The 67907-nt window shown below is 32.2% G+C and overlaps 1 protein-coding gene and 2 long non-coding RNA genes across 4 annotated transcripts; 2 read left to right on the top strand and 1 right to left on the bottom strand.

Annotated features, from left to right (window-relative positions):
• Window positions 1-8437: 8437 nt before the first annotated feature.
• Window positions 8438-38317, bottom strand: LOC143063916 (uncharacterized). Its single transcript, XR_012975137.1, has 5 exons — window positions 38123-38317; window positions 36702-37136; window positions 20030-20251; window positions 12616-12784; window positions 8438-9292 (listed from the first exon to the last, which is right to left on the bottom strand). It is a non-coding gene; the product is annotated as an uncharacterized LOC143063916 (long non-coding RNA).
• A 2037-nt stretch (window positions 38318-40354) lies between these two features.
• On the top strand, window positions 40355-42870 carry LOC143063915 (uncharacterized). The gene is made up of 2 exons (XR_012975136.1): window positions 40355-40560; window positions 42325-42870. It is a non-coding gene; the product is annotated as an uncharacterized LOC143063915 (long non-coding RNA).
• Window positions 42871-45031: 2161 nt separating this feature from the next.
• On the top strand, window positions 45032-54247 carry LOC143063913 (uncharacterized). Of its 2 annotated transcripts, XM_076236359.1 has the most exons (3): window positions 45034-45414; window positions 48986-49086; window positions 53057-54247. In XM_076236359.1, exons 1-3 carry the CDS (start codon window positions 45398-45400, stop codon window positions 53848-53850), a joined length of 912 nt encoding a protein of 303 aa, XP_076092474.1. In that variant the 5' UTR covers window positions 45034-45397; the 3' UTR covers window positions 53851-54247. The 2 variants fall into 2 exon arrangements, with proteins under 2 accessions (XP_076092475.1, XP_076092474.1); XM_076236360.1 differs by lacking the exon at window positions 48986-49086 and having other exon boundaries at window positions 45032-45414.
• Window positions 54248-67907: the final 13660 nt, after the last annotated feature.

Genomic DNA, 67907 nt, shown 5'->3' with positions numbered 1-67907 from the left:
AAATAAAAATAATAAAAAATTAACTGACATATATAACAACAGCCAACAAAATCAATGAATTGTTTAACCTTATATTAATAAATATATCTATTATTAAAATTTGGGATGTTTTATTTTTATTTTACATGATTTATATCAAAAAGGGATAAAATTAAAGAAATTAAAACTGTTCTTCTGATTAGTGGTGAAGTATAAAGTATTCCCTCTGTTTGGGGCAAACTCATTTATACGATCACACCTGGTCAGAGGTATTAAATTCTAAATAACATTTATTCCAAATTGCAACATCCTGTTTAACTTCAATAACAAGGCCTTTCGAATATACTAGATAAGTAATACAAGAGTTTAAGAAAATAGGGTTTTCTTTTTACCTGTAAAAAACGCATGTACTGAGGTAATATAACCATGTGAAAGTGCTTTTTGTATGCCATGTCTTTAATTTGACAAAAACTACTTAAATTTAATTGAAATAAATTTTTAGTGTTTTTTTTTTTTACACATTTCCTTTTATAAAAAGGTTATCAAGGATTGCTATGGAAATTCTATTATCATGATGAAATTAAATTCTTGGTTTAACAAAACAAAAAAAAGGTCTTATTTTTTAAAATTTATTAAGTTGCTTTATATACTATTATATAAAGCAACTGTTCAGTTTTTCCATCTTTGTGCAATGATATTCAACACTTTTTAGTGTTTTGTTTTCCATCTATTTATCGGTATTGTTACACAATCTTTCAGACTCATATAATTTTTCCTGTTTGTGTAGTATTGTCAATTTTGATGATCTAATACCTATTAAGTTTACTGGTTGGTAGATTCTTATAGACTCTATATTATTTTTGGGCTACCTGCATTGTGTTTTTCATGATCCCAGCAGACTTATATTCCAACTGTGTACAACATGAATTATGATCAATATTTCAAACAACTAAGGATCACTAAACAACAACAAATTAGTACTAGACACCATCTTTCTAATTACTGTCATTATATTGACAATAATGTTATTCCTAGTGGCTTATGTATTAAAGCGCTGCCTCAAACTACCGGCAACCTGTCTGATACATTTCTTCGTAGGTGGGATCAAACCCTATTTCACTGTTCCCTCCGTCTACTCATACTCCTTAGAGAACACTGTATTGAACATCTTAAAAACCTAACACGTCAATTTGACTCCTTGTCTCAGGCTTGCAAAACAGATCTAACAGCAAGCGAATTCGAGAACATCCAAGAGCGCCTGAGCGATATAACCAACACTAAGACCGCCACTCTCCGCTCCAGACAAAGATACAAATTTCAACGGGATGGTACTTCTTTCCCATCCATTAGTACAAAAGAAAAAAAGAATAATAAAACCAAAAACAGACATTTTAGACGTAGACCTCAAGTCCTCAGCAACAAGATCAATACCGTTGTTAATCTTTCCAGCAAACAACTTACTGAGGACGAAACGTCATTACTATCCAGAGGCCTAAACTTTTGTCCAGTCCCTGGTCCAGTGAATGATACTAAATTGTCTGAGGAACTGGATTATTTTGCCAGGAGCCTCCGCATCAAGGAACATTTTGCATCGAAAGAGGACGATAGCACCACCTCAGATAGTGACTCTGATGACTCCAATGAATATAGATTTAGAAAGAAAAGCAACTGGGTCCCTAAACCAAGCAAAAACACCACCTTAGAATCATTTATAGACAATGTTAAAACGGATATACTTACAAATGTAAAAATAAACAATCAGACCTATGATAATTTAACACCTGATGAACGTGTGGCTTTGACAAATTTGAGAGATAATGACGACATTGTTATTAAACCTGCAGACAAAGGGAGTGCAGTTGTCGTCATGGACAAATCTAACTATGTCCAAGAGGCCATTCGCCAATTAGATGATGACCGGTTTTACAAAAAACTTAATTCGGACCCCACCCTCCAATTCAGCGAGGAAATAACAGAATGTTTAAAGGAAATGTGTGACAATAACATCATTGATATAGATACTTTCAAATATTTAAAACCTGAAAATTCAAAACCTGGGCGATTCTACCTGCTCCCTAAAATTCATAAACCTGGTAACCCAGGTAGACCAATCGTCTCAGCTAATGGTCATCCCACCGAAAAAATATCCGAATTCGTTGATTACTATCTTCGACCACATGTAGAAAACTTGCCATCTTTTATTAAAGATTCTACAGATTACTTACTAAAGATGCAGGATTTAAACCCTCTACCTGCCAATACTACTCTTGTCACTATGGATGTCACCTCTCTCTATACGAATATTCCCCATGCGGATGGTATTGAAGCATGTAGAGAAGTTTGGGACTCTCGATCTCCTAAAATTCCACCTACTGATTTCTTAGTTGAAATGCTTACTATGGTCTTGAAAAAGAACAACTTCACATTCCAAGGAGAACACTATTTACAGACAAATGGCACTGCTATGGGTACAAAAATGGCTCCATCTTATGCCAATATATTCATGGGTAAATTTGAAAAGCAACTGCTGGAGTGCTCCATCGAAAAACCGCTTTCCTGGTATCGATTTATTGATGACGTTGACATGAAATGGGACAAGGGAGAACAAAAATTAGAAACTTTTATAACAAATGCTAACAATCAACACCCTACCATCAAATTCACCCATGAAACATCTAATTCCACCATAATCTTCCTTGATACATCTAGCACCCTCTCTGTAGGTATAATAAACACAGATATATACTCTAAACCTACAGATACTCATCAATACTTGTCGCCTGAAAGTTGCCATCCTCCACACTGCACGAAGAGCATTCCATACAGCCAAGCTCTCAGAATAAGGCGAATCTGCTCCTCTGAAGACACTGCAAAACAACGTCTGGGGCAGCTTAAAGGACATTTAAAAAGAAGGGGATATAAACACAAAAACATCAAAAATAGTTTTCGAAAAGCGGAATCCATCCCCAGAAGCAGTCTGCTAACTTCCAAAGATAAACAGAAAAGTAAAAGAATCCCATGTGTGCTCACCTACCATCCATGCCTGAGAAATAGTTTCAAGACCATTCGTGATCATTGGACAGCAATCGAGAAACATTCGAAGTTATCCAAAATCTTTCCTGAGCCTCCCATGATTGCCTTCAAACAACCTAACAGCCTGAGAAATATACTTGTCCGTGCTGACCTTTCCAAACCTAACCATACTGTAGGTAATTGTCAGCCTTGTGGGGACAAGCGCTGCAAATGTTGCAACCAATTGCAGCATTCATCAACATTTCACAGTAAGACCACAGAAAAGACATACAAGATCTTTTGCAATGTCAACTGCAAAAGCTCAAACGTGATTTACGTTCTTGAGTGTCCTAGATGTGGTCTCCAATATGTTGGTGAATCTATGCAGCCATTTCACAAACGCCTCAATGGCCACAGGAGTGACCTCACAAAAAAACCGTACATTCCTGTCAGCCAACATTTCAGGTTACCAGATCACAACCTGAAAGATTTTGATCACATGAAGATCCTTGTGATCGAACAGGATTGTACATGGCAAAATAGGCAAAGAGAAAATCGGGAGAGGTTTTGGATAAAAACACTGGGTGTCCTCCATCCAGATGGAATCAATAGAAAGAAATAATTAAATTTACAGTCTAGTGTTAATATTATTATATTCAGGATTTTGGATTAAAATCAATCGACCAAAACTTACCTGTATTATTAGTGATCTATGTTTACACCTTATACATTATATCTCATTATTGTTAAAACTTTTGTCACCGAAGAAGGCCATTTGTTGAGCCGAAATATTTGCAATTATTGTATAATTTATATCATCTGTTCAGTTTTTCCATCTTTGTGCAATGATATTCAACACTTTTTAGTGTTTTGTTTTCCATCTATTTATCGGTATTGTTACACAATCTTTCAGACTCATATAATTTTTCCTGTTTGTGTAGTATTGTCAATTTTGATGATCTAATACCTATTAAGTTTACTGGTTGGTAGATTCTTATAGACTCCATATATATATATATATATATATATATATATATATATATATATATATATATATATATATATATATATATATATAAAAACGATATTCACTGCATTATTACCTAAACTCAACTGTCCCATAAATTTATACTAGGTTTAAGTTAATTGTGAAAATAGTCCAGTAAACATAAAAAAATTCTGAAACATTCAAAACAATTTGAATAACATTGAAATATTGGTCGCTATTTATTTTTGAGATCATTTGATCAGCTTGTTTTATTTTTATTTTAAAGTTGATATATATAATCGTGTAGGTGTTGATGAATATTGTGTTGAAGTTATATTATGATTGATTATTATGAAATTTTAATTTCAATACTACATTGAATACATTTTTGATTTCAAGTTGTTGTTCTAATGTCATTTTTTTAAAACATTTCCTAAATTGATCAACTTCAGTTGATAGATACAAATAATAGGTCTAGGTTGGTTAAGACTTAGTCGAGTATGGTTCAGACTAGGTCGATCATAGTTCAGACTGTTATAAAATGGTTAAGTACTGGTCGGGTACAAGTTCAGACTGTTAAGTATGGTTAATACTACGGTCGATTATTATCAAGAAAATTTCAGACCAATTCAGACTGGTCGAGTAAAATTTAGTACAGTCGAGTACAGATATAGGCCATTTCAGACTTTTACTGGTTTGTAGTGATACAGGAACATGGGCTATACAACACATTCAAAAAGGTGTGACATTTGTTTCCAAGTCCCTTATAAAATACCAAACAATATTTCTTTTTACTTCGAAACATTTAGAGAACATGATGACATTTTTTTTTAATTTTAAAAGTTTCTCTCATTGCCATATTTTGTATCATTCCTAGTTCCTGGAGTTTTCTGTATTTTAACATAGTTCGTGTTTCCCCATTTCCAAATTTCTTGAAGCTTGTCCCCCCTTTCCCATTCCAATTTTATGATATACTAGTATGTAGCTGTTTACATTAGAACTATTAATCATATATCATGTGCACAAAAAGAAATGTCATACGAACGTTTCCGTGATTAATTCACCACCATATTTTCATCATCTGCTATTAGAAAGACAGTTTTAGTGTCAATATCAATCAAACACTATCCAGTTACGATTATCTTTTCATTATTACGATTATTATCTTTTTGAGTTACGATTATCATCCCGAATTTTTCCACGGCAATTTTCTAAGCGGTTAGACAATTATAGTGCACCGTAACGATTCAAATATGACGTTGTGGTATAGAAAAACCTTGCAGGTGAGGAGTAACTATTGATAAAAACATGCTACATTTGAGAAATTTTTTACCTATTTCTGTCGTCGCCATATTGGGATCGTCGTAATTCCAGTAACGGTTATCAGTTTAACACCAGTCTTTAGGATGGTAAACAAACTGCTATGTGAACCTCTTGAGTTCGCAAAAGTGTTACGTGTACTTCTAGGGTACGTGAACAAGTGTTATTTGTATCTTTAGGGTACATGAACGACCTGTTACATGTATCTCTAGCGTACGTGTAAAATGAATCATGACCCGAACGGCCTTTCTAATATGACGCCATTGTATGAGGGCGTGACAAATTGCCACTCATGTACGATCAACATTGCTGCAATATAAAGTTTGAAGGGCGGTGATGATTGAATAGTGTAAATTACAGTTGATTAACCACAACTAAATGCCAATTATCACTATATGCACTTTTATTTTTTCCTTTTTTTAACTTAACAAGCTCAACCCTATCTATATATAGCTCCCTTGTTATCTAAAACCGTTGGTTTTCCTTTTATTGCACTAGTCATTTGGGCTCTTTATAGCTTGCTGTTTTGGTGTGAGTCAAGGCTCCGTGTTGAATGCCGTTCTTTTACCTATTTGTTTTTAGTTTTTACACACTATGACTCGGATGGAGAGTTGTCTTATTTGCACTCATACAGCAGACCTGTAATAGTATACAAAACACAACATAGAAAATTAAAGACTGAGCAACACGAACATCAACAAAACCAGGGGTGATCTCAGGTGCCCAGGAAGGGTAAGTAGATCCCGTTTTACATACACCACCCATTGTCTTACCTCTATGAATAGTTGATAAATGATAAATAATAATATCAAGTGATAATGAATTATACAATAAAGGAATAGTAATACCATCTTATCTAACCAACAGATATCACCAAATCAATATACAATCGGTCAAGCAAATGTTCTATCTTGAAATTTGACCGAATGTGAAAATTTTAACTAGTTTATAATGCATCACTTGAAATAAGCCAATTTATGCTGTAAAACTGCTTAAGCAGACACAGCGAATGCGATGAAACTTCCCGACAACTTTACACTGGAAAATGTGAACACATTCCTTGATCACAGTATTACTTTAAAAAGTAATTTAGAAACTCTATAGTAGTCAAGTGTGTAGAGTTGTACGCACCCTGAAAAATCAGGCGTAAAGGTGTTCCTATATAAGGAATACCCCATCCACGAGTGACGTCACCACTTATTGGGTCATCCCGATGACGCATCCAAAATGTAACGTCGTCCATTCCCTACTAATGGCCACACCCTGTACGAGTCATACACATAATCTACGCTTTAAAGGTGACCACATCCTTATGATAGAATAGTGTAAACCCTTAAATTGACGTGATGTGTATGTGTAAGTAATGGAAACATAGTCCATGTAGTCAGGCATTATGTATACGTTTATTTTATATAAGGGTATGGTTCCCTATCTAAAAATAAAATTCATCAAATTGAAAACATTAAAATCTTAAAAAATGTAACAATGCAAGACGAACAAAACTTGTACAGCTAAACGATAGATGAATTGTTCCTTATCGTATCAAGCGAGGATTCTCTTTTGCTTTTTTAAAATGATACAGTTAGAAAATTTAGACTTCAACAATTCAAACGCTATATATAGGAAGAAGAATGAACATGTGCATCCATGAGTTATCGTTCGTTCCGAAATTGTAAGTACCAACGAGACTGTCTCCTTTGCTCAGACTTAGTGGTCCACACGTATGCAAGGGGAATGTTCCTGTCGATTCTTCAGCCGACAGACATTTCAAACGAAGTGTCGCGGACATCTTATATGAAAAACTAATTTACCTCAAAGTAACCAAAGGCAATCTGTATCAAATCGAATTCGTCTTAGGGGTACTGCTGCTGCAGGTTCTACTGAAGAAATATCGTATATATTTTTTTTGAAAAGAGGGCACTACTGCTGTTGCTTTGAGGGACTTTTATAAAACTTTTTCCAGAGGAGGGATATCATACTGCTGCTGTTGTGGTTGCTTCTGCTGCTGCTGTTGCTTGGTATGTTTATTTATCATATGTCTTTGTGATCGAGCATAGACGTTACGAAATAGGTTACAACCAAACATCGTCACCCTTTCTGTATGTTTATTCAATCTCCTTTTTTCTTGCGAAAGCATAGTCATTAAAAGAGGGACGAAAGATACCAAAGGGACAGTCAAACTCATAAATCTAAAACAAACTGACAACGCCATGGCTAAAAATGACAAACCCACAAACAGAAAAACAATAGTACACATGACACAACATAGAAACTAAAGAATAAACAACACGAACCCCGCTGGTCATCTTTCATGCGATATAGTTTGAAATTATCGGCCCTTAAGAAGAATTCAATTTCATACTGTTCGTTTCTGGTTACTTTGAGGTAAATTGGTTTTCATTGAGCCGTATCGTTGGTGTTCCAGATGCAGTACGAACGATAACTCCTGCAGTGCTAGTGGCGGATAAGAAATTTTCATAAGTGGGGGCCCATGGACTGCCTAAGAGAGGGTCTGCTCCGGTCATGCTTCAGTGATACCTTACATAATCAACCAATTTTTTTCAAGAAAAATGGGGAGCCTGCCCCCCCCCCCCCCCCCTGTGCCCCCTCTAAATCCGCCTCTTACTGTGCTCATTCCTATTCTATATACAAATATATAGCGGTTGTGAAGTTGAATTTTAAATGCGCCACAGTTATTATTTTCAAAAATAAAAAAAAAAGTCCTTGTTCGATTCTTTATGGTAAAATACATCCATCTTTCAGCTACATGCTTGGCTTCCTGTATTCTTATCACATATCACGACTCGATCTCATAATGGATCAACTTTATGCAGAGAATAAGTGAATTTCTTTTATTTCTTTTTTTTTTATTTTTTTTATTTTTTAGGTAATTTTGATTATCTTTTCTATTTTTGGTTGTTGTTTATGACTAAAACAAGACCTTTATATAAGAAAAGACAACGTTACATCCTGGCTGCGTCATCGGGATTACCCAATAACCGGTATGAACATCCAGTGACGTCCTAAGTGGATGAGTAATGCTTCATATAGGAACCCATTAACGCCTTGTATTTTCGGGTTCGTGAAACTCCTCACACCTTACTACTCTCCATGTTGCTAGAAAACAGTCAATTTAAATAAAAAACAAAAAACATTTTATTGTTATAAGTTTACGACAAGATTACAGAAATGGTTATTTGTCAAATAGAGTGCCAAAACATACACAATCTACTCAAGAACAAGGTTAATATTGTCTACATAATATCAAACAAACATTTTATATACAATTTACAATCTATAATGGCACTTTAGTGATATGTCCTTTTTTGGTGGCAACCATTACTTGTGCTCCACTAAAAATGGATGATACAACTATAGGTAGTTGTCCAAACAGCACAGCTCCTTTTAATGCTACCTCGTTTGCTTCATCCGATACAGCAATTTGTTTGCTTGGAAATGCTTTTTGTATTGCATGTATCAAAAGACCAGATCTTGCAATATTTCCAGCTAGTATCAAAGTAGTGACTTCCTTGTCGTCCGATTTGACGAGAACATGTTGTATTTCACGAATGATCTTTGAGAGGCACTTGTCAAATAAGGACTTTATTAGAACTGATTCTACCCTCAATTTCATTTGCCCATAGTTAATTTTTGTTGAAAATTCTGATGTTTCTAAAATTTGTTTAAGTGACATGTTTGTGTTTTCTGCACAAATTTTCTCCAAATCAATAAAGCTTAGGGAAAATGTTACCATGTAATCGGTGTCCATTTTCGATTCCATCAATTTGTCAATTTTTGAAACGATGTCTTGCCATAAGTCGATACAGTATTGTTTTGCAACTTTCCATATCCAAGAACCAATCAAATCCTCAAAGAAAGTATCGAAAGCTTTGAGTATAAGGCACCTTGAACTTGTTCCACTGAGAAAGTGGACGATCTGTTTAAATTTCATTTTTTCCTTCTTCTCGTATATGTTAAAACTATCAAGCTCTTCTGGAAGATAAACACAATTATGAAATAGACTCTCTCGTCTGTCATCGGTGCATAGTACCGACTCACACTAAGTATCCAGGCCTATCTTATTTGGTTACACATTCGAATATGTTGGTTTATGGATATTTATGGACACATATTCAATAAATTGAAAAAAAAAAAAACACTTTTTAGGTTAATTTCAGTGAAATCATTTGTCAAAAGAAAATTAAGAAAGTAAGCAAGATGTAATACCAGTAGGAAGTACAGGTCGGAAAGTGACAATTACCGACTCCTCAATTTGATTGATGATTGTTTTGGTTACCGTCCAGCGACAATATGTCATACATGTTGATGCATTGGATTTTAAACATATATATCATGTTAAGGAGGGGTATTTGCGAAAAATACCAGTCGAGAAAATGTAAAATTTCGCGAGCCGTAAGGCGAGGGAAATTCATTCTCAAGACTGGTATTTTTCGCAAATACCCCTCAATAACATGCTATATCTGTTTAATTACACCGAATGTTAATGTTCAAAAACGCATTGATGATCGTGACGTTTCAAGCGTCCAGTCGCATAGAGTATTTTTTGGCAAATACCACGACAGAGGGTAAAAAAGGCATATCCTTTTTGCAAATACCCCGGCGGCATTAAAAATGAACGATATTCATTTGATAACAGTAAATTGGTGAAAAATATACTGTCTATCAACCAATCAAAACCCAGGATTCTTACATAAGGTGTAATTAAAGTCCCTATTCCGACTGAAGGCTGTCGCGGGTTTATACATTCCCCCCACACATAAACAGACTTCCCACTTAAGCAATATTTAACTGTCAGAAAAGGGTGAAGACAAAAAAAAGGGCGTGCAATATTTCTATACCACAATCATTCTTTGGGGGTTGGTCCTTTATGAGTTTCACATGCTTAAGTAATGAATTAAGCATATATATAACTTCAATCAACATTTCATCCGACAGAAAATGTTGCAAGGATGAAATGAAAATCATATAAAAAACATTCGAAATATCGCTGACCAGGGGAATCCGCTCGTATCAATTTGTTGCATATTTCAACAAAATCGATTTGTATGTGTAATCTTTAAAAAGCACATGTTAATTGTTAAGAACATGCTTAATAGTTATCAAAGGTACCATGATTATAATTAAATACGCCATACGCGCGTTTCGTCTACATAAGACTCATCAGTGACGCTCAGATCAAAATAGTCGTAAAGCCAAACAAGTACAAAGTTGAAGAGCATTGAGGACCCAAACTTTCTAAAAGTTGTGCCAAATACCAGGATTATAATTTAATATGCCAGACGCGCGTTTCGTCTACATAAGACTCATCAGTGACGCTCAGATCAAAATAGTTGTAAAGCCAAACAAGAACAAAGTTGAAGAGCATTGAGGACCAAACTTTCTAAAAGTTGTGCCAAATACGGCTAAGGTAATCTATTCCTGAGTAAGAAAATTCTTGGTTTTTCGAAAAATTCAGAGTTTTGTAAGAGGAAATTTATAAAAATGACCATATAATTGATATTCATGTCAACACCGGAGTGCTGACTTCTGGGTTGGTGATACCCTCGGGGACGAAACGTCCACAAGCAGTGGCATTGACCCAGTAGTAAAATAGTTATCAAAGGTACCAGGATTATAATTTAATACGCCAGACGCGCGTTTCGTAGATACATAAGACTCATCACTGACGCTCAGATCAAAATAGTTGAGGACCCAAACTTTCAAAAAGTTGTGCCAAATACGGCCAAGGTAATCTTTTCCTGGGATAAGAAAATCCTTTAAGTGGATAGTGGTGCTGGCGGGCTTTAGTAAGACTGGAACATGTTAATGTTATCTTTTCCACTTTTCAGTTATGGCTGTGACATTTTGTTGTTGTTAATTGTTTGTTTTGTTTTTTGTTTTACCCTCCTCTCATTGACATTGCATTGTTCGCTTCTCCAGATGAACAGGCTGGCGAGAACCAACTGTCTAACTTTTAGACATTTCAGTTTGCTTTCAGATTACAGTTTCCTTTCAGATTACTTTCAGAACAGAAAAAAAAACTAAACATGCAATACTTGTTATACAGTAGCTTATAGTGTACTGTACAAACGCATTTGAGTTCATATCCAGTTCTTTACCTGATGTTTGTGTAACTCAATTAATTCAGCATTTCTATCCACGACTTTTCTCGAGGAGTGATGGTAGTGATCGTAATATAACGACTGGATTATTCGGGTTAATGTTTGTTGCTTCGCATCACGTTGCGGAGCTATTAGTTTCAATCGAAATACACGCCATTTGAATAAATTACTTTTCACGTACAGATTCTGATTGTATGCGGCTGAGCTGCAACAGCTATTGGCTTAAATTAGATAAAGAATTACAGCCAGGATAAGTCATTAAATGCAGGAAAATTGACAATGTGTATTTCAGTTCCGATCAACTGTCATTAATTCATGTTCGTTTTATTATGCATACATTTCACAGATGAATTCAGTATTGAAAAATCAATTATTAATACGTGTTTATTTGCTTTGTTACTCTGCAATTTGCACGATTTGCTAAACAATGTTCATATACAATGTTTACAAAAATGCATTCATTTATCTGTAGTTTATAACTTCTGACAATCTAGGCACATCCCCAGAGTCGTGTCTATTTATGATTGTTTTAATTTTCAACAAGAAATTTAGATTTTTAAAAGCATGGGTATTTAACGCATACAGACACTCTTAAAGAACATCATTTTTTTATCCATCAATATCTAAAAATACCACATTTCCAAAACTAATTAACAACCACATGCACACATATTACCTAAAATTATGATAGAGCGAAGCAGTCCATAGCTTTTTAGAAAGCTTAAACTTGTGTTTTTATCATCCTATAAGTTTCTGCATAATGTTTAGTGGACATTTAGTTTCGTATTTTTCTTGTCGGAGCTATTAAGGACGACTATATGGTGTGGATTTTTCTCAATGTTGAAAACAAATTGTTGCCTTTAACTGCTTTGATCCACTCTATTTGAACTCAGGTTGATATTTGTCTAGTCTGTTTCCCGGTCGTTATTGAAATTCTTGACAATACCGACCGTTAATATTTGTATATTCCGAAGGCATACTGAATGTTTTACGGAGGGGACCAACCTAATATTTGTCTAACTGGCAATCATACCAAATCTCCCTATTTTTACATGTTATTTTTTCTCAATATACTGTATAACATTAGTAACATTTCAACGCCGATAGTAATATTATATAACGTATAAAAACTATGTCCTAAAAAAAGAAACAAATAACTTCATATTCAAGAAGAATAAAGTAAATTCGCAGTGCCTTCAAAACCAATAACCATAACTCTCTCTCCGATCCGAATTCTGTCAATATCAATTGTGTTACATCGTTCTGGTGGTAGATATAAGTAGTAAGTTAGAGCTGCATCAGGAAGGGTAAGTGTTGTGCATCTTATTTTCATAGATATTTCATGTGGGTAAGTCTGACTTAACTGTAAAATTAATTATTAAATTAGAGCACTAGGTTTTTTTCTCTATGATAATACAGATAGTGTAGATCCATTCCAAGCGACGAGCAGAGCTAGATAGCAGAACTTTATTCTGAATATCAGACTCTGAAGATGAATAAGGGAGACGTGGTGCCAGACCTTTTGTATATGAATCGTTCAGGAATCTGATAGAACGGGCTTTGAATGCTGCACATTTTTAATTGCATGGAAGTTTTCGTAAACAGAACAGACAAAATGACTGATAGAAATGGATGGTTTGATACTTACTGTGTCGAAATGTAAAGGAACGTAATTTTTTTCACCTAGTTGAATTACTAGAGAGAACTATTTTTTTCAAGATATAATATTGTTTAATTGTTGAATGCAACAATTCATGTTTGGATCTATAGATACATAATCAAGGTACATGTGTTCACATAATTATCAATACTTCTGTTATATTAAAATTATGTCTTTGTCTTTGATTTAATCATACCTTATTTGAAAAAAATAATTTATATTATACATAGAGCTGCACCCTTTAATAAGACTGGTTATAAATTTACTCATCTAACATTGTTGGGCTGGTGTTTAGACGAATTATATATATATACAGAATTTATTTTCAGCCTTGTATCACCATCACTGCTGCCTGGTGATCCGATGGATAAAATATGTTGTAGAGTCGTCACTGGTTCAGATGTACTTATAATATTATTATTTCTGTGACTGCATCTTACATTATTTTGTAGGATCCTTTACAATAGATGATTCAGCTGATCTGTAACAATTCCATCATCATGCCTTATATATCATTGCGTCTTTTTGTGTCGGGATGTATAAGTACCCGGCCACGTCCACTTGTATTTTTGTCCATCTGATGAGTTAAGCCTTTTTCAACTGATTTTTATAGTTCGTTCTTATGTTGTACTGTTATACCACTGTCCCAGGTTAGGGGAAGGGTTGGGATCCCGCTAACATGTTTAACCCCGCCACATTATTTATGTATGTGCCTGTCCCAAGTCAGGAGCCTGTAATTCAGTGGTTGTCGGTGTTTATGTGTTACATATTTGTTTTTCGTTCATTTTTTTACGTAAATAAGGCCGTTAGTTTTCTCGTTTGAATTGTTTTACATTGTCTTATCGGGGCCTATTATAGCTGACTATGCGGTATGGGCTTTACTCATTGTTGAAGGCCGTACGGTGACCTATAGTTGTTAATGTCTGAGTCATTTTGGTCTTGTGGATAGTTGTCTCATTGGCAATCATACCACATCTTCTTTTTTATATGTACAGTGTTACGGCGCTAGATTAAAACTGACGTCATAATGTCAGTATGATCGTACCCCAACTGATCCTCGAAATATCTTCTGTGTAATCATAAAATCTGGAAATTTGGGTACCGCATTTGAACTGCTGTAGGGGGACTATTGTAGGAATTTTAATAATATATTTGCCAAGAAATCAGATTGGAGCTATTGAAGACACATCTTTTTCACAGCATGGGTTTCTGCCCTTCTACTTTCGCAACGTGAAGCAGATAAAAAGCTTTCAAAAACTGGTGGTTAGGGTTTTCTTTCAAGTGAACGCTAAGGGGAAAGGGGCTTATGAATGTAAATAACAAAAGATGTTGTGCAATTCCCGATGACATAATTCACTCACAAAAATATATGCTCAAACAATTTATACAGAACTATTTATGTATTTTGTAAATAAGATTTATTACAGTGTATATAAACAGTCGGAAACCAGGTTGAAATAGAACAAAAGAATCGAAGCTCTTTGTTAGAGAAGGCGATAAACGTTTACTGTATTGTTTACTATAGTGACCAAATTTTTAAAAGTTAATAGAAACAAACAAAATTGCAGTTTTCTTCTCAATTACGAGGTGTTTTATTTTAAAAACACCATTTGCATAAGTTTTCAATTTATTTAGTACATAGTTAAGCAGAACAATTAGATATCAAGTCGACGACATGGGTATCTTTAAAGTTGGATGAAGAAAATGCATAACCTCCGATTTTTATGAAAAAATTACCACGGACGGAAAACATATCAATCTAATAGTTCAGTAATTTTCGTGTCTGCCCTTCCATTATGTGACTGAAGAAAAAATTCCAAAAATGGGTAACAAAAAGAGAAAATCGAATGCACCTTTTTATGTTAGGGCGTGTTTGAGTTGAGTATTTTGTCTTGATATCGTACAAAGTAAGAATATTTCATACATCGTCTCGCTTCAGATTCTATCATTTTTATATATTAAAGCTACAGGTTGACTTTATAACACAAAAGAATCACAGTACTAAAAGATGAAATATATGGGTCAAGTGAAATACCTATCTAATGAGTCACAAAAACAGAGAAGGTGTGTTCGAATAGCTATTTTTTTACTGAAAGTACTTGACGACAGTCTTTCAAGTTGGATGATGAAAATGCATATCTTCGAAAAATTCTATTTTTTTATGTGTGATTACTAGGGTTTATAGTCTTCATACACTAAAAAAATCTAGTCTGCCCTTCCACGAAATATTTAATTAGAATTTTTTTTAAATGTTTATGAATTTTCGAAAATTCCACCTGACAACCGATCAGACAATAGTTTTAAGTTAAATCAATGCAGACAAGATTATTAACTGATGCTCATTAGCTAGTTTTTACATTTGTCTTTTAAAATACAACTAACATATAATGATCGTAATGGTGCAATGTGGATAAATGTATCGGTTTCCAAGAGCAATATTGGTAGCGCGTCATCCCTACAATGGCATCCATTTCTACGATTGTGAAAATGAACTGGCGTAATGGGGAGATAATTTTGACGAAGTAGACTCCTGACTGTAAAGTGCGAATCCAGCTAGTTCATTTTCACTGTCATATGCGGGTATGTCTATTGTAGAATAAAGGATCATGGGAAAACTGTATTTGTTTACGTTTTGAAAATACCAAATTAACTGATTTGAAGGAAAGTTTTTATATATTTTCATTGTGATATGTCTTTATTATGTACAAACATAGCATTAAAGTTCAAATAAGTGTTATAAAAGCAACATAATATAGCATATCGATTTTTGAAAGCGATCCATTTTAACTATAGATGCGATGAATTATCACTGTTAGTGCAGTCATTTCTGATGTGGAATTTTCGAAGATGCGAGGAATTTTTATTGTAGAATTATGTGATAAATGCACTTGAAACAAATGAAAAAACTTAGTTGATGACTTTAGAATTGATGATAAATGTATTTTCAAATTGAAATACTAACTCCTCATTCATTCTTTATCAAATATATAGCTTTTCAAACTTGTAACAAAAACGCTTCTCAAAATGTCATATTGTATTCTTCAAATTACGTTTTTCCTTGATTTAAAAAAAAAAATTAAAAGATATTTCTGTATTTTTTTAAGTCAAAGATTGATATTGCGGAGTTTATGTGCAGTCTGTGTAAAATAGAGACGAGTACATTTGAGGACGTTATCTTCCACGCAATAAATACACTTGCGAACAGAGAAATATGCATCTTGAAACGCAATGGTGACAGAAAAGCTTATAAAAGATTAACTTTCCCCAGTTGTACCCTCAACTGCTTCAATTTCCATATTCTGAAAAAGACAGTTTTGGTAGAACAAATGTTCTTGACTCGATTGTTGCTTGCATGATTTTAACTGTATAAGGTGAAACGGTATGTGACATAAATTATCCACAGTCATTAAAACATGTAATGTAAGGTGTGGGCGAACTTTTTTGTTTGCATTGGTACGTGAAGTAGAGCACCCTTGATACAAAAAAAAAATATCCGTAATGAACAGCTCGATACCAGAGGAGGATTTAGGGGGACAGGGGGTTGCCCCCTTTTTGGGAAAACATTTGGCTACTTTTATATGGAATCACTGGAGCGGGCCCCCGCTTAGGTAGTCATTGGACCCCTACTTATAAAAATTTCTAGATCCGCGAGTGGATACTACCACAGAGGTCAAACAATGCACATTTGGGTAATTGTACACAACATGCATGCTACAATTCATGTTTGATGATCTTAGACCCTTTGGACCTCTATGTGGGCTATTTCGGTAACTTGGTAAAAATCCCCAAACTGAATACAAGGTTAGATTCAGCATGTCAAAGAACCCCAAATATCCATAAGGTCTTTTGTCTATAAAAATGCATGCATGGGATACATTTGTTATTGAAGGCATGACTTTAACAATAGGATGAAGATAAAATAAAATATCTTATTCTGGAGTCTCATTTGGGGGGGGGGGGGAGGGTGTCCCGCTTACTGCTTTATCAGATTCCCGTATCCCGCTTATACTATGCAGTTCTCATTTTTTAAAATTTTCCGTGTCCCGCTATACTTTATTTCTCGTTTTCACGACACAATCATTTGACTATCACGTGTCACGCTTACAAAAAAATCGGCAATTCCGCGTCACGCTTATACCCCAACGCGACCCACTATTCTACTCTTTTCTGACTCATATCAAGCCCATTATAAATATATTAAAAAAGTGTGTTTTTTATCCCTTTTTATCCCGTCTCGTTTCGGGTTGAGCCACAGATAGATAGGATGTCATATGTGACAATGAGACAACTCTCAAAACGAGTCACAATTTATAAAAGTATACCTTTATACGTCAAAATACGGTCTTCAACATGGAGTCTTGGCTCACACCGCACAGCAAGTTATAAAGGGCCCCAGTGTAAAACCTTTTAAACGGGAAAACCAACGATTCAATCTTTATCAAGATGTACGTAATTAGTGGTGAAGTGTCATGGAAATGGATAAAAAAAACAAGGATATGGAAATGGATAAAAAAAACAAGGATAAAGATCCCTATACGATTCATAAGAAATTTTAAAAATGGAATACATTTGAAATAAATGTTATTTCTATTGAATTTATTTAGAGTGTTTTAAAACCAAACTTTCCTCCGTAAGTTAAATTTTATCAAATCCGTCTCTTACTTTATCTATTGTTTGAGCAAGTCGGCTAAATTAAGGCTTTACAGCTAATTTCCTAATGCATGTAAAGCAAAACTTTTGTTGACTTGATTGCTTAGTTTGTATAATTGTTTATACAAACTTTGTAAATAAGATTGACATCTTTAAACAATATGTATCGGCATAGTTTAACCTGTATTTATATAATTATTATATTTGAATTAAATTGGGTGTTATCATAAGGATTGTACAAAAACAAACTAAAGCAAGCACGCTAACTAAAGTCTTGCTTTACATGCTAAAAAAATACGCCGTAATAGATACAAAAATAAATATATCATACAGTGAAAATGCGCCGCATATACAATACTAATGAATCGCTCTACAGTGAAAATGAAAGAATAGTATCATTATTCGACAGTAAACATGACTCGCATAAAGAAAGCATCATAGTGGAATTCAGTTCAATATGAAGAAACTGAATGACAAAACCTATTCTACGTTATACAACTTTAATAATTGTGTTGAAATGAATATTTTTTCTGCAACAACATCTTACCTGTTAGTTATAAAACACCTGCACGATCTGTTCGTGAAATGTCCTAAATATTCACCTATTTTGGTATATATTTCACAGCTATTTGGATTTAGGCGCGAAAAAAAACCCGTTCGCATCTCTTACTTTGTTTTATTAGTATTATGTGTTTCTTAACATATACTTTTTAACTAATTTTCTTCATTTTCTTCAAAAATAAAAAAAAAGTTGTCTGTTTATTTATCATTCTACATCAAAAATTTCTGGCATATACAGTGAAAATGATATTTTAGGATCCGCACTTTACATACACTGTTTATTATGTGTTCATAGAATACAACTTCTTTGGTGTTTATCAATGATTTTTTATCACAAGATCCATGTCATCCATACCATAAATTGTTGTAGTGTAACATGTTATAAGTGATTTTAAGTCAAATTTTGTACAAATTATAATTCGAACAAAGTCAAAATACAAATTATAATTGTAAGCATATGTTGTTGTTCAAATTATAATTTGTATTTTGACTTTGTTCAAATTGTAATTTGTACAAAAAAAGCTTGTACAAGTTATAAGTTACACAAATTAAAACACAAAACAAATACAGCATTCAGAAAATTAGTTTATACAGAATCCTACAATCCTACCACAAAATTCTTTAAACAATTTACCAAAGAAAAGAAGAAAGCACATCCAAAATGTCATTTATCATTAATATAATGTCTTTTAAAAAAAAATTAGTTATTTCGCTTCATACAGAAATGGATTAATTCATCAAAAAATTAATTCTTGGAAAGGGCTACTAACGTGAAATGTTAAAATCGTGAAAATTGAACTTTACCTTCGTTTAGTCACGGGAAACAACATAATATTATTATCTTATTTTGAAAAAAAAATCCTCAAAGCATTTATATGTAAATGAACGGTTTCGCAGTCGACCGCCCACCCACCCCCACCGGCATGCCGTATATATATCGTAAATCAATAACCGACTTTTACTTCGACATCCGGTTAATAAAATGGAACTCCGTTCACGGCTTTTGTAAAATTATCGAACTTATCAATAATCATTAACAAATGTAAAGTCATACAATTATTACTTTTTTCTCTACTGATATAAATTACTTCTTTGGTCAGTACTGATGCTAATGACTGCTTCTGTACTACTGTTAACTTTTTCGCTGCACTAAGGTTTGTTATATTTTTATTGTTCTGATGTTTATTTTTGAATTGCTATTTTCCATAAAGTAGCTGTCAGAAATTTTGAGAACTTTAAGATCGGTCCTTTGTGTTTGTTGTATTTAGGCATGTTTTTTTTTTTTTTTTTTTTTTTTAACTTAATATCCATCTGTTGAGTTAAGCATTTCCAACTGATGTTTACAGTTGTAAGTAAGTTTGTCTGTTTCAGTAGTACTGATCCCTGCCAATTACTAGTGTATTTGTCCTTAAGAAAGAGCTTGTAACTCATTGGTTCTTGCCGTCTTATATTAATTTTAGTAGTATAAATTATTTTGGCAATAAGTGTTTGTTTTCTGGTTTGAATTGTTTCACATTTTGTAATGTTAATTTTAATGTCAATGTCTTATATAGCTGACTATACGATACGTTTATGCCCAATACTGAATGCCGTGTGGTGTTTACATCCACGTCACTTGAAAGTTGTCTCAATGGTAATTATACCACATCTTATTTTATGTTAAACATTTAAAGAAAAAAGACAAAATTTTCGCTTTGAATTTAAAATTTTTGCAACAACTTATATACTAACACTAACCTTACGCCATGCCTTCCTAAAAAAATCAACAGCTCTGCTACCAGCCCTTACTGATGGAATCATCAGCACCCAACATGAGTCGTTTACATTATTTATGTCACTACACGTTTGCAGGTTCTTGATACTATTATCACAAAGTGACTTCAAGAATACTACAACGATATCAATTGCTTTGTGCTTTCTCCCTCTCGAGTCTTTAAGTAAAGTTTCATCATCAAAATTCTAGAAAATTAAGTTAATTTAAATAAAGCACATGATAATAATTACTTTATAGTGTTCCATAATCTTTTCGTCGTGTTAAATTTTGGATGATAGGGATGACATGAATTATTTGTAACATCCAGTATCGAAATTAAACAATTATCTTTAGGGAAACCTTCTTTAAGAAGTCGTCTGACAAGGTTTTGACGTAAATAGACGATAGATAGAGCTCAACATTTTGAACATTTCTTGTCAGATTTTGTCGATTTATAGTAGTTTCTAAATAATAGGCCAAACTAGAATTATACTCACATATTCTTTTTTTAGCCATATCGGCCATCAAATTTGGCCAAGTACTTTCAGAGAAGATTTTTGTACAAAAATAAGGACGACGGACGACGGACGACGGACGCCAATTGATGAGAAAACATATAGTCCCTAGCGTGGACAGTGTAATACTTGCCAATTTTTTATACCATTTCTAAATTTATTTCTACATTTGTTATGCCTCAAATAGAAGGAGGGGATGAAACTCCATTGTAAAAACTTTGGGTCATGAATTTTAAAGAAAAAGTGATGATTTGGTTTAGCTAAAATAAAAAGAGGTTAAAATTAGTACTTCGGAAGCTGTCAAAAGAATTAAATACCCACTTATCATAAAATTTAAGTTTGAGCTGATGATGTTTTCTATAATTTTGATATAATTTGTCCCCTAAGTTTTCCACACCGTAAAAATATTAACTGAGAAAGCGCTGGTGGGATTTTTTTAATTTCCATTTATTGTCTAAAAGAAATGCCCGACGAAATAACTGTGTTCTCGGGCCAGCTGGTATAATATAATAGTTTGATAATGATTTTAAAAAAAATGACAAATGTTAAGTAATTGAACGTTGCTGCGTATTTGAATATATCATAAACATGCTAAATGAATAGAACCCTGCGATTCAAATAGGTTTATTCAATAATTTTAGAGTTCACAAAGGTTAAGGAACAGATCGAGACTGCGTATTAAGATGTTATATAACTTAGGTGATCTCAAATGTCATAAACCGAGTGAAATATCGTCATATCTTGTTTTCCCTCACTGTATGTTACGTACGTTTTTCTCTCTCTCTCAGTACAAAATCGGTAAAGCAAACCAATGATTTTGCAAGTGGACCTCGGTGAATAACACCGGGAATAACACTCACTTCTATTTGACGAATAAAAGCGAATAATTACATTAGATTTATTTTATACTCATGATAGTTGACTTGTATTTGTATTATAATTTAAATTTTTTTTTTTAATAGTCACTCATAACTCTGTATAGAGTGGCTCTTGTTGTTAACCTAACTTGTGTTTTAAAAAGCTGTATATTTCAGGCCCGTAGCCAAGAATTTCCAAGGGGGGGGGGGGGGGTATTTGGACTCATGACCTCGACTTTAACAGTCACAATTTGAACAGAACGTTGACTTATTAGGTTTCAAGGGTGGATTCGTCCGAACCCCCCTGGCTACGGGTATGTATTTTATATGTAACGAAGTGGTGAGACTTATATAAAGTATTTATCTTGTTTGTATGTTTCATTATCATACGTGATACTGATTGGCTACTCTGCAATCTCGCGTTATTCCCTCTTACTGCGGGAAGGACATATGTGTCCTTTGTGTAAAAAAATAGAATATTTTTTCCCTTTCGTAATATTTCTAAATAAAACACCTTTCCTTCAATTATTATTAATTTTATTCATTTTGTGGATTTTATTTTTATTGTTTTTTTTTTTATTCATCTTTATCATAAAACGTCATCATGACGTCATATATTATTTGACGTCATTTGACGTCGTAATTACAGGGTTGAAGGCAAGAAAGTGCTATATCAAATTTTAGAATGAACAATTCTTATGCTTCTTAATGATAAGATAACATAAAAGTATAGTATGAAACAGACAAAAAACACATTATGAACAAATAGTCATTGAGCAAAACAAACAAAAATATTTGCCAATTGGTTTTACTTCTTGTACCCAATAATACACCTTTATATCGCTATTTGTCCGCCATTACTGGATATCACACTGGTTCCCGTAAAATTTTGACGTCATAAAACAAAATATCTGACGCCACAATGGAAAAGTGATTGTTGTACATGCTTCAAAAGTTCAAGCAGCCGAGTCAGCCGGGATCAGCGATAAGGTGTATAAATAAATATTTTAAACAAATGTCCTGAACTGTTTTGAATTGTCGAGGGACACTATTAAACTAAGCGTTGAACTTGATGCTTGCCTTGGTGTTCTTAATTCTTTGTAAACAAGTATACGTTAGCATGGTTAGTATGTTAATAAATAAACAAGAATGTGTCCAAAGTACACGAATGCCCCACTTGCACTATCATTTTCCATGTTTTAACTTTAACCTGAAACTGGCACTTCCATTTTCTATGTTCAGTGGACAGTGAATTTTGGGTCAAAAGTCTAATTTGACTTTACAATTAGAAAGATCATATCATAAGGAATATGTGTGCTAAGTTTCAAGTTGATTGGACTGCAGCTTCATCAAAATCTACCTTGACCAAAAACCTTGACGAACGAACGGACGGACAAACGAACGACCGGACGGACGAACGGACGCGCAGACCAGAAAACATACTGCCCCTCTACTATCGTAGGTGGGGCATAATAAGTGTACAATTTATTAACTGACACGAATTGTAAATTAGGCATAAAATAGCATTCTGCATTTTGAATATTTTTTTATATTATAAGTTTATGATAGCTAATAATACTTTTTTTTACTTAGTTTATTTGCAAAAATGGATAGATACTATGTATAGAGTTATTCAAAAACCGTTTGTAGCAGGAATCAGTCACGCAATGAGAAAAGCACTAACCGTATAGTCAGCTTAGGAAGTCCCGAACATGAAAAAATGTAAAACTGACATGAAAACTAACGGCTCAATTTATAACAATTCAATTTATGAAAAACATATGTAACAGACATGAACCATCGATAACCACTAAAATACAGGCTCCTGACTTCGGACGTGAACAAAAGAGTGTGCTATCTTTATTTTCCCTGTCATTTTTTGTTACCTTTGAAACATTTGCTGCTGAAAATTTATGTCTAACTTAATCCATTTTGTGTTATAGTTTTTGTATATGCCAACCTTTCAGCACAATTGTCCTTATTATAATATTATTTTATAACGTGTAGATTGTGATGACTCGACGGTACACCACAATGGAATCAATGAAGTAGCACCTTATCATGTTTAAATTTGAGACACGTATGAATTTTTAAAACTCATATAATGACTTACTAATACTGAATACGATGCTTGAAACAAAGATCTATATTTTCCTTATACTTCATGTGTTGCTATTGAAACAGGGTGTTACCATATATAAAGATTGGATGCAAAATACCTGAACGTATAAGAACTCTGCATGTTGAGCTATATACATTTACGAATGATGTGACTGTCCTTATACCGATGATACAATTTGGTAAATGTTTTGACTAGTTTGTCATATCGAAAACCCTGGAGTAATATTTTTTCAGTAATACATAAATTTCTCTTGTTGAAATCTAAAACATTGTTACATAAACGAGCGAATCGTTCAAGTTGAGATATATAAACACCGTAAGATGGTTACAAGGGAAAGTCACCATCTAAAAATGGATAATTATCGATAGGAAATGAAAAATCATCTCTTTTATCATAAATTTTAGTTTTAAGCTTTCTGTTAATGATATAGACAATATCAAGATCGAGGAAAGGGCAGTGGTCATTGTTAGTATTAGCTTTATTTAAAGTAAGTTCAACAGGATAAATTTCTTTAGTATACTTACTGAAATCGTCATTATTGAGAGCCAAATATCATCCAAATATCTAAAATTATTATCAAATTAGACAGGTGGTGCTGACAGGGTGATGACAAATCCTGACTATTGAAAAAATAGATGAAAAAAACCAACAAAGTTTAAAAGAAGTGGGTGTAAGCAACTGCAGGCAACCGTATGGTCATCAATAATGAGAAAACCACAACTGAAAGTTCAAAACAATGCGGAGTGTCAGTAAGTCTATCATAAATAATGGAAGTACTATACACAGAATAAACTTGTAGTTATAGATACAGCATTATTTTTTTCATTTTATGCATTATGTGTTTGTACATTTTTTGTCATGTTGTATGTCAAGTATGTTGTAGTACACTTGGACTACGCTATGTCATAATTTTGATATGTTCTTTATCCAATGAAATATTTGATTTGATCTAAGATGACCAATCGATAATAAATATAGTACTGTTTCAAAACTATGCAAAGTGCTTGACGTTATTTAATTGAATAGCGCGAAACTTGCTTATGACGTTACGTGATCAACATTATGGGTGTTGCTAAACGGCGGAAACGGAAAACGGAACGGAAACGGAAAGAAATATTTATATGAACGGAATTTAATGGGGAAAAAAGGAAAGAACTACGTAAATAAATAAGACTGAAGAAAGTAACGGTATTTATAGCTCCTATCTTATTGTCAACATAATTGTTGTGTAGTTTCGTTAATTAAGTTTAAACATATTTTATTTGTCATTTTTTGCGTTGGAACCTCCCCTTTTTGGGAGATCAATGCATTTGAATGGACATACAGTTGGTCCCCCTCCGTCCACCTTTTAAAAATGACTGGATCCGCCCTAAACAGGTAAATAAACGAGAGTTTAGCACTAAAGATTTGGTAAAATCATTTAGAGCGAGAACTCAAATAACGAGTCGACTAACGATTTCACAAGACATTTTAATCTCCTTGCAGATCTTGTCTTGATGTTAATATTTGTTATTAAAAGTTTCTATCTATTAAAATAATTAATTGTATATTTCAATATTATTGAAATATACAATTAATACATTATTTAATCGACAAACATGGAAAGTGGTAAAATTCATCATATAAGGGCGATAACTTCTTTAAGAAATCATTTGACCATTTTGACGTGAATGAACATTAAGTAGAGCTCAACATTCTAAAGATGTTTTTCACATCAGGGTTTCGCTATTCATAGCGGGTATCAATAGACAGCACTTGCATTTTATTCCTTTGTTTTAATTTTAGTCATGTCGGCTATCTTAGCTGGCAGTCAGACTAATCCAACACACTTTTTAAACTAAATACACCAAAGATAATTGTTGTATATAGTTTAACCAAACTGTCAGATGACTTCCTAAAAGACATGTGTTCGATAATATTTGGCCGAGTAGTTTCAAAGAAGATTTTTGGAAAAGTTAACAAAAACGAAAACGGACGACAGACGCCAAGTGACGAGAAAAGCTCGCTTGAAGGCCAGGTCAGATAAAAAGAAATCTGAAAGTATACTGTCACTTGAGACTTAAGTAGGTCCACCAGCAGAAAACGACCATGACAGAGCAGAAACATTGAGTGAACAATTCATCTAAGAAGACATCAACTAAATATTTACCATTAAATAAACCGTGTAAAAATTAGAATATGTACTCAATACAGTAAAAGTATATCAGGGTCAGAAAAAATAAGCCATAGAATTAAAAAAAAATATATAAACACAACTAGTAGCTATCATATCATTATTCACCAATTTTTCAACAATTATCAAAACTAGCTTTATACCGGATGAATGGACAAAAGCAATGTGTGCATTTGCGCTAAGTAAATCAAACATGCATTATCTGCAAGATGCTTTACATATAATATGCTCAAACACAATGCGAAACCGGTTAGATTCGGGGCCTATTATAGCTGACTATGCGGTATGGGCATTGCTCATTGTTGAAGGCCGTACGGTGACCTATAGTTGTTAATGTCTGTGTCATTTTGGTCTTTTGTGGATAGTTGTCTCATTTTTGCAATCATACCACATCTTTTTTTTTTTATAGATTATTATAATATCATCAATGCTTTATGTAGATATGGCAGTTGCAACTATGTGCTGTCATAAATGATTTGTTTGTCTGATGGTCTTTTGGTCTTCTTTTTTCTTTTTTTATTCATGACGTTGTCAGTTTATTTTCGACTTGCGAGTTTGAATGTCCCTTTGGTATATTTCGCCCATTTTTTTTTTATTGTTTTCAACCCGATATAGTAAAATAGCATTCTGAATGAGTGACACTTTTTTCAATTGTAATACTATTAAATAAAATTCACGGCTATTTGATAGGGGTTAAATTTTCAGAGAGGAATTAAGCGCATAATATGGCTTTTGAAAACCCTAGGACGTTGACTACGAATAACGTAAGGACACTGTACAAATCGTGCATCCATGTAGCTATAGGCTACTCATTTTCCGCCACGTTTTTTACATTAATTCGTATTTATTGATTTTATTTTCAACAAGAAGATGTAATACTTTCCCGACGTTAATATCAAACAATGTACTTCAGTATTGTAATTGGGTGTTTTTAAAAATTTGTACATAAAAATAAAGTCACGGTATCTCAAGTTTTTATTCTATTTCCCGGGTTTCCTTATCGGTTGTTGTTCATACTATATCATTGTCACATTAGGTATCTTTTACGTTTTATTTTCATTTTACAAAAAAAGATACAACGTCGAATTTATGAAAATCACCAATTCAACGCAATAAGATACACAAAATCACCAATCTGGATTCAAGGCAAGTAAAAAAAAATAGAAAAAAAAAATAATTGTGGAAAAACGGAAGAAAAGGTTCTGAAATATAAATAAAAGCGTTTTAGATAACATGGGGATTTGGTCAATACCTATTCTTATAACCACTCTTAAATTTTGTTAAATTCTGTACACAGGCTGTATCGTGTGTATATCATGGACAGTTTTATATTGGAATGGTATATTTTATAAATTTTACCTGTGCACACCTGGTTCACTCTCGATCACGCACGTGATTAATTGACCCTGTTCATTGTGTACTAAATGAAACAAGCCTGCTAGGAAGTCGACCGTTAGAATACCCGAATATGTCACTTTTACAATATCCCGGTAATTACCGGTATTAAGCCATGCTGATTACAAGAAGACAAGTTTTGGAACGTTGGTCAAGTTGGGTGCGTGCTAGGAGTCCTTAGTGCACTAAGGACTATACAATACCACTAAGGACTAGAAAGACTGCTGTTATACGTATTATTTTTACAAATTATGTTAGAGATTGATATTAATGCATAAATTTCAATTTTTATAGAAAAATAATCACAAATAAAGGAGATATTCAACATTATTTAGACACGTTGACCGTTTTTCTTTGATGTGGCGAAAATCAATTAACCGTTTGACATGTGTTAAATTACATAACTGATTACACGGGAATCATGCTATTTGTTGTGTTTAATGGACAAGATTGGTAAAGTTGGATACTAATAAATGAATTGTTCTTATTAATGCTTTTTTTTCAGAATGAGGAAGTATTTTTTCAAGTGTATTTTGTAATTATTTCTTGTAAATAATAATTTGTCTCCAGAACAATATATTATATCTAATGAAGGTTTTTTTTAATTTGATGTTCATACTAATAAATGACTGAATATATATTTCTTTTAAATATTTTAATTCACATTTATATATACATATATTATACAGTTATTAACATTACATTTCATAGCACTGAATATAAGACATTCAAATGTTCAAAATCGCTCAGAGTACTTGTCACAGTTTTTTTCTTTTTCTGCAGTCAATCTTGACTTGTCACTGTCTTTCATAAGTTTATGAAACAGACGATCTTTTTGATCAGTTGATTTTGTAAGCCAGCATTGATACAATAATTAGTGGCGCTTATAGTATCCAAACAGCAGATATTGCATTGGCTGTACAGTGCTCGTCTTAAGTCGGCAAACTCAAGCTTGACTAGTTCGTGGAACTTCAACGGTGAGTAAAGCACATACGAGTAAAGCACATACCACATAGTCGTTATTTCATAAATTATTTCATACAGTACATTAAACAAACAATTTTGTAATAAAAAAGAATACAAATTGGATTTCCTTCTCACAAACATGTTCTTCTTAAATAAAAATAGAGTTAAAGAAATAGTATTTGAAAATATTTCTGTCGGTCTTTTTCATTTTTATTAATTTTCACATCATGTGGTTAAGGCATATTTTCAAGGCATCTATCAAAATAATATCTTTATCTCTAAATTAACAAATACTGGAAATTATTTGTAAATAATGTACTAAACACTGTGGAACATTTTGAAAAAAACATTTATCTCTTTCATATATTTGAAATGAAACCTAATCTGACTAAAATTCGGCAAATGATTATTTTAAACTTCTTTTACTTTAAAAAAAAAATGTCAAACAATTTCAATTCAAATAAATAAGTACCGTAAACTGATATCAAACTGGTTGAAAACTAGTGGTTTTGATAAACCCCAAGGACACCACATGATTGTTTTTCAATTCAATCGTTATTATTTTTTTTTTTTATTATTTTTTTTATTTATAGACACTCAGATTGTTGTGGACTTTATAGAAAAAATAACGATCATATGTAAAACAATAGCACACAATTTAACAAAACAAAATATAAAAAGTAGCGGGTTATAAAAGATTCGAGTTTAGTTTAGTTGTGATTACATATGCTAACAAGGAAGTCAAAGGACAGCAGTCCCTTTGCACTAACTAATGTTTTTTCGGGGGTATCATTTGCGCCAAATTTTGTTTTCCAAATGTATCAATTGCGCCAATATTCGGAACTCATTTGCGCCAATTTACCTGTACACATATCTTTCATAAATATTATAATGATTATTTTTTACTTAAAAAGTATCATATGTTCGGAGATATTTCACCATGAAGAATGCACTAGACAGATCATGTACAGAGAGAGAAGAAAACTTATTGCTTTGCTGAAAATTTATTTCAAGATATGCCAAAAGAGAAGAACATAGAAGCTTTTGCCGATTATGTTATAGCCACATATTGTTGATGACACAGTGGTTTGTTCCCACCATCCGCATGGGCTGAAACTCTATCTACCACAAGACGTACCAAAATGGAGTAGAAGTATTCCACAGGAATTATTATGAACTGTTTTATGCATTTCGTCCTTCAATGTTTGTCTTTTTGGAAATAAAGTTAAGTTGCAAGCTACTACATACATTAAATTGGGAAATACCCATGCAACAACAGTAAGAAGAAAGTGTGTTTCAGAAAAGGAAATATTTGCCGTGTAAACTGCAGGTTCCAAGTCCGAATAAAGGTGGAGGGAGGTGATTTTCTTCTAATTGGCGCAATCGTATGTTTTATTTTTGACGCAAATGATACCATGTAATTTTAAAACAGATGGCGCAAACGTAGCATTGGATAAAAAATGTTGTGGCGCAAAAGGACGCATTTTTGGCGCAAACGGATCTCTCCCAGTCAAAGGATAGAGTCAACTTAAATGTAATAAAATTCCTATAGCAAAAACACATTTTAAAAATCTTTTCAAACACCTATATAAGGGTTGATACTGATGTATTTTTGTCAACTTTCTCATCATTGTGCTTTTTTTTATTTAAATTTTATTTTTAGCAAAAAGAAACTACTGTACAATATTATTCAAATGTTTGTATAAATGTTCATCTTTATAGTATTTTAACATAAGTATTTCTGATAAGTGTTCTTCTATTGGCATATATCTACAAGCCCAAATACTATGTACATATACATAAATATACGGAAACAAGTCTAAATCAATATTAAACAGTATACATGTATTTGTATTCATACTAAAATTTAATTTTTTTTATTCATTTTGTATAATTCTACAAACTAAGGTTCTGAAATATGTCAAAGTTACACATTTTCTAACGTCTCAATATGTTTATTACAATAGCTTTATTTATATGTTTGTATGTAAAATTTTCTCCTCGACAGCCACGCCCCTGTTGGCAGTATCATATGTACAACTTTATAGATAAATCTCTTATATACAGATTGTTCACCCTTTGTAAGTTAATCCATATCTGTTGGAAATTTACATTTGGGTATAATATTTCAATCTTGTTTATAACATTGTTCAATTCTAACAGCTGTAAATAAACGTCTTTAAAACTTTTCTTATTAAGTATAATATTATTTTGATATTTAAGATATATGCATTTTAATCTTTCATATTGCCCTATAGTGACCACAGAATGTCTATACATATTTTCTGCTAATTTTGAAAGTATGGCTCTTGTAGTGATTCCTATGAAATAAATGAATAATGATGTCCATACAGATGAATTTCCAGTAATACTTGAGATATTCTGTATAAAAGTAAGGCTTCACATTTCATTTTGATGTCTGGAACTTGTTGTCCACCATCTTTATATTGTTTGGTAATTGTTGTTCTGTTTAACAGCTCAATGTTGTCCCAGAAAAAAATCATAAATAATTTTATTTATTTTCTTTATATAAAATTCACTAGGTGGATATATTCTTGCAGTATACAAGAATTTACTAATTATATAAGTGTTTAGAACTAAAACTTTATGTTTATATCGGAGTTTTCTTTTTTTCCATTTGTCTATCTGTTGTATCAGTCCATAATATTTCTTTTTCCAGTTAATTTCAACTGCATTTTTCCCAAACCATATTCCAAGGACTTTAATTTCGTCTTTGATTAGTTTGTTTATACTGCTAAAGTTTTTTTGTATTAGGATTTCCAATTTTTAAAAATTTCGGTTTTGTTTTCATTAATTTTCGAGCCAGATACCAAACCAAATTGTTTAAATTCTTATTTTCATAGTCTGTTAGATTCGTCGATGTAATAGAACAATCATCTGCGTGTTGAAAAAGCTTTACATTTGTGTTATGATTAGGAATTTGTATTCCCTGTATATTATTGTTTCTGCGAACTTTACAGGCTCATGCTTCTATTATGACAGCATAAATACTCATACTTATTGGGCATCCTTGTGTTATGGGTCTTGTAAATTCAATCTTGTCACTAAGTGCTCCATTTATAATAACCTTACTTGATATGTTAGTGTAAATGATTTCAATCCATCTTATAAAGTTTGACGGAAAATTCATCGCTCTTAACACTTGTATGATAAATTCATGCTCCACCCGATCAAAAGCCTTTTCCTGGTCAAATGAAATTAATATACCACTTATGCCATTCAAGTCCTTATACTCCAATATGCTTTCTATAGATAAAAGATTGTCTGATATTAATTTTTCTGGTCCTGCACCTGTTTGATTTTTATCTAATAATTTGTTTAATATTTTTGACAAGTTTTTACTTAAGAATTTGGTAGGAATTTTGTAATCAACTGTTAAACACATAGTAGACTAATCGGTCGCCATTGTTTCATGTCTTTTCTATTACCCTTATTTTTATATATTAGTGAGATCAGTCCTGTCTTCATTGTTTCCGTGAGTTTTCCGTTTAAATACACGTTGTTCAAAACTTCCGACAGATCTTCACCTATTATTTTCCAGAATTTTAAGTAAAAAGACTTTCCTATTCCATCAACTCCTGGAGATTTGTTATTTTTGAATTCCTTTAATAATTTAAGACATTCATCTAGTGATATAAAGGTATCAAAGTTTGTTTTATCTTCTTCTGTTAATTTATTTAGATTAAGGTCTTCTAAATAGTTTGTCATTGATTGTCTATCAATGTTTTAGGACTTATATAGATCGAAATAAAAATCTGTCACTACTTTAATCACCTCACTTTTAGATGTGCATGATTTTCCATTTTTGTCTTATACACTTTCTACTTCTCGTTTATCTCCTCTTTTTTCTCTGCTTGTTTAAAGAAATCTATGTTATCTATATCTTCTTCGTAATAATCTTGTCTTGAAGGTATTATTGTTCCCATTTTTTCCTTATTTTCTAATTTAATTATAATTTCACTTAAGTTATCAATGGTGACTTGGTCAGGCTGAATTTTATTTTCTTCATTCTCAAGTTGCATATATGTTTCTGAAAGTTCTTTTCTTTCACGAGCTAATAATTGTTTTGAGAAACGTATTGTCAATTCTTTCAATTTTTTTCTTTCCAATTTCCCACCAATCTAAAATGTTATAGTTACTCTTCCTTTGTTTCCAATTTATCCAAAAATTATTTATGTATTCGGTATAAAGTTCTTTGTCCAATAAACTATCATGCGTTTTCCAGTAACTATTTCCCCATTTAGTTTTTTGAAGTTACAAAGATATATATACGATCTTTTGGTCACTATATTGATAGGTTATATGCATAAGATCTCTTATCTCATGTTTTAATGCTTCAGATATACATATTTTGTCTGTTCTAGTTTTAGCACCTTTATTACCTATAAAAGTATAACTTTTTTTTTTTGTGATATTTATATCTATAGCTATCTAATGTATATATTTAACATGGTACACAATTCTTTTCAATAACAAAATTACAGTGTTATCAAGTACAACATTTGGTTTTTTTGTATCAATCTGTTGATCAATACAGTTAAAATCTCCCAAAATAATATTTCTATGTGATTCTACATTTACACTTGCACAGTATTCTATCATTTCTCTATAAAAAAAAAAAGCCTTGTTGTCCTGTGGATTTTGTAGGACTATAAATGTTCAATAGATTTATTACTTTGTCATCAGTTTTGAAACTAGTATGTACCAATCTACCTTTCAATATATTGCTGTTAAAGTAATGGTTTGTACATTCAATATCTTTTTTACCAAGGTCACCACACCTTTTGTATGTAACTCTCCTTGCGAAAAATATATTTTAAAGTCTGTATTATTTTCTAAATTGCTAATAACATGTTGCTTAATATAACCACATTCCTGCAAACAAATGATTTCACAATCACCATAATCTCTAATGATACATCTATTTTTGTTTCAAAACTCCTTTTAATATTCACACTTATAATTTTCAAAATACTTAACATCAGTAGTGTGCTATAAAGAAATGTTAGTTTAGCATACATCATTTTAAAGTTTGAGTTGTCGGTGTTTTTACCTTTGTTTTCTTTTGTGTGTACTCTTGCTTTTTGCCATCTCCGGTTGAATTTCTCGGCCTTTTATTTGTTAATGTAGTTTTGCTATCTGTTTTCGGTTCATCTTTTTTTGTCTTATCAATGTGTATTTCTCCTTTTTTGTGTGTAGTTTTTGAACTTTTTGTCTTGTCTTTATCTTCCGTCTTTTCTTCAGTTTTCTTTTTCCCTACTTTACTTTTGTCTTTCTTTTTCTTACTTTCTGTATTCTTGTTTTCCATTTGTTCGTTTTCTTTTATCTGTGTATCTATTTCTACATTTTCAACAATATCTTCAGATTCTGTTTCAAAAATTTGTTCATTTCTGGTAAACACGGAAATATTTTCGGTTTCGTCTGTTTCAACTGTTTTTTTCTTTATGTTCACAACATATTTCTATTATTTCACCAATTTGTAACTCATTCTGTTGTACGATTTCTTGTTTGTTTGTAATGTTGTCCTGATTGTCTTGTTCCCACGATTCTTCGTTTTCCCAATTGTTTTTGTATTTTGTGTTCTCCGTTTGGTATTGATTATTTGATTTTAAATTGTTATAAAAAAAAATTCACTTGTGACAAACTGCTCTGTATTTTCTATATGATCTTTTTTCGGTGGTGAAGGAAAACCCTGTTCAAAATACCTAGTTCCCGTATCAAAACTACAGAATTTGGAATGTGTGTAATTCAATCGTTATTCGTACTATGCATAAAGCAGTAATAGAAAGTGGAAAAATAAACATCATGATTTATAGTTTTTTTTCTTCGGAATAATCAATTTACTCATGTTTTAGTGAAGCCATTTGTATATACACGCATCTTTGTCGGAATTAAAATAAAAACAAAAAACTTATAAATATATTTATTCATTTTGTCTTCATATCTCATACATAAACATTTTACCAAGCTGACTACACACTTACTTATTTTCAAAGTCAAAGTCGTGCACCTATGGCAAATAACTTTGTCGGGAAATAAATTAGACAAAAGCAAAATTATTTGTCCAATTAATCATTTTAAATAAGAACAACACATTTTATTATGATAATCAAGCATTAATCTTTTCGTTTCAATTGTTAATTTCTTAAATTAAAGAATATGATTGTTTAATCAGTAGTTATATTATATGGCACGTGTCAATCGGTTCATTGATTTTCGGTATATCAAAGAAAAACGGGCACGTGCCTATATAATGTTGAATATCTTGTTTATTTATGATTCTCTAAAATGATTTGTAAAAATAACACATATAACAGCACTCCTTCTAGTCCTTAGTGGCATTGTATAGTCCTTAGTGCACTAAGGAGTCCTTAGCAGTGTTTAGACGTACCGGGTCAAGTTAGGTAAAACCCCAAAATAAACTAAAAATATACGTTAGAAACAAGCATTTAAAAAAACTTTTTCAAAAGAGATAAATCTCAGTTTATAATTCATTCACAATAAGTATATCTCCGAACTTTTTTCACTTTATTGAGACTATAACATTATGATAGCATAATTCTTATACAATACTTGATACTGTATCTCGGTGCCAAAAATGTAAATGTAATGACGAGCTAAAACCAATGTACGATCTTTAATCATTTACAGCTTTTTAACCTGACTTCAGCATTGTACGCTGAATATTAAACCCTCTAAAAAAATGAGATGTCTTATAAAGTATTTTTTGAAATATTCTTATCAATTTTAGTGAAGCATTACTTAATTTGATGATCTTGAAAACTATGAAGACTTCTTCCATTAATTGGTCGGGTAGAACATTCATCAGCTTGACAAGTCATTTTCATACTGATTAACGGACATGTAATGCTGGTTACTAGGACTTTGTGGTAATTAGATATCCGTGGTCATTAGTTTTCAAGATGGCGTCTTCCCGAGAATTGAGAGTCGATTTAAATAAAGAAATTAATAACTCACTCATCTAGACGAATAAACCTTTAATATTTTAGGAATATGCTTATTTATTTAGGGTGAACATAATATCATTTTTTTTTTTGCGAATTTTCCCTTTAAAGCATTTCCAAAAATAATTATTATTTAACAACCTATCTATTAATAGAATTGAGGCCAATATCCAAAAGTTCTTTTAAGAGTAAGAAAAAGTCGAACAGACTATACCGAATCGCAGGAACGACGTACGCATGACCTTAATACTTTATGCTTTAAATCTTTTATTTTAAATTTATTCCACTGTTTTTCATTCTTGTAAACATATGATATACTATGTTAAACGTGGTCATGTAGATAAAATAACCAAAATGAAAAGATGTTCATTCTTTCTGTTTCCGTTTTCCGTTTCTCTTTCCGTTTCCGCCATTTAGCAACACCCCACCATTATGACGTTACGAAATGTCATATAAATAACGTTATTTAAAAAAAACCATCTTGACTTTATGTTTAGTAATTCTTCCATTATTTGAGATAACATGCTGTTATACAAGACTGAATAACAATTTACTATTTTTGGTATTTTTTACTGAAATTGACCCGTTTCTGGACAATGTTTTGAAATTTAGCTACACACTAATTCGTCCTTTTGGCGCCGTCTTTAAACGTTGTCAGTGCCCCTGGGTATTGTGACGTTACAATGGACCTTTGACGTTAGAACACAATCAACAAGATTTGTGTGTAGAAGCTATAAATGTTCCTTTGGCAGCAAGAGGGTTAAGCAACTTCATCACACAATAACATTTATCATGCATGATGACACGCTCAGGTCCCACAATAAAGTGCACAGGTAAATTAAGTAAAAACTTGATAAAAATTGTGTTTTCATGATCCTAGCTAAAAAATGGAATTAAAAGTATTAATAGTTATCAAAGGTACCAGGATTATAATTTAGTACGCCAGACGCGCGTTTCAATGCTTCTTTTTGTAACTTCATATAGTTGTAAAAGCGTTGACGGTGCGCCCATTTTTAGAATGAAACGCTTTCGCGCTTCATACAAAATGTACTTCGGTCAACGCTTTTACACTTCAACGAAGTAACAAAAAGAAGCATGTTATCTCCCGCAGGACTCTTTCTGCTGCGTTTTGTAAAAAAATGAACATTGAAAAACAACAACAGCAATAGATGACGTCACCATTAAAAGTATACGTGACACCATGAGCCCCCTATGAAGTTTACTAACCCCTTACGAATCACCACGTGACGGCGTTTAACCAATCACAACGCGATAATTTACCCGCGGTGTGATAAGTCTATTGTTGGAAGACTGAATGTCTTAGTACGCAGAATTAAATTTCCAATTGCAAATTTCAATAAAAATTTGAACCATTTTTGGTAGTAACCTTGTAGTAAATGATTTCAAGGGGAATTCACTCTACCTGTTTGTTGCATTTACGTATACAAATGAAATAAATATATATTTTGCGCTGGAAATGTAAGAACAGAAATATTTCACTCAATTTATATCCATCTGAGTCTCAAAATCATCTATCCCATATCAAAATGTTGTTTGGTTAATTCGTTGATACTATAAAAGCTTGGAATTAAGGATTTTAATTTTAAACATTTATCACTATTGAATTAAAGTTCCAACTAACCTCACTGGTATATAGAGCTTCGATGATATTTTCGAAGAAACCGTACTTATTGTTGTCATCTGCAATCCCTTTAAACCGTTCAATAGCTCGATATCCAAAGTCCTCGACAACAGTCGCTCCACGGTAACCGTCTGTTGTAAGTAACGCTGAAGGAAAATCTGTTCTTTGACCAGTTCCAGTACTGAACATGTATGACCTAATATTTACCGGTTCTTTTTTAAGATCGCTTTTAAATTGGTAAGCAAAACTACATGCTTTTGTTCCTAATTGTATTGCTGTGACTATAATTGGAACTGCCATCTGAATGTAAAGTTGTTGTATAGATTTGACTATTTTAGCTGTTATTCTATTCAATAATTCATTATGATAAATTTTGCCAGGCGTTTAACGTGCATCACCTATTTGTATTTGATAATTACATGCAGAAATCCTGACCTATATAATAAATAAGTTCAATATATTAAGGAGATGTGGTATGTCTTATTTACAGTATTTCTTTTATCTCCATACAATCATTCAAAACAAAATACCAGTAAAAAATAACTGTTATGTCATCTTTGATTTTGGTTCATCGGTATTATTATTGACTAAATCTATATTCATTTACAGTCATTTCTTAGGTAGCAGAAGTGGTTGAGCGATCGCTAAAATGTTAATCCCCGCCACATGATTTTTGTGTGTGTCTGTCCACAGTCAGAAGCTTGTAAGTAAGTTAAAAATAATACAAGACTAACAAAGGCTAGAGGCTCCTGACTTGGGACAGGCGCACAGATGCGGCGGGGTTAAACATGATTATGAGATCTCAACCCTCCCCTATACCTCTAGTCAATGTAGAAAAGTAAACGCATAACAATATGCACATTAAAATTTAGTTCGAGAGAAGTCCGAGTCTGATGTCAGAAGATGTAACCAAAGAAAATAAACAATGACAATAATACATAAATAACAACAGACTACTAGCAGTTAACTGACATGTCAGCTCCAGACTTTAAAAAAAAAATGATTGAAAGATTATGTCTTCATCAAATGAATATCAGGCACAATCCTTCCTGTTAGGGATTTAGTATCATACCATCATAACATATATGAGAAGAACATAACCCGTGTCATGCCAACAACTGGTTTTTAAATAAATGTGTTTAGTTTCATTATAATAAGGTTTATTTGTTTGCTTCAATTATAGTTATTCAATATAAATTCCAGCTTTAACACTGAGACGATACATGTCAGCGATATTGGAGTATTATTTTCTGGCTTGAACTTTTCGCCTTTTTTTAATGCACGCGCTTCATTTGTGCGTTTCCAATCTTTTGACTGTGAACCACAGGGCCGACTAGTACACCTTTACCTTAATTGGCATTTTAAAAAAAATGTTTGATTTGTATTTCATAATGTCCGTGTTTGAATGTTTGAATACATACCGTGTTTATGTTCCTTCCATAGGTTCCGCTGCAACAGGTTTTCTACCTGTAAAATTTAATGTTTAAGTAGGTCCTAGATTTGTTTGACATTGTTTATGATGCATCGAACCTTAAAGTTTCTCACCAATTTATTCCAAAAATATTCTACAGACGTGAAATTAACCAAGTATATCTAAAATATATTATTATATTTAACTGTGGAAAGAATTTTAAGAAATTTCAAGCAGTACTCGTTCATATCAAGTCTTAAAATGCATATGCGCGTTTATTGTACAGTTCTCTACCTTTATTTCATTATTTAAATTAATAGGAATGTCACCTTGCATTATCAAGATTAAATTTCTATACGTATACATTAGCGAAGACAATGACGTGAAGCATTAACATAAATTAAATTTAGTGTATTTTAAATAATGTAAATGTTTAAAATAGAATAATAATATCAACACAAATCAAACGTGAAGGTGTGGTACTTCACCAATGAGACAACTTCCAACACAACAATAAACCAGATAACTAAATATGTAAATAGACTAAACCAGCCTTTTCATTTGTGTAAGATCATTATTATAGTTTAATATGAAAGAGATATATATCATTAAGAAATTCTGATCAGACGAGCGATACGTGTTATAACTAGTAAAACTATATAACATCAATAAGTGGTACAACCTATTGTGCTCAGAATTCCTTAATATGCTAATTCAATATTAATCTATAACATTTTAATTCTACATTACATTGTAAAGGTAATAATTTACTTCAGTTAACTTCTAACCTTCAAAATGATATTCATGAAAACTGGTGTGCGCAAAATTGTATGAAATTAAATGCCAAAAAGTGTAACTCAATGATTGTTGGTTCAAAACAAAAACTTTGTTCAACTGGAAACAGTTTAGATATCAATATTTCAAATGAACAAATAGAAAATGTAGATTGTGAAAAACTTCTTGGTTTATATATCGACAAAAACCTAAATTGGAATCAGCAGATAGATAAAATGTCATGTACTATATCAAACAGAATCAATTTATTACAAAAGATAAGAAAATATTTACCTATGCATATACGTATTATCTATTTTAATGCTTATATTCTGCCATTATTTGATTATTGTTGCAATATATAGGGAAGCTGTTGTGAAAGTGGAATAAATAAACTTAATAAGTTATTAAAGAAATCTGCTAGGGTTATAGTAGAAGCTGACATAATGACATCATCCAGTTTATTGTTTAATAGTTTACGCTAGTAGCTGGTTAAATGTGGAAAAACGCATTCAATACCAAAAGGCAATACTTGTATATAAATCATTAAATGGTATGGTTCCTAACTATTTACAAGAAAATTTTCATTTTACTGATAATCCAAATTATAACTTACGTTCAGCTGATGAAAAACTATTAAATCTTTCAAAACCAAAAACAATTTTTTTAAAGAAAACATTTACATATTCAGGTTCTCAAATATGGAACAGTTTACCAAATGAAATAAAAATGAGTAATACACTTGGATCTTTTAAAACAAAATGTTACAAATTTTTCATCAATTGTGCAAATTAATATGCTTTTTCATTATTATTTAAATACAATTGTATATTGTGTATAATATAACTTTATAATAATACTCTATGTACTTATAAATATGTTATTATTATTTTGAGGACTCTCAGGAAGATTAGTTTTAACTAATGGGACCATCCTCTTGAAATAAAGACTATTTATTTATTTTTATTTACTCATTTCTGTATGGCCAGAAATGTTATATCGACTTATAACATTCTACTTACCTTGTACGATACAAGATCAATATGCATAACACTAGCTGATCATGACCTTATCTAGAGTATTACTAATCATCTATTTTTAGTAACAAGAAACAGTAGGCTTTGTGGTTTGCAACATATGTAATAGAAAATGAAGAAAATGAAACAAGTATTGATTCCAACTTGTTTTCAAACAACGCATTCGAGAATGTCAAGTCAAACTATATACGGAATACAAACAATTCAAAACGAAATATACTGCAACGTTAATGAGGATTATACTGTTGTAAGCTCGGAGCAAAATGGAGTGCTTCATCAAAGATGCTCTTCTAAATCTTCCGGAACTAGCTCTGTTGACACTTTTACAATCAGAGCGCGAATGGAAAATTTGGAAATAGCACTGACGATGCTTAATGAAAATTTTCAACGCATGGAAAATGCTATGAATAAACAAATAGAAAAGGCTATTGAAATCATTATAGGAACGACGGGAAAAGACGAAAAAGAGGAAACAGTGTTAAGAACAAACGATAAATATTTTATGAAAAGTGAAAACAAAAAGTTAATGAAAGCAGTTAAATTTTTGACAGAGAGTTCTAGAATTATGAGAACAGCTTTGTCAGAGCATACGAAATTCATTGACCATATAACGAGTGTTATTAACCAACCTGCAGAGGTAAACATTAACAATATATCATTTTTTTGTTTACTTTTTGTCTCTTTTGTTGTCATTCTTTTTTTTAATGAAAGATGATCTAATTTTGGTTGTTATCTCACACTGCAAAATAAGGACCAGGGATTCTGTGATCATCACGGAAACGTCAATCGGTTATTTAAAAAAAAAATCAACTGCAGACAGTAATTTGACAAAATTAATAAAAAAAGAATGCATTTTTTGCACATTTGTCTTTGTTTCTAAACCTTGAACGTCTTTATTATGTTAATAAGTGTTCCATTTTAGTGTAATTTTTACTAGCTTTTGACAGAGACATATAATACAATATGTAGTATATGTCTCTGCTTTTGATCGTAAACTAGAATATGTCTGGTGTTCGGTTACATTGTTTAAAAAAATTGACTTATTAAAACTTTGTCAGCAAAGTGTGCAATATTTTTATCTGTAGCATTGAATTTATGTTATTCTTAAAGGCCTATGACATGTACATGTGTATATTTTACTCCTTTGAATAACAAATTAAACATCGTGCACAATTGTTGCTACCTATGCGGTTATATTCATTTTTCTTTGCATCGATCGATCTAACCTCACTGACAAAACATGAAAATCAATGAAAATTTACATTTAACTATAAATCAAACTGAATGAATCATCTGAATAATTTAGACAGTATATCCTGTGTTTATAGTTGTTTTGTGTAATTGAGGAATACAGGATAAACTTCAAACAAATACTACATGTTCTACAGATTATCTTGACATAGATTTCCCCATTTTTTTTCATTTATCTTGGAGTTTGACATTTTTGTTAATACATTTTTTATTAGTTACTCATTTTAGTCTTAAATTAAACTTGCAAAAATATACCAGTATCCTTTAATCTGAAACAAAGCTGAACAGATTGTCTTCTTTGAAATCTTTTCGTTTTCTTGACAAAATGATAGTATTTAGTCGCGGTGTACTTATCCCATTCTTTACATTGCATCCCCCCTTTGTCTAAACCCCAAACATCACGGTTATACTATAAAGATAGGGAAAACTGTAATGATAAAAATAATAACCAGGAACAAATTATCTGTATGAAAACCAAATGACAAAAATCGTCAATAAACTGCTAGCTATAAAACCAGTTTTACATATAATAAAATAACTGTATTAATTCAGAGATATGATACTATGACAGTTGTTGTCCATTCGTTTGATGTGTTTGGGCTAATGATTTTGCCATTTGATTAGAGACTAAGCGTTTTGAATTTTCCTCGGAGTTCATTTTTTTGTGATCTTACTTCCTGGGTGAATTATGGCTGCCAGTTGTATGTTGCATTTGTTGTTAGGTGATCGATTTAGGATCCCTGCAGCCATGACAAGAAATCACCTCCACTTACTAGTAAATTTTACAAACATCCCATAGAGGAAATTGCACGGATGATTAATATTGACCATTTGGTATACGGCTGTGTTCTAGGCGACACGTACTTGTTGATCAAAAATAAATTTGTTGAATGAAATCAAACATTTAACTACTAATGGGTGCCATAGTTGGTCCCCCGAAGTTTTGAACGAGGATTGCAAGGAATGCTAAAGTTTGATTGGCGTGTAGTCTAAGGTCTAAGTACATTGTGATGGATGATAATATTAAGAGCGCAATTGTTTTGAACAAAAAGCAGATTTTTCATTTAAATTCGACGAAGAAACTGCAAGCATTTCATTCTATTTTATTATCTGTTCCTGAAATATTGATAACAAACTCATTGTGTTTCAGCCTGTCCAGGTTCCACTCCAACGAAGGGATGAAAGCCCAGTTGAACGTGTGCTAAACAAATACAAGAAACAGAGAGACAGAATACAAATAATCCATCCTAAACCCGTTAATCCAATGGAAGTATCGGACTACCTGAGCGTGGAAGATACCACCCGAAACGCCATAACTAAGTCTCCATGTCATTTCTGCAAACTGAACAACAAACAACCAGTTTGGAATAACTCTGTGGGGGAATCCCCGCAACAACCCACGTGTCTATATGTAAATTTTAACAAAGATACGAACGCAATTTTAAAATGTAATTGTAGACTCTGTTCTGTCGCTCCGTCAGTTGACCAAGACGGTGATTACGTCACACTTCTTAAAGATTACATATCTAATGGGAAGTGTAATGCAGCGTATGAATATTACAATAAGACGTCACTTCCTGATTTGACAATTCATACAAACGTTAACGAAGATGAACACACGATGTTTACCGAACGAAAAGGAACCTTAGTGTGATTATACAGACAATCAGGAGAAAATTATAAAAGGAATTAGAAATTCATTGATATACAAATCGCTCGAAATGTAAAAAAAAAAAGGGTTTATTATAATAAGTTATTATAAAAACTCTGTAGTGATTTTATTTATGATTACCAAAGAGAGATTCTAAAAGGTACACCATGAGCCACTTACATTCTTATCACGAGAAAAACTAATGGAGGATTGACGAACATCGCTAAAAGCAAACAATGTTTTTATGTATTTAGATGAAGCTTCCTCACACAAAACAGCTTGACAAGTTTACACAGAAATGTATACTTCATTATTGCAGTCTTTCTTTTCGTTTGTCTTTCGGTGATTACTGATAGAAAGGCTTATTAAATAAATATTATTTGCAGAAACTTTGTTTAAGTTAATTCTAAACTAGGTTTTACATAGATATGAAACCCACCATGGATGATACAAATATAAATGTTTAGTAATGCTGGTTCGACTGTACATTCAGAAGCAATAATAAACGTATTATCCGTATCTTATATACAGGATGCTTTATAAGTTTAAGTTAGTATTGCACATGTCCGTTGTCCTTGGGATTGCATTAAACTAAACCATTTTCATTAAGTGGTTTCCTCGTTATTATGACTAGCTGGCGGGAATATCTACTTCCCAAATGACGACGGATATGTTCCAATTGTTGTAACCGCAATCCCAACCTCTTCTTTTTGAATATCATCTATTGAATTAGACTTATCATCTGGTTTGTAATTGCATGAGCAACACGACCGATGCCGTATGTGGATCAGGATCTGCTAAGCACTGTTTGGACCTTTTAATGTTTTATTGATGTAACTGCATTTAATTAAAAGAAAAATCTGAATTCAGTAGACGCTTTATCGTTATAAGAGAACGGAACTATGTGTCTATTATAGTCTCAGAGATTCGTAAAGTCATGGTAGTAGTAAACAGAACTAAAATAAAAACGATTTAACGATTTCTTTTATTGGAAATATTTCGAGTTTCTCTTTTTTGTTGTTGTCTGTTTTGGTCTTTTCTCGTAGGAGATAACTATAAGAACAAGAGGCTCTCAAGAGCCTGAATCGCTCACCTGTTTTTTTTGCTTAAAATGTTTCCACTATGATCATTTTGCTTTTCAATATATATTAATGATTGTCTTAAAAAATCCATTTAAATGTTCTTTGAATCTGTTATATTTTCTTCAAAAACGAAAATAATGCATTTTACCCATATATTCCATTTTAGTCATAGTGGCTATGTTTCTTGACGTACAAGAAAATAAAATACAAATGTTATACTAGATATTCTGAAACTCATTCAGTCTATTAAAGTTTTGCTGAGATTAATTCAGCAGTTTTAAAGCAAACAAATTCAGAAAAATTGTCTTTAAAGGGCAGTAACTCCTAAAGGGGTCACTTGACAATTTTTGTCATATCAACTTTTTTGAAGATCTTACTTTGCTGAACATTTTTGCTGTTTACAGTTTATCTTTATCATTAATAATATTCAAGATAATAACTAAAAATTTCAAAATGTCCTTAAAATTACAAAGGAGTAGGTCCGGTAAGGGCCGGTTTTGGCCTCAAATTTCAAGTTCATCTGACGAAAGATTTTGGACACTTTTTAAACACTTAAATGTCTATTTCAATTAATTCAATTATTTTTTGTGAAAGATTTTAACTGATTCACTAATTAAAATGCTCCGATTCTAGCTTAAATATGAAAAATCTATCAAATATGCCAAAAAACTGTCACTTTTTATATAATTTTTGTCAAAAATGAAAGTGGCCGCATCCGTGTTCATCCTCGACCTTTATATATGTTATGTATAATCATTAAACACAAATTACATTTCAATATCAAGAATGAACACGAATGCGGCCACTTTCATTTAAGACGGAAACCGTCTAAAATTTAACTAAAATGCTGAAATTGTGAAGATTTCAGTAATTTAGCATGACTTAATGATGCAAGTACCCGATATGTGTGCATTGTAATGCCAAAAACAGCCAATATTTATATAGCACAAGCATTATACCTTCCAAAAAATAACTAAAAGTTTACATTTAAACAATTTTGTAAAACTGCTATATTTTGGGGCCAAAAAGAGGTCTTACTGAACCTACTCCTTTAGTGGCAGCAACCTTTAATGGGCTGTTAGATGCATCTGAAAATTTCATGGCCGATAGAACCTGACCTTATGAACAATTTTACTTCTTATCAGATTTGCTCTGAATGCTTTAGTGTATGAGATATAGGCCAAAAACTGCATTTTACTCCTATATTCTCTATTTTTATTCATGACGGCCATGTTTTAGACGAAACTGAAAATAAAACACAACTTTATTCTAGATACCCTAAGGATCATTCAGCTAAAGTTTGGTAGGAATTGGTTAAGTAGTTTCAGAGGAGAAGATGTTTAAAATTATACATTTCTTTATATCAGTTTAGTTTATAGATCGACGAAAGCGGATAAGTCAGGAAATCCAGGTGAGTTGCAAGTAGAATGTATTTACACTGAATTAACAAGTAATAAAAAGGTCACAGTCCATACGAATACAACTTGATTATGTTAGCATTTCAAAGGTATGTTAAAGATTTTTATTGTAATATAATACTGAAAAATATTTGCATGGTATACAAACAATTATTAAAAGAATAAAATTATGAAAGCAATGCTGCATGCAGACATTGCACAATAGCGATGCTGAACCTTTCAATATATGTAATTCACACTATAAATCCCGACAGGGATAATGTTAACGTTTATAACCTAAGTAAATGAACAATTCATAGTATGAGTGTATTTTCATATGTAAGAATGTCATTGACAAAAAAAAAAATTGAACAAAATCCATAGTCCGAGAGATTAAAGGCGAGATCGGAGAGGTGACATCTACATCTACATCTATATCGTTGAAATGCAAAGGGTCTAAGACCCATCACGCAAGTACTAATTTGGTCATTCAATATGGTGCTCATTAAAAACGTATTTACATGTGAAATTAAAATCAAATGTTTGTTGCGTGACTACTCTGTTAAATAAGATGTGAGGCTGTTCTTGAATGCCTCTGCATCTTCTATATTTAACAGTCTTATTGGTAGAGTATTCCAGTCTTTGATGGTACGTGGAAAGAAGCTGTATTTGTAGGTGTTTGTTGAAGTTTGAAGGTTTCTAAATTTGCTTCGGTGGTATTGCCGTGTTGTCCTGCCTTGTTGTTCTACATAATCTGGTATATTTATGGCTATCTTTTTATGTAAAGCTTTGTGAAACAAGCAAAGCCTTTTTATTTTCCGTCTTATTTCTAATGATGGTAGTTTTAGCTCCTTCAGTAGACTAGTAACTGACCCCGGTTCTCTGCTGTATTGATGTTTGATGAAACGTGCTGATCTTCTTTGCACCATTTCTATCTGTTTGATGTGGTTTTCTTGATATGGATCCCATGCACTGCTTGCGTATTCAACGTTTGGTCTGACAATGGCTTGATATGCTCTTTTCTTAATTTCTTCTGGGAATTTGCCGATGTTTCTCCTCAGAAAGCCTAATGATTTATTTGCCTTTGCCGTGATGTTATTGATGTGTATATCCCATTTCAGATTGTTGGTAAACTGAACTCCTAAATATGGGTTTTGGCTTACATTTTCTAAAACTTGGCCATGCATATGATAGTTATGTAATATAGGTTTTTTCTTGTTGGTTATTCTTAGAACATAACATTTTGAAGCATTAAATTTCATCTGCCATTTAGATGCCCAGTCAATCAATTTATCTAGATCTTTTTGTAGTTGGTTACAGTCATCTTTGCAGTCTATTGCTAGGTATAATAGGCTGTCATCTGCAAAGAGACGCAACTTTGACTTGATGTCATCCCCAATATCATTGATGTACAAAAGAAACATCAATGGACCTAAAACTGTACCTTGGGGTACTCCTGATTTTACAAAGGCATTTGTAGATGTTTCGCCTTCAACTGCTACACACTGCTGTCGTTGTGTGAGCCAGGCCTTTACCCACTCTATTATTTTGCCATTTATTCCATAGTGCTCTAGTTTCCGCAGAAGCCGTATGTGAGGCACTACATCAAATGCTTTGCTGAAATCTAATATTAGCATATCCACTTGCTCTTTTTTATCTAGATGTTTTGCGATATCTTCAATTGTTGTTACTAATTGAGATTCGCATGATCTTTTCTGTCTGAAGCCGTGTTGGTAATCGACTAATATGTCATATTTTTCAAGATGTTGCATAATGTGTTTGAAAATGATGTGTTCCATGATTTTGCATGTTACTGACGTCAATGAAACAGGTCTATAATTTACTGGCAAGCTTTTGTCTCCCTTTTTAAAAAGTGCTGTGATGATAGCTGTAATCCAATCGTTTGGGACAGCCCCTTCATCATATGTTTTCTTGAATAATGTTGTTATGTATGGGGATATACTTGTGGCACATTCCTTTAGGACTCTGTTCGGTATGTTATCTGGCCCATTTGCTTTTTTCGGATTGACATTACTAAGTAACTTTCTTACTCCTTCTACTGTTATCTCTAGATGGTCTATATCAGGCGATGGGCTGCCATTTAATTTTGGTTGACTTGATGTATTTTCATCAGTAAAAACAGATACAAATTGATGGTTAAGTGCTTCTGCTTTCCCTTTGCTGTCTTCCATAAGTTTTCCGTTTGAAATAAGTGGTGCTACTCCACATGAGTCTCTTTTCTTTGATTTAACATATTGCCAAAACTTTTTTCCAACAACAGGTGTTTTTCTCTCACCCTCTTCGTCTACTTCCAATAGTTTAGATATGTAGTTTTGATGTGCTTCTTCTAATTTAGTTTTTACTGTTTTTCTTAGGAGCTTAAATTCTTCCCAGTGTTTTTCATTATTGGTACGTTTTGCCTTGTTGTAAACCCTTTGTTTTTTTCTGATCATTGTTTTGATCTCTCGATTGATCCATGGTACATTCCATCTGGTTGACAATATTTTAGTTGGGATGTTTGATATTATAGCCTGGGACAATATATCTTTAAAATCATTCCAGCATTCTTGTATGGTACTTGTATTTGCTTTTTGTATAAAATTATTCAGCTCTTTATCTAGTTGTTCATTTATTCCGTTCATGTTGCCCTTTTTGTAAATATATACTTTCCTTGGTACTTGCTTTTTTGTTTTTGCCTTTAAATTTATGTCAGTGATGACTATGCTATGGTCACTCATTCCATCTTGGACTGATATACTTTCAATGCTTGTTGGATTTGTTGTTAGTACAAGGTCTAATATGTTATCTTGACGTGTTGGTTCTTTTACTATTTGTGTTAGACAGTTTTCTTCAAGTGCTTCTATAAACTTGTTATTGGTTTCCATACTATAGTTGTGTGGTTTCTTTATTTGAAAGTTGTTATCTTCGTCTATTTCCCATTTTATGTCTGGCATGTTGAAATCACCAGTTAGTAGGGTTTTGTTTGCAACTGTTTATATAAGCGTCTCAAAAGAATACGTTCTTTTTACAAATGGAATATATCGATTGTTTTATGATTTGGTTTTACCGTTTCCCTTTTGAATTTTCCTCGGAGTTCTGTATTTTTGAGATTTCACTTTTTACAAATGGACTATATCCTCGTGCATTGTATTTTCGACCTACTAGTAATAGCATATTTTTCCGAATTTCCCTTTTATATGATTGAACATAGACATGCCTAATATTTTGAGAGTCACTAGTATAGTGCGTGATGTATGAAGGAGATATCAAACAAGGTTCCTCGTCTATATTAATTTTATGAACATATTCCTATTTCGACAATTGTCAAGGACATAGGAAGACAACATAAAATTTTTACTTTTCCGATTTAAATGGAATAATATATGGAAATAAATTCAGAAATGCTAATATATTTTGACTTTTAAATTCAAATAGCCCTTTTATCATCTGTCTTCTGCTTTTTTTCCGTTCACATAACTTCCCTATACTATACATTATTATACACTTTATGGAAAGTTACATGTGATAATATTTCTAAAAGCAGTCGCCAATAGTTGTTAATTTCTGTGTCATTTGGTCTCTTGTGGAGAGAACATGTCTCATGGGCAAACAAACAAAAACACGAAAATCACTAAATGGTCATCTTCTTAGGCTATAACATTTAGTGTATTTGTTTTTCAGAATAGCTCGGCAAATAAACTACAGTGTGGAACATGTATCTCCGTTTATTTTTAAAGTTCACTTGCCTGGAGGTTTTTCATACGAAGCATTTGATAACGCAGGTAAGATATCAAACAGCTTTATGGCAGATAAATATAAATTTTGTAACATACGGTGTAGCACTCTTATTTTTTGGAAAGTTTGCTATAGTTTGCTATAGCTACTTTCCTTAGGCGTCGGCCCTCAACTTCCGGTGAGACGGACTATCGCTATGTTCTGCTCAAAGATAATGTAGTACTGTCACAGAATAGAAGTTCCTTCATAATATAAGTTCCAAATGGAAACAATATTCTGGAATTGACAGTACTAGTGTTCGAATTATGATTCTTGAATATTTTGAGTTGCAGTACTCTTTTGAAAAAATTACAGCTTGAATAAAAAAGGAATGAATGTTCACCGACAATTCAGATGAATTTAACTTCATTTTGAAAATAAGTATCACAAACACTACTTTGCGGATCGGCCATTGGCTGAAGAGAAAATCAAAAGAAATCTACGTGAGACAGCGTTTCATTCATGAATATTTCATGAATGAACATTTTCCCGCACTCTTTTTTACTATGTACGATATTTACAACTGTTTATTATTGAATAAGTAAAAGCCCGAGTGTATCGAAATAGTCCGGTATGCGAGAACATGTTGATATTTGACAAATGCAAGTTGTCGGATAATTGACAAGTGATAATGGTTTGATTTATGTTAACAATACACAGGTGATAGAATATAAAATAATCGATAATTATATGGCTTATGTCTCACGCCAAGGACGAGTAAGGGTAAATACCGGCTTTAATAGAACAGTGCATTGTTTTTGTCAAACTGACATCGATCTGAAAGTTTTGATGCCAAAAATCATTTGAAAACTTTTAATTCCGTTATTTAAATACTAGCTGTTTCACATTCCAATGTGGATATAAGGACTTTCACTCGTTCAGCATGCTCAAGTGGATCAAACTGACAACAGAAAAACATTGTCTAATGACAATTAGTATCATAACATCCGTATAATTTAAAAGCAACCGAGTCATCATCTACTTCTTAGAATATTATAGTTCAGTTTATCAAGACCGAGATCAAGCTAAAGAGAAGTGCTGTAGAAATTATTAAAATGATTTAATAACATTTGTTCATGTACTAGCAAAATGACTTTCTTAGTGCTTAACAATGCAGAACTTTTTATCCTCACACTTTATTCCTGGGGCAGTATGATTCTTTAAGATTGACCTATAATTAACCATGTGTCGTCCTAACACAGAGGGGATGATTACTAGTATATCAAATAAATGGCTAAAAACAAAATCGCAAATGTCATTGCCTAAATGGTAATTACACAGCTGCAACTAAAATGTGTTACAGGGTTATAAGCACCTCAGATCAGCATTGTATGAATCTAGTGTATATAAACTTTTTATTCCTGAGGACGTGAGGTCATACTACTATTGTTATGCCCCACCATATTGAGTTTTATCCTTGTTTTTTTCTGTAAGTATGTACGTCCCTTACTTGTACGTAAGTCCATACATCCCATAATTGATTTCTGCTCTCTTACTTTAGCTTGCCTGAACCAAATTTTATGAAACTTATACGCAATGCTTATAACCACAAAACACAAGTTATTATAAGTTTGAATTTTGTTGGCGTCACTTTTACCATTCTAGATGTACAGGGGTGAAATTTTCAGTATACCATATCAAGTATATATACCCTTATATATAAGTTTGACTTGTAGGTTTCTTCGGTTATACATTTATCAGGTGAACATAAAAAAGGTCTTTAGATTTAGAAGTATAGATATATAAAACAAGAATGTGTCCATAGTACACGCATGCCCCATCTGCACTATCATTTTCTATGTTCAGTGGACTGTGAAAATGGAGTAAAAACTCTAATTTGGCATTAAAATTAGAAAGATGATATCATAGGGAACATCTATATAATACTAAAATACCGAGGTCCAATTTGTCAGCCGTCATGGGGGTAAAAAACGACAAATCAAAGAATTCAATTTCATATATATCCAATATAGGAAAATGGTGTTGATTAAAAAATACACCACTCCAGACCATTTTGTTTTCCACATAACTAATATTGCCAATAATTAACAAGTTCCGGGTCGAATCCGATACCGATACCAATAGTATATTCACCTGTTCTGACCTATTACCTTATCTGTACGTTTCTCATCTGACAGACGCACCACCAAACGGTGTATTTCGGATTTTGCTATATACACAGGTCATAATCACAGGGTTGACACTACTAAATTCAACCATTGTCAAATTGTTCCCTATTGTAGTATTTAAAGCAATAAGACTTTCTAAGATGACAATACGAATACTAAAAATCCGGACTTAAAATAAGGCGTATAGGTACAGTTTTCAATTTGTTAGCGGGCATGACATAATACAGCGAATCAAAGAATTCAACTTTATTTATAACTTAATTAATAAATATAGGACAATGCTGTTGATTAAAAAATACTCCATTCCAGGACCTTTTGTTTTCCAAATAATTAATATTACCAATAATTGATAAGTTCCAGGTCGACGGGTTCAAACAGAATGATTTTTAAAGCAGAAAAAAGTGTGCATGCCATCTTATAATCGGCATGACTTTATCAGATGACAATCCCAATACTTAAATAAGTCTTATATACTTTAATTCAGTCACGGAACCGCGATATCACGGGTGTGTTCTAGTGTGTACTAAGTTTCAAATTTATTGGACTTCAACTTCATCAAAAACTACCTCGACCAAAAACTATAACCTGAATGGGACAGACAGACGGACGAACGGACACACAGACCAGAAAACATAATGCCCATAAATGGGGCATAAAAAGTGATTTTTGAAAATTGCTGGCGAGACAATGGTTTAGTTTGAAAAATCCAAACTGTGATTAAATACATATTTGAAATAATGCACGTCTATAACCTATTTGAAATAATACACATATACAGTTGCAAACTTTCCAGAGGTGCTATCCAGCACTTTGATTTATTTAAGAAATTATAATTGATGTAAGCTATACCTTATTGTAGTTTTAACATGGGTAGGCATTATATTTGTGATTATTTTTGCCCGAGCGATAGTGAGGGCTAAAATAACACGAATATAATGCCTACCAATGCGTTCGGGCAAAAATAATCACGAATATAATGCCTACCCATGTTAAAACTACAATAAGGTATAGCTTACATCAATTATTTCGATTCTGAATAGGACAATTAAGGTAATTTCTATGTTAGATAAGTATAAGTGTAAAAGCGATTGTGTAGGCTCCTCCATGGACCTACCTTTTTTGTTTGCAATGAAGCAAACCGCTGGCACTGTGATTTTTTCAGAGGGTGGTGTTTGAACAGCCAGCTTGAACGGTTGTCGTATCTAGATCAAAGATGTCAATTTCGGAATGCAACACATTACAGTCATAATAAATTAATTGGTAATATCATGTGCATCATTTAAGAGTTTGAAAGTGTTTTAAAGTTAAGGAAATATATTAGTGCATCATAATTCGATAAAATTCATTATTTTGAAGTAGTCAATATACGCATGTGTAAACAAATTTTATTGGATATAGAGCATTGGTTTGTTCACAAACCGAAAGAAGCATGTCATATTAGAATTGTTTTACGATCACGTAATTCAACGGGTATTGAGGTATATTTATTTATTGACGCTTTGTTCTTATTCATATATTATATATTGACGGTCAATATTCAAATACAATGTAAATTACACGGAAAAAGTATTGTAGTCCATTTCAATAATACACTATACATGTATCAAATAAATTAAGGACTTTCACACAGTCAATTATTATACCTTACAGTATATATGGGCCTATTAGATTATAGAAAGTCCCTGGATTATTTTAAACCTCGGTAATCGTCCTTGGTCGATATAATCTGGACATGTTCATATATAATAACGTATTGGCCTCGTCAAAAGAAATGATATAAATTATGTTGCCCTTGTTATATTTTTATGGATTTAAACATTTTCATTTAATGACATCTTCTATTTTCTAGCTGGAATGATAAAACTAAGGAGCTTACTTATGGTAGTTGAATCTTCAAGAGTAACAAGTTTTTGGCCAAAGAAATCAGAATCATTTCTGGACATGGAAAGGTTAGCACGAGATAACCTGATTTATATAGCAACAATTCAATTACAAGTATCTTCTTCAGTATATTTGCAAAATACCCCGAAATATCCGCTCTCAGTAACACATTCTTTAGCCTATATAGGAAATTCTTCGAAACGCATTTCAAGTATCCTTACCTGTCCAGAAGTGTCAAAACCTTATGCACAATTTTTTGTTCATCATGTTCTTATCGATCCAGCTACCAGGAAACCAACTGCATTTCCAAAATGGTGGATGGACAAATATGGTAGCTTGAAACCGGAAGTTGTTCGTCCTTTAAAAATGGATCATTTGTTAAGACCGGACCAATGTTTAGAAGATAAAATAATTGTTCATCCACGTGATTGTGATGTTTATGAACATACCAGCTGGGCAAACTATGGAAATTTCTGTTACGACTCATGTTGTGTTTTTGCACGAAAGTCGCTCTACAAAACTATTAATAGTCAGTCATTGAAGAATGGTCTAAAATCAATCACAGTTTCGTTCAAGAAGGAATCCCTCGAACTTGAATCGCTTGATATCTACTCATGGGATGATATTCATGCACCAAACAAAGCTCATTTTGAAATTCTAAATCAACATGGAGAGATATGTTGTCAAGCTTCAATTGAATTCTTTTCTCATTCACCAGAAGAAGAACTAAGGTCGGAAACTCAAGCAACCGCAAAACGTTAATGTATTAAATGACTGTTAATATTTTAGGATAGTCAGATAAAGGATTTTATTTTGTTTCCATTGCATCAATTAGGGAACTATCATTTAACTTCAAGAATGGGGGAGGGGTATGGTTTTTTTTTTTTTCTCTTAGTCAGAATTTTTTTCTTGCACATTTTTTTTTTTTTAGTTTTTCAACGCTTTCAATCAAATAATTTTTTTTTCAAACATTTAACACTATAAAGTATGGTGAAAATCTGAATTCAGAATATTTATTTTTCATCTGCTTGGCCACAATATTTGTTTTATTAAATTTGGGATAAAAAAAATTTAGGAAAAAAACATAACTCCCCTACCCTTTGAAGTTAAATGATCGTTCCTTTATAATGTATAAATTGAAACATGTCCATAGACCTTTGGTTTTCTTTTTTGTTTCATATATTTTCATCCCATGTTGTAAGGTCATCCGATGACTTATGACTGTTCATGGGCTTATGACTGTGCATGCTTATGACTTTATACATCTTAACCCAATATAAAAAAGATACGAGGGATACCAAAGGGGGATTCAAACTCATACGTCGAAAATAACCTGACAACGGCTGGGTTAAAAATAAAAGAACAAACAGACAAACAGACAAACAACAATTCATAAAACACAACATATAGAAAAAAAGATACGATACCCACCCCAAAACATGGAATTTAATAAATGCAAATACAATGCTCGATTTATCTTTTCCTTTTAAGCAAAGAACACTAAGGCATACATGTAGTACTTTTATTTTTATTACATGTGTAAAATAACGCTAGGTTAAAACGGATATTTTACGGTCACAGTGGCGGATCCAGAGCATTTTGTAATGGGGGCGGGGGGGGGGGGGGGCAGACTGACCTAAAAAGGGGGGTGCTCCAGTCGTGCTTCAGTGATTCCCCATACATAATCAACCAATTTTCCCCCACAAAAGGGGCGGGCTAGCTATAAAACCAGGTTTTATCCACTATTTTCTACATTAAAAAATGCCTGTACCAAGTCAGTTTATGCGTTTGAGCTTTTGATTTTGTTATATATGATTACGGACTTTCCGTTTGGGATTTTCCTCGGAGTTCAGTATTTTTGTTATTTTACCTTTTTTGACAATTGCCACTTCATAATATGCAAATTGATAAATATGTTATTTTGGTGTTTTGTGAACTTTCAATGTAGCGAGAAATTCCCGCACCGGGAAGCGTCCTTCAGCTGGCCCCTAAACAAATATATACTAGTTCAGTGATAATGAACGCCATACTAGTTTCCAAAGTGTACACAAGAAACTAAAATTAAAATAAAACAAGACTTACAAAGGCCAGAGGCTCCTGACTTGGGACAGGCGCAAAATGCGGCGGGGTTAAACATGTTTGTGAGATCTCAACCTCCCCCTATACCTCTAACCAATGTAGAAAAGTTTGAATTGAATGTTGTGTCCATACTTGCTCCAACTGTTCAGGGTTTAAAGTGTACGTTTGTATCAAGCTGAGCCATGCATAGCATTCTTATTGGTTATTTATATATTAATTTGAAATTTTGACGAGTGAGACACATACAGATTATACTGTAAACAATATTTCAGAGTTTAACGTAGTCAAGCAAAACAAATCATAGAAGAATAGTTGAATCATGTTTTTGTTGTCCAATGAAAAATTAGTACGAACACCAAGAAAAAGTATGGGAATGTTTGTTTTTTAAACTATTGACCAGGGTGAAAGTCTTTGAAAGTCATGACTGACAAAAAGTTTGTGAAATGAAATAGCACAAATATTCCATTCTTATTAAATATTATTGTATATAAAGAAAATACTGATGTTTAATAATAGTTTTTACCCTTTTTATGTTTTATAGGACAAGAAATATAGAAAAATGATGAAAAATATAAACAGTTTCAATAGAAATGAGCGACAAAACAAGATAAACAGAATACAACAAGTCCTAAATGGTAATCGTTAATTTTTTTTTCTCTCTGTTTGTTATGATTTAACAAATAATGCTGCTCATTAAATGCCGTGTTTTGAAGCTGAGTTTTACCGATTGCGACCTTATAGTAAACAAATCACAAAAAGCATGGGTATCGAGCACGTGTTTAACATGTATAATCAGATATTTGTTTATTTCAATGACAGATCCTTGCATATTGTGGTCACCGGATTTTTACGAGGAGGGTTACGCTTGGGTCACTATGTATATGGAAAATATGTATCGGCGAATTGCTTCCTGGAAGCAAGCAATTAAAAATAAGTAAACTTCTTCTAAATGTGGACAAATTAAAGAATTTTCCTCAGAAAAAAGTATATGTACTTAAGTTGCATAATGAAAACTATCTATTTAGTTATAAAAAACATAATTATTATACATATTTTTTTTTAATTTGAGGTTTCTTATGACTTTAATTAAAACATGATAAAATAAGCCTATTTATTTTGCTGTTTTTTTCTCCATTTATCATGTTTATAACTTTATTTTTTTATTTTGTGTATTTATAGGTCAGATATCTTGGTTTTTATGATCATCGTCAGGTCCTGCAAGTCTATACTGAAGAGGAAACTTATTTGTTAATACTTTTCTACATAATGGGCTAATTGGATTAATTAATGTGAAATGAACTCAATTGTGTGTTTTTCTGGAAAAAGAAATAGAAAAAATTCTACAAAATTGCTATAAACAAAATGGAGTACTATCAAAGATGCACAAGGACACAATGGTGTAAAATGTAACAACCTACATATTCACTGATGGATTATGGAGAAATTAAGAAAAAAAAATAGTATCTTTGTCATGTTTGTTGTCGTAATAAACACATGCGTTATCCATTCATGTACATAATATTATGTACATGGCTCTCCATCATTTCAAATATACAGAGAAGATGTTTGAAGAACAAGTTGCCAAAATTTATTCAACCAATTGAAGGAAGATGTCTTGTGAATGGAATTATTTATGCACTGAACTGTTATGTAGGGGGTAGAATAATTATACACAGTAGCTGAAACAGAAGACAAGTTAATTTGACATGAAAAGTGTTTATTTTATATAATCTTTTGTATCAACATGATCAATAATTCAGTCTAGGAGAAAATATATTTATACTGTTTGTCAATGTTTGTTCTGTTATGAAATTTTTATAGAGGAAAAACATTTCCTTAGGGGAAATTTGATGTTCAGAAATTTCCTTAGAGGAAATTTGAAGAACAATGATTTCCTTAGAGGAAATTTCCTCAAAGGAAAATTTGAAGCGGCAAATTTCCTCAAAAGAAAAAGAATTTCCTCAAAGGAAATAATTATGCAGCAAATTCCCTAAGGGAAATCTTTTTCCCTTGAGGAAAACTCTTTTTCCTCTGAGGAAATTGTTGAAAAAGGGGCATTACTTTTTCAACAGTGGTGCTAGAGCCAAACATTTTTAGGACAAATATCAGAGAACCAATACCAATCAAGTTATCAACTTCATTTTGACTTAACTCCAAAAATTAAGGTGACAACTTTTGCACTCAGCGGAATTGCAAACTTGTCCCAGATACTGTTAATATTCTTATACAAGACCTGTCTATTTTCTCTTGCTTATGACCTTAGATATATTATTAATGCTGTATGTTTATGCTTATGACCTTAGATATATTATTGCTGTATGTTTATGCTTATGAAATTAGATATATTATTGCTGCATGTTTATACTTTTGACCTTAGATACATTATTGCTGTATGTTGATTGTCACTTGCTTATGACCTTAGATATATTATTGCTGCATGTTTTTTTTAAAATGCTTATGACCTTAGATCCATTATTGCTGTATGTTGATTGTCACTTGCTTATGACCTTAGATATATTATTGCTGCATGTTTATGCTTATGACCTTAGATAATTATACTATTGCTGTATGTTGATTGTCTTTTGCTTATGACCTTAGATATATACAATGTATAATATTGCTGCATGTTTATGCTTATGACCTTAGATATATTATTGCTGTATGTTTATTGTCACTTGCTTATGACCTTAGATATATTATTCATGTTATTTGTGCAGGTTTATTGACACTTGCTTAAGTTATTTTATTGCTGTTTGTTTAATTTTCTGTTTTTGTTTCACACATTTTACTTGATGGTGTTATCTCAGTGAAAGATGAAATATTAAAACACAAGTGCCTTATTTGTTATACCAATTGTAATGTTTTGTCTTTTTGAAAATGATATTCTCAAATGTACATAACTTAAATTAAGAAGTGTTGAAATTAAGTAAGGATATGGTATGTGATTGCCAATGAGACAACTAAAAACCAGAGATAAAGGTATTTTCAGCCAGTGACTGAACAGCCGTCAACAATGAGCAAGACCTTTCAACATTTAAATGTCTGCATGAAAAAAACACAAAAACATTCAAACGGATAAACATAAGACACTGTGTGCAATGGTGTGAAAGCCATATATGCAAAACTATATACTGAAAATTCAGAAATTATTGCTAGCAATTGTAAGTGCGATTTTTCTCAATTTCATCATTTTTTTGTGTGCAAAATTTAGAATAATCCTGTTTAGTTCATAAAAAATTTCAATATTCAAGTGTATATTATTGTGATTATAACCCTGTCACTATTTTCACAATAATAAAAACAGCAATAATTTCTGAATTTATAGTAGTTAAATTTTTGACACATAGTGATTTACTTTCAATTAAGCATGCCAAGACAAAAATCGTAGAACACACAATTATATATTTCTACAATTAAGATTCAAAGAAATACTTGTACCCATAATAACTTAGTCCGTTTTGTGAAATTGCTTCACTCATGCAATTAGAGGATTTTTTTATGTTTTCTTTTTAGTTATATCACTTCCCATGTGAACAATTATTGTTCCCATGGGAAAACATATTGTTCCCAAGGGAAAAATTATTGTTCCCATGGGAAAAATTATTGTTCCCATGGGAAAAAATATTGTTCCCATGGGAAGAAAAGAAGTTCCCTTGGGAAGAAAAGTTCCCTTGGGAAATTTAAAGTTTCCCTTGGGAAATTTAGAACTTCCCATGGGAACAAACAATTTACTTATGTTCCTATGGGAACTCTTAACTTCCCATGGGAAAAGTATTTTTTCCCATGGGAACTTTCAATGTTCCCATGGGAAATTCTAATATTCCCATGGGAATTATCAAATTTCCCATGGGAAATGTACTTTTAATAAGCTGCAGTGACAAGAGTGACAACAGTGACAAGTTGGGACATATGGCATTTTTTTAATTTTTCAATAATCTATCACTGGGCAAAATTTTTTTTTGATATCTTGTAAACCGACAAAGTCAGATTTGCCGATACCGGAATGGCAAATTTGTCCCGCACAGTGTTCTTTTAAACTTTCCCAGTAATTTAATGTTTGTCGAAAGTTTATGTTATTCTTTTTCGGCTGTCATTGGGTTAACCTAGTTGTCTGCCCAATTTTTTTTCGGCTGATGAGGTCTGAGTAGTAAATCTTAAGAGTTTATGCTGAATATGATAAGGAATGCAGTATTATATATATAATAACATGAAATTACCACAAATGCCAAAAACTAACATTGGTTTTCGTTAAGGTTTGTTTGATTGACTGATTGTTTGTTGCTTAACGTCCAATATATTTCATGCATGATCAGGACGAGACAAATTGACAATAAAATATATAATATTTGTCATTGGACGTATATATATTCTGTTTAGTATTAAATCTATATTAAGATCTGTTACATCTCGTGCTCAATTTTTTTTTGGCAATCGCCAATGGCAGTCAGCAGGGTTTAAGAACATCAGTTGTTCGACCTGATAGTCAAATGTGCTTTGTTTAAATATACTTTTTCACTTTTTTGGTCTTTTGGAAAATGTTGTTTGTGCTGTATTTAGACCCTTCTACAACGATTTCTTTTTTACATGCACACGTATATAAATTGCGGTTTTTATCCAACGCAATCAAAGGTTTGAACGTTGTTTTCAATTTAGACTCGTTTATATATATATATATATATATATATATATATATATATATATATATATATATATATATATAGTTATAGTAGGTAGGTCTTGTGATAGAGGCGTCATAGATGAAGGCAGGGGAAATTTGGACTACCGGAAACTTTGCCTTGCAACAGGCCACCTATGGCTGCCTCAAACAGTTATTTTGAGGGTTCTTTACGTACAGAAACCATGGCACTCGCTCTACACTAGGCATGGCATTTAAAGTCTAAATTGTGAACGGACGTGCATGACCTCGTACTTGTGTATTACATACATCACTGTCAAAAGAACGTCTCACTTTGTCGAGGGTGTTACTGTCTGTCAAAAAAGACTTAAGTGACCATATTTATAGTCTGCAGTCACCCTTGGAGGGTCTGCATGATTTATTTTTACTGTATCAATCACATGAACAATCCGCTATTTTGGACACATTTGTAGACTTTCGCATGACAAAAACGTTTTCTGATATTATTGGTATAAACGAAACCAGGTGTAAGTGGCAGATTCTGTAGGAGCAAGGAATCATCATGTATACAATTTCTTGGTAGGAGTTGCTAATGGCTAAAATTTAAAAAGAATTGAGCTAAAGGCAAAATATATAACAGTTGTATCTAAAATGTATAATATGATCTGGTGTTGGATACACAGATAACATTCAGAGCCCTTAAACTGCCGCTTTTTAAACTATCTAAACAACTATCTAATATTTTCTTTACAGAATAACCCCCCTCTGACATTTGATTAAAAAGCAGAAATTTTATCAGAATTAAACATTCTTATAAAACTGTTTGCAATCTTTATGCAGATGGTGCAGTCACGTGGGTGCAGTTCTTTTTGAAGAAATATAATAATTCTCAAAACGTCCATTGCATACGCGCGCGTTTGTTATCCGACACCTAATCTGGGACACTTTCAGCACCACATGACACTTTTATTGATATTAAAGATTTGCGCATCCGCAAACGAAGGCCATACAAATAAAGATTTTTAAGTATTCGTCTGGCTAGACGAATAGACAATCCGAATAGAATATAGAAGGCAGAATAATTAATAATTTTCAGTGTTATTGTTACATAAGAAAAGTGGGTTGTTTTAAATACTTATAAATCAAAATTAATGGTTTTCTGTACACGAGAATAATTTTTATCGTCAGAACTATGAATCTCATTAGTAAGATTACATTTTCGGAGTTGTAGATTCATGTACATACCTAGTGTTAGAAAGTTGAAAGTTTAATGGAAATTGTTCAGACTCCAGAAAAAAAAGGAATCCGGCAAAGTAATTCCTATTTTACAAGTGTGTTAAAAAATATTAGAAATCCAAATATGCGGATCGATTTTAAATAGAAGCTCTGTGATGCTATTCATGAGACGGTGTGCACAAAGTTGACGGTAACCGTAACATGCGCTGTTAAAAGTAGTTTTAAATAACCGGTTTCAAAAATCGTTTAAATAGGAAGTTTTTTTTTATGCAAATTAAGTTTATTTTCTCGCATTTTCGTATAATGGAAGTTTATTTACCGATTCGAACTATGACGTCATACGAAATCGAGGAACATTTTGAATTTGAGAATTATTTCAACATCATAAATGACCGAGATATATATACACTTTGTAAATTCCGAACATCGAATCATTCACTGCCAATAGAAAAGGGGAGATGGTATAACATTGAAAGAAGTGATAGAAAATGTTCAATATGTACAAAAAGAGATATCGGAGACGAATACCACTATATTTTTGTTTGCCCGGCTTTACAAGATGAAAGAAGAAGATTTATTCCAAATGGACTAATACCAAGACATAACATTTTTACATTCAACAAACTGTTTAATTCAAAAAAACCAAAGACACTAAGAAACCTCTGCAATTTTATAAGATGTATTAATAGTAAGCTCACTCCTTCTTAACAACCATAATTTATTTAACATACTTCTAGAAAGTATTTCTTTATACAATTTTAGCTTTTACATTTGACTATACAAGTCTATATATATATTCTTTTATATGTTATCTCATCCGAAATTTTGAATTTTATGCATTTTTAATGCATTTTTTATTTTTATGTATACTATTATTTTTTTTAACTTCTCTGTAACCTTTGTACTTGCATGGTTTTATGAGAATAAACTATCTATCTACCGCAAAATTTTTTTTAAAACGGCCATGGTGGATTTGATTGGAATGCAGTTTGTTATGTGTAAGAAGTAGTAATTTTGAAGGAATTATATGGTTATATGGAAAGAATCGGTTAAAAAAAAATATGCAATTGCTATTTTTTTATTTCAAAATAACTTGATATTTCAAATGTGCATAATAAGAGGTTTTTATAATAATAAAATCTGCAAAATATGAAAGATTCGATAGTGCAGGCTGCGTACTGATTTTTTTTTATGTCCAAGTTATTATGTTACAATTTAAAGAAATGACGTTTTAACGCTATTTTCTGAATAGGGTCCACGACAAAGTCGCTTATTATTTCCATTACACTACTCTCAGCATATATATATATATATTTTCATAATGTGCATTTGCTGTTCTTTATTATTCGAAAAGAAAAGAAATCTGTTGAACCTTTATGTTTAAAGTTATTAGATAAACTAAGTGTCCAGAGTTTTTGTTGCGCGTTTGTTTTCTGTCGGAAAATGCCGACGTCGTAAATGAATAAAGTAATTTGAAGACTCACGTTTGTGGACTCAGCTTTTTGCATACCGTCATGACAGAACCATTTTCTGGTCGGAAATATGGGGATTTTAATTATATATTTTTTTAGCGAGTGCATTGTGTAAGGTGGACGAGTCAGTATACAAGCGTTTATCTAGTTCTGCTTTCAATTTTTACTTTGTTGAATTGTTACAGTAGAATTGTTAGAGCCCGACTCTAAATAAAATTTACTACTACTACTACTACTACTACTACTACTACTACTACTACTACTACTACTACTACTACTACTACTACTAACTACTACTACTACTACTACTGCGAGAAGAACTAATGCTCCTTTCCAAATGTAGTTCATTGTCATATAAGTAAACGGTTGGTTACTACTACTACTACTACTACTACTACTACTACTACTACTACTACTACTACTACTACTAACTACTACTACTACTACTGCCAGAAGAACTAATGCTCCTTTCCAAATGTAGTTCATTGTCATATAAGTAAACGGTTGGTTACTACTACTACTACTACTACTACTACTACTACTACTTACTACTACTACTACTACTACTACTACTACTACTACTACTACTGCGAGAAGAACCAATGCTCCTTTCCAAATGTAGTTCATTGTCATATAAGTAAACGGTTGGTTACCTTAATTTAAGACTCTTATAACTCTTTGTGATATTCAAAGCGAATATTTTTTCAATACATTTCTAACAATTGTTAAAATTTTAAAAATTGAAATGAATTTTCTAAATTTGTATGGCTCTTGACACAAAAAAAATGTAACTCTTATGGAAAAACTGGGCTGTTATATTTGTAACTGTTTTGAGTTAATGAGATCAGATATGAATATTGACAAGTCAAGTAAATGATTTGAGAATGAATGGTTTACTTTTATAAATTGTTATTTGAATGGGGAGTTCAACTTGTCTCATTGACACTCATACCACATCTGCCTATACCTATAATGTAATTTTATTCTTTTATTCACAATATATATGTGGTTTTTGGCTCTGATTCTGACCAATGGTAATATACTAAATATATACTTACATGTAACTACTATTTTTATTTTTAATTATGTAAATCATTTGTATCTGATTTTATGCCCTTTATGGGCCCTGTAACTTAGGAAATAAAAAATATTCTATTCTATTCTATAAAAAAAATGTGGAGTCCTAGATGACGAATTTCATTTCTTTTTGTATTGTGACATTAACTGATATCATTGCGCTCTAATCTTTTTGCTTATCTAAAAGACTGTGTACCATTATTTCAACATCTTGATGCATTTAATAAACTAAAACACATTCTAAACCCCATCCCTGATCCTGTTTGTCATATTGGAGTCTTCATTAAGCAGTCTTTAGAACAGAGGGAGTCGGACCCATGTCAGACAAGCTTATGAGGGTGTTTTTACATAACTCTTGAAATATGTTATATTATTCTATACATTGTATTGTATTGCATTTTATTGCATAGCAATATAATATTTCCAACAGAAAGTAATCAAAAGTTAGCGTGCAATAAATTCTGTTATTCCATATTGATAAAACTTTAGTAGGTTTTTCTATATGAATGGGATTTTGAATAAATAAGCATATTCACCTGCGGAAAAAGGATATTCACCGCGCATAACGTCGCGTGCTTTTACCTGCACTATTTTGGTAAAAAACCGATTGATGTACAATTGGTTTTGGTTAATAATTGCCATTCCATACATTTCTCTCGGAATATGGAATAAAACAATTACTGTCTTTTGTTTCGGTAAATATGTGGTTTAATTGACTTTTGAAAAACTGATATTCACTTCGGCCGTTGGCCTCAGTGAATATCAGTTTTTCAAAAGTCAATAAAACTACACATTTACCTCATCAAAAGACAGTAATTGTATAATATTGATTGCACTAGTGCAATAAATCTTATAAATCCATGACGTCATCAACGACAAATGCTTATTTTTAACCAATTTTTACTTTTAAATATTATATTGCTATACAATAAAAGGGTTATTGCATGAATGCAATGAATGCAATTATAACCCTATAGTATCATATAACATTGTTTGATTGTATTGATTGGCCCTTATGGGTGTAATTTTGCACTAAAGATTTATATAACTACTAAGTCACATTGTGTTGAATCTGTCTGTTCCGTCATAAGTATGTAAGTTATGTATTACCTCATGTCGTCACACATTTGTGTCTGAGCGCAAGGATTTGCACAGTAAGACCATAGATAAATATTGGTGTTATAGCCATTGTAAGACTTATTATACAAATCAGTGCTGAGCGTTATTCAATAAAATTTTACAATTGAAAAGAGAGATTTAGATTTTAGTTATGATATCTTATTGTATAATCATATTGATGGATAATTAGCACTCTATTGTTTGACGTTGGTTAATTTAATTCCTGTCATTGTAAGTGACCACACGTGCTAGTAACTGTCATTATAATACTACCATAAGTGAGAATAAGGAAAATGACCAATGCAATCGAAATGATTTTTTAAAACTTGATGATATAGGTGTTTGCTTATGTATTTTTCATTATCAATATTTTGGAAATATTTGAAAGCTTCAAAGTACAAAAGTAACATTAGAACATACAACACATAGTTATATTGATCAATTGATAAGGTAAGTCAAATCATTCTTAAATATGCAAAATTTAGAATAATTATTATGATTATTTTACTTGCGCCATGCATGCAATGCATATTCATACATCACAGTCGTGTTATATTTATTATCTTTATATATTTTTAATATGCAAAAGTATGTTTTTCATTCATAATGATACTTGATCAAAATACAGTTTTACAATGTTCTAATACATTCTTTTCTGGGAGAATGTTTTTTGTTTCATTATAAAAATAAATTGTGTACTTCTTGTAGCGATTTGGTATAAATATCAAAAACTAAGGCATATATAAAGGTGATTGTTTGACACTAAACCCGCGTTTTTGATAACGCCATGCTAAGTGCGATGGTTGCATCATGAAGTATGATGGCTACACCGAGTGCCATGGTGTTAACGCTATTGTGTGATGGATTACATAAATAAAGTCACCAGTAGTATACCGCTGTTCGAAATTCATAAATTTATAGAGAAAAAACCAAAACGGAGTAACAAACTAAAACTGAGGGAAACGCAAAAAATATAAGAGAACTACGACAAAGCAGAAACACAACATTAAAATGTAACGAACTATAATATAAAAATGGCCATTTCCCTGACTTGGTATAGGGCATGTTAAGCTAAAAATGGTGGGTATATAAACTTTATGGTCAATTTTATCATGATCGCATGTCGATAAAGAAGTCACTTTATTTGCTAGAAGCAGATTTCAAGATAGTTTAGTGAATAGTCGAGATTATGCAGCAAAATTATTTTGGACGAACTTCATGTAGTATGCAACTGTAACTAAGGTCACTAAGGCCATTCATTATTTGTAATAAATGCGTGCTTGTATTTGAAATATTGCCAACGACATTTAAATACTTAGTCAAGATGAAACTATAATCTTAGCATGGTACTTGCATGTGGTATTCGAACAGTATACTGTAATCAAATTGTCATAATTAGGTATACTAGGAAGATGTAGTATGAGTGCCAATGAGACAACTCTCCATCCAAATAACAATTTATAAAAGTAAACCATTATAGGTCAAGGTACGGTCTTCAACACGGAGCCTTGGCTCACACCGAACAACAAGCTATAAAGGGCCCCAAAATTACAAGTGTAAAACCATTCAAACGGAAAAACCAACGGTCTAATCTATATAAAAAAGAAACGAGAAACGAGAAACACGTATAAACTACATAAACAAACGACAACTACTGTACATCAGATTCCTTATAATTTTTTGTATGTCAAACAGGCCATTGCAGAATAATTATTCTTTTACAGATTCTCACTTTCAGTTAACCAACATAATACACACCGAAATGCCATAAATGTTTTATGATCAACAATGAATATATATTTAAATAGTAATTAGTAAACAAATCTCCTATTCACAAAGACCAGCACACATTAGCGAAAAGACCAGCAAACATCAGCGAAAGAACAATCACACTAAAACCTACTAAGTCCCTCGCACTTCAGCGTCCGCATCGCACCTCCGTGTCCTACATGTATTTGACGTAAACACTCTGATATATAATTGTTACGAATATCACATATTCTGGGAAGTACATAAATGGCCTTTACCAGAATTGAAAAGTTTAGAAAGGATCTCATAAATTCCAATAAATCTGGCCGTAGTTCACTCATCATTTCGGGGGCTTTTATTACTTACTAAAATCCTTACTATGCAGGATGGACTTTGCTCATTGTTGAAGGCCATACCGTGACCTAAAGTTGTTAACTTCTATGTCATTTGGTCTTTATAACAGTAGAGCGTTGTCTCATTGGTAATCTGTCCATATCCTCTTATTCTTATACAATGCATATTAAATGGAAGGCATTATAATAAAGAGGAGAAAGGAGAAAGTTTATTTAAAGAATCCACTTTATCTTTTATAACTGTAACGAACCCTCCCAAATTTCTAAGCTATAGCACCTTCGTGTAATAGAAAAGCACCATCGTATAACAGAAAAGCATCATCGTATAATAGAAAACCACCATCGTATAATAGAAAAGCGCCTTCGTATAGTAGAAAAGCATTATCGTATAATAGAAAACCACCATCGTATAATAGAAAAGCACCTTCGTATAATAGAAAAGCACCTTCGTATAATAGAAATGCACCTTCATATAAAATTATAAACATTTTAAATATAAATATAATATAAAAGCACCTTCGTATAATAAAAAAGCACCTTCATATAATAGAAAAGCACCTTCATATAAAAAAGAAGACACATAATACAGCTATGGCGTTCCATACTTTAGGTTAGATTATTTAAATGTACGCATGCAGTGATTAGTTCACTGAACCTTTTTTAACTCATTAAAATATTCTTCTCTTTACTTGTGAAAAACTTTTACGCATTGTAGTAGATAATGGTATTCATCACAATGAGGTTGATGTAAGCATCTATAAGAACGAAAAGTAAGAAAATTAAAATTATCACATAATTCAATATTGCACTACATTCTAATCGTTAAACTTCTAAATTCAATTTGATATAATATTTGAAATTCTTTTATTTACAGATTTACTCCAAGACAAAGTTAGAAAAATGAAAATGAAATATAAAGGATGCGTAGTAATATTGATACTACTGATATCTTTTTTCCAAGGAAGTAACTCGGTATCATATACAGATTTTGACGCATTTTTTAAAAATATTACCGGCGGTAAAAACATAAATTTGCGGCCTGTCCTTGACCATAAATCAAAAGTCGATGTACATATGTTTTTTCATTTAACATATATC

The sequence above is a fragment of the Mytilus galloprovincialis genome, chromosome 2 (genome assembly GCF_965363235.1).
Source record: "Mytilus galloprovincialis chromosome 2, xbMytGall1.hap1.1, whole genome shotgun sequence".
NCBI classification, from domain to species: Eukaryota; Metazoa; Mollusca; class Bivalvia; order Mytilida; family Mytilidae; genus Mytilus; species Mytilus galloprovincialis.
The sequence above is the reverse complement of the archived record's forward strand: the minus strand, read 5'-3'. Positions and strand labels throughout refer to the sequence as shown.

Coding starts and splice junctions, on each gene's coding strand:
- LOC143063913 (XM_076236359.1), top strand. Junction 49,087..53,056: donor CGAAGCATTTGATAACGCAG/GTAAGATATCAA, acceptor TCTATTTTCTAG/CTGGAATGATAAAACTAAGG.